At 33.3% G+C, this 58663-nt stretch overlaps 5 protein-coding genes across 6 annotated transcripts; 3 read left to right on the forward strand and 2 right to left on the reverse strand.

The window, feature by feature from the left end:
• The first annotated feature begins 793 nt into the window (after positions 1-793).
• Positions 794-4647, forward strand: LOC137819685 (receptor-like protein 7). Of its 2 annotated transcripts, XR_011082374.1 has the most exons (3): positions 794-4119; positions 4226-4277; positions 4359-4647. XR_011082374.1 is itself a non-coding variant. In XM_068623602.1 (2 exons), exon 1 carries the CDS (start codon positions 794-796, stop codon positions 4109-4111), a length of 3318 nt encoding a protein of 1105 aa, XP_068479703.1. In that variant the 3' UTR covers positions 4112-4119; positions 4226-4647. The 2 variants fall into 2 exon arrangements, 1 of the variants encoding a protein (XP_068479703.1); XM_068623602.1 differs by having other exon boundaries at positions 4226-4647.
• A 7723-nt stretch (positions 4648-12370) lies between these two features.
• LOC137818827 (receptor-like protein 7) lies at positions 12371-15829 on the reverse strand. Its single transcript, XM_068622449.1, has one exon. The coding sequence runs from the start codon at positions 15826-15828 to the stop codon at positions 12511-12513; it is 3318 nt and encodes a 1105-aa protein (XP_068478550.1). The 5' UTR covers position 15829; the 3' UTR covers positions 12371-12510.
• An 8018-nt stretch (positions 15830-23847) lies between these two features.
• Positions 23848-25100, forward strand: LOC137819090 (uncharacterized). Its single transcript, XM_068622830.1, has 4 exons — positions 23848-23999; positions 24045-24078; positions 24223-24867; positions 25038-25100. Exons 1-4 carry the CDS (start codon positions 23848-23850, stop codon positions 25098-25100), a joined length of 894 nt encoding a protein of 297 aa, XP_068478931.1.
• A 3856-nt stretch (positions 25101-28956) lies between these two features.
• On the reverse strand, positions 28957-32396 carry LOC137818966 (receptor-like protein 7). The gene has a single exon (XM_068622635.1). The coding sequence runs from the start codon at positions 32393-32395 to the stop codon at positions 29081-29083; it is 3315 nt and encodes a 1104-aa protein (XP_068478736.1). The 5' UTR covers position 32396; the 3' UTR covers positions 28957-29080.
• A 7670-nt stretch (positions 32397-40066) lies between these two features.
• On the forward strand, positions 40067-42042 carry LOC137818656 (dof zinc finger protein DOF5.1-like). The gene is made up of 2 exons (XM_068622204.1): positions 40067-40242; positions 40696-42042. The coding sequence occupies exons 1-2, from the start codon at positions 40186-40188 to the stop codon at positions 41638-41640; spliced, it is 1002 nt and encodes a 333-aa protein (XP_068478305.1). The 5' UTR covers positions 40067-40185; the 3' UTR covers positions 41641-42042.
• The last annotated feature ends 16621 nt before the right edge of the window (positions 42043-58663 follow it).

Genomic DNA, 58663 nt, shown 5'->3' on the forward strand with positions numbered 1-58663 from the left:
TATTTTTCATATTATTTAATGTGTGTATTTTATATTTTTATTTTCTAATATTTTCATTCTAAAATTGTTAAGATTTTTATTTTCTAATGTTTTTAAAATATTAAAAATAATTATTTTAACATTAGTGTTCTGAAATTGGCATGAAAGTTACAGTTGACTCAAATTACAAAAATAAGGATGGACTTAAAAAAATTATAAAAGAAAAATGATCACTAAAATATATTTAACCAAAGGCCCGTGAGTGAAGTCACCAAAGTTTTAGTTTTGGAAATAAAATTCTCAAGAATCAAGAGATCTGATTTTTTTTTTTAATTCCCTTTTACAATATATCTCTTTAAATTTATTTTTCAACAACTTAATAAAAAATTAAAAATAGTCCTGTTTACTACGAATTTTATTTTGATAATATAATTTACATATTCAAAGTATTTGTTTTAGTCATATTAAAAAATAATTTATTTTTTCCAACAGTAATTAATACATAAATTTATGGAAGCACGTTAAACCTTTCTTAAGATCTTAATTAAAGCAGGGATATAATTTTAAACTTATTTTCATTAATATAACTAATTAATTAAAGTATTAATATAAAATTATATGGCTTTTAAAATTGGTATCAATATTATAAGTTGGTTTAGGGTTTAGGTAAGAAGTGATTTTTACTTCCAAAGTGAGACTTAATTGCGTGATAGACTCGGGAGACTATGAATAGCACAACTTTTGTAGTCTATAAAAGAGAAAAAGATGTTTCAAATGAGAAATATCTCACATCACACACTTCTCATAATACACTATGAGAGGACACATACTTCTGTGCTTTTTTCTTATGCCATTTTTCACAATAAACCATAGTGCCAACGTTTTTCCAGCCAATGGCTATGTGCTTGGCAACGAGTGTTCCATGTTGCATGGTTTGAAAAATAACCTCAAATTCAACCCTGCAATATCCAAAAAACTTACTCTTTGGAATGAAGGTGAAGATTGTTGCCAATGGCATGGGGTGACATGCAAAGAAGGTGGTGTTATAGCCCTTGATCTCAGTGAAGAGTCTATCTCAGGAGGACTTCTTAATTCAAGCCTTCTTTTTGCTCTTCAAGATCTTCAAAGCTTGAATTTGGCTTTCAATAACTTCAGTTCTGTGCTTCCTTCTGAGCTATACAAATTGAATAATTTGAGGTATTTGAACTTTTCAAATGCTGGCTTTGAGGGGCAGATTCCGCATGAGATTTTTCATCTCAGAAGGTTAGTTACTCTTGACTTGTCTTCTTCATTTTCCTCACCTCACAGCCTGAAACTGGCGAAGCCAAATACAGCAATGCTTTTGCAAAACCTTACAGAAATCACAGAATTATATCTAGATGGTATAGCAATATCTGGCAAAGGACAAGAATGGTTTCATGCTCTATCTTCATTGCACAACTTACGTGTTCTGAGCATGTCATCATGCAATCTCTCTGGACCTATTGATGCTTCCCTGGCTAAGCTTCTCTCACTCACTGTTCTGAGATTAAGCTACAACAACATGTCTAGCACAGTGCCAGATTCCTTCACAAATTTTTCCAATCTAGTTGTACTACAACTCAGAAGTTGTGGCTTGAATGGTTCTTTTCCCAAAGATATCTTCCAAATACCATCATTGAAGGTCCTTGACATCTCAGACAATCAAGATCTTACGGGTTCTTTGCCAAACTTCAAACCAAGTGGTTCTCTTCGTGACATGAATCTTAGGCAGACAAGTTTCACAGGAATGCTTCCGGGTGCAATTTCTAACTTGAAAAATTTATCTACAATTGATCTATCTTATTGCCAATTTAATGGAACACTTCCTAGTTCAATGTCAGAACTCACCCAACTAGTTTATCTGGACTTGTCTTCCAATAACTTTTCAGGTCAACTACCTTCTTTTAATATGTCCAAGAATCTCACATATTTATCCCTCTTTCATAATAGTTTAACAGGGTTGTTACCATCTAGTCATTTTGAGGGCCTTCAAAATCTTGTCAACATTGATCTAGGGTTTAACTTTTTCAAAGGAAGTCTTCCTTCATCTCTACTTAAACTTCAATGTCTGCGAGAACTTAAACTTCCCTTTAATCAACTCACCGGTGTCTTGGATGAATTTGTGATAACCTCACCTACACTAGAGATGCTTGATTTGGGTAGTAATAATTTGGAAGGACCTTTTCCTTTGTCTATTTTTAACCTTAGAACACTTCGTGACATTCAACTCAATTCAAACAAGTTTAATGGCACAGTAGAATTGGACAGGATTCGAAGGTTTAGTAATCTAACTACATTAAGCCTCTCGCATAACAATTTGTCAGTTGATATATTCTCTAGATATGATCATGATCCATCACCCTTTCCTGCTCTAAGAAATATAATGTTGGCATCTTGCAAGTTGAGAGGAATCCCTAGTTTTGTGAAAACTCAGTCATCGTTATTATATCTTGACCTTGCTGACAACCAGATTGAAGGAACAATACCTTACTGGATCTGGCAACTTGAATATGTTGTTCACTTGAACCTTTCCAAAAATTTCATAACAAAATTGGAAGGAAATGTCTGGAACTTCAGTTCAAACCTTTTGATTGTTGATCTAAGTTCCAACCAACTAGAAGGGCCATTGCCTTTCCTTCCACCGTTTGTAAATTATTTGGACTACTCAAACAATAGTTTTAACTCCATTCCAGCAGACATTGGAAATCGTATCCCTTTCATAATAGTGTTGTCTCTTTCAAACAACAATTTTGAGGGAAAAATCCCTGAATCCTTTCTCAATGCTTCAAGTCTTCGTCTGCTCGATCTTTCTCGCAATAACTTTGTTGGAACGATTCCCAAGTGTTTTGTTAAGTTGAGTAGCACTCTTCGGGTGTTGAACTTAGGTGGAAACAGACTTGAAGGATATATTCCTAATACTTTGCCAACTTCATGTACTCTAAAGTTATTGGACCTAAATGACAATCTCTTGGAGGGTACTATCCCAACGACGTTAGCTTATTGCCAGCAACTACAAGTCCTGAACCTTCGAAGAAATTCATTAACCGACAAATTTCCTTGTTTCTTAAGTAATATTTCCACCTTAAGAATCATGGATTTACGGTTAAACAAACTTCACGGGTCAATTGGATGCCCAAAAAGTAGTGGTGATTGGGAAATGCTCCATATTGTTGATGTAGCCTCCAATAATTTCAATGGTACAATACCAGGAGCCCTATTGAAGAGTTGGAAAGCAATGATGCGAGACAATGTTAATGTTGGACCAGAGTTTGGCCACTTATTCACTGATATCGTTGATCACTATGATCCCAAGAATTATAAGGATTTAGTGTCACACTTAGACAAAAGAATTGTAGCAATGTTGACTAAACTTGTTACAAACATATCTCGATCTGTTCTTGACCAGGGGTCGTCAGATTTTAATGAAATTGATGGTTCTCGATATCAAAATTCAATTATTATTACAAATAAAGGTCAGCAAATAAAATTGGACAAAATCCAGAGAGCTTTTACTTACGTGGATATGTCAAGCAACAAGTTTGAGGGTCCAATACCAATTGAGTTAATGCAGTTCAAGGCAATGCTTGCTCTTAACTTGTCAAATAATGCCCTCTCAGGTCATATCCCATCATCGATTGAAAATTTGAAGAATCTTGAATCCCTAGATTTGTCAAACAATTCTTTGAATGGAGAAATCCCTGGAGAGCTTGGTAGTCTAACTTTTCTTGCATATCTGAATCTCTCAAACAATCACTTGGTGGGTGAAATTCCAAAGGGCACCCAGATTCAATCATTTGATGGAGATTCCTTTGAAGGAAATGAAAAGTTATGTGGACCCCCACTGACCCCTAATTGCAGCAATGGAATGCCAACACCTGAAACATCTCAATCTCATACTCAGAGTTCAATTGATTGGAATTTATTAAGCGCAGAGTTGGGATTTGTTTTTGGCTTTGGAATTTTCTTTCTCCCTCTTCTTTTCTGGAAGAGATGGAGGTTGTGGTATTCCAAACAGGTGGAAGAGATGCTTCACAAGATCGTTCCCATGCTTGATTTTTCGTATGAACACCAACGTGGGAAGACATATAGAACTCTAAGGAGGAGGAACTGAAATCTAAGGTAAAATACTTCTATTCATTTAGTTTCTACAGTAAGGAACTTTACATATTCTACATAAAATTTCAATGCTATATTTCTGAATCTATTTATCTTTGCTTATGAGCAGTGTCGAAATAAGGATGTTTCCCATTATCCATGTTGGTGAGAATGATGAAGTAGTAAGTAATTTTTATGAATTAGTGGTTGTTTCATAGTTCCTTCCGTTGAACTTACTTTCAGCTGTAAAAGGGATACGGTAGTTGGGTGATGTAGGTGGTAGAAGGAGAATGCTGAACTCAGTACCTTCTGAAAAGTGACAGCAGTTTCATGTCCACCAAAACCAGTTCTGTTCGTGGTTACATATGGAGCAAAAGGCACAACTCTGATGGTCTTTTACATGTTCTTTTGCTTTTAATTAGGTTTGGTTTTGGTGCTATGGTTTGATTATGGCTTAATGTTTTTTTTTATCATGTTTTTATCATGTTGTGGTGCTTATGGTGCTATGGTCTTTCATCATTTTTTTTTTTCTGTTTGTAGGATTGATTTTTTTTATAAGGGGTTAGAGTATCTTAAATATTTTTTTACTTAAATGTATTTTTGATAAAAAAAAATGTGTTTGTTTAAAGTGTCAGCATGCAAAACGAAATAATATAAGAATTCTTATATACAATATATGTTTAATATAAATATATTACTTAAAATATATTTTTATTAATGAATTTATATTTCCACGTACACAACACAATCTAATATAACACAACATAATATAATATTATATAATATGGTAAATTATATTATGTTATGCACATGTAATATTTTAGAAAATTAATTATAATTAATTAATAGAAATAATATTAAATTAAATAAAAGATGTGATAATTTTTAAGTAATATATATATATATATATTACATAATTTATTCCATTAGATATTTATTATTATTATTATTTATATAAAAGTAGTTTTTAATTTGAACATCTATTCTTTATAAATATGAATAAAGTAGCATGATAGTTTTTGCAATTAAAGGCAACCTATTAGTTATGTAATAAATAATGTAAACATATTTTTACACTGATTTAAAACTTTTATATAACTTCTTTAGTTTCTTTGATGATGTGTTATTTCCCGACAACAACTGTTTGTTTTTTTTATCATTAATAAACAATAAATTAAATATGGATTACTTCATGAATGATTTAACCTTTATATAGATCCTAACAATCCTCATAACACCAACTCTAGAAATATCCGACAAAATTACATCACTTAACCAATCTCATACAAACCAATGGATCAAGACACTAGTCAGAGTAGAAAAAAAACAGAATGTGATGACTTAGAAGTAATCCAAGACCAAACCTTTAATTGAATTATAACAAACATTTCTAAACAATCAACCACCCCCCTTTGAAAATGACATTATTCCTGTGCTTCCAAATCTCGCAAACTACTGCAATCCAAATTGCTCCGCAAACATCATTAACAGAATCAGAAGCGTTACACAACCTAAACTGAAACAAATTTAACAGTGGATCATTGTAACTCACTAACATTACACCAAGTCAAGTCAAGCAATGACTCCATACAGTCTAAGCAATTCTACATTCAAAAAACAAATGACGACAAGTCTCTTCCTCTACCCCATAAAGACTACATAAAAGGCTTTCAACCGCAATCCCGTGCCTTTCTAAATTGGTCCTAGTTGCAATCTTATTTTCTAGCACCCTCCAAGCAGAGACAAGTGCAGAAGGCATGACTTTACTCTTCCAAAACTTTTTGTACACAAAGACACTATCCCCTTCGTGTGCCCTCGTTAAACAATTGTAAGTAGAATTCACCATATAAACAGGGAATTCCCCATCTTTCCAAACTCAACTATCCTTCTCTTCCATGTCAAAACTCAACCCTTAAAGACCCTGGAAAAAATACTCACCAAAGGCTTTTCCCATTCAAATAGACTCCTCCTCCAAGTTAGTTGCCACTCCCAAGAACCATTAATCCATTTCCCAAGCTCAACCACCTTAGCATCTTTGTAAGAACTCGGGGAGAACAACCTCGGATAAACACGCTTTACAACCCCATTACCCGCCCAACAATCCTCCCAGAATAAAACACTATCTCCATTGCCAATCTTCCACTTGAAAGCATCTTCGAAATTCCTTCCCCATCCTTCTGACCACCAAACCTCCATCAAATCTTTCCACCATAGAGAGGTCCTACCAATGTTCACTCCCTCTCGCAGGCTTCTCCATCCACCATATTTAGAATCAAGTATCTCCTTCCACATACCGCCCTTATCCGACCCCAACCTCCAAATCCATTTACCTAATAAAGTTGTGTTAAAGACCCGCAAGTCTAGAATCCCTAGATCGCTAGCCTCACAAGGGTCACAAACCTTACTCCAGGAAGACCAAGCGATCTCGTCAGCATCCCAACCCCATAAGAAATTCCTTTGAATCCTCGCTAACTCGGTAGTCACTACGGAGGGCATTTTGAATAGAGACAAAACGAAAAGCGGGATAAATATAAGTACAAACTTGATCAGACAAATCCTCCCTGCCAATAACAACTGTACTCTTTGTTATTTTTCGTAATGTGACAACTTATGACAATGATCATGAAATTAATTACAAACTCATTCATGTCCTTTAATTTATAACTTTTATTAACATTCATCGGCACAAAAAAACCTAATTTACATAATTAAAATGACGTGAAAGAGTTAATGGAAAACTAATGCACTTTGGAAAGGGAAAGAGAGAAGGTAATAAACATCATTCGAGCAAAAAATTATTGGCTAAGAAGATAGAAGATGATAAAATTTTAAAGAAGACTCTATATGTGAAAAGTAGGGAACACTAGGATTTTCTTTTTTTTTCGTCTTTATACAAATTATATAAGTATTTATTTCTCTTGTTATTTTATTTTTTTAGAATTTTGTAAAGACATAAAAGGATTTCCTTTGGATATTGATTTGGACTTAAAAAGTCAACAAAAAAAACCATAAGAGACATGACCAACCAAGATATGAACAAGGTGAGGCTTGAAGCATGGAAGTTTTGCATCACAAGGGATAAACCTTTTTTTAGGATAATTCACTATAAAAAAATGTGTATGTGGTGATGGTTCTTTCTTTATAAAGTGGTGTTTATAACCACCACAATATACGTGTGGCAATCTATTCTGAATTGTCATAGCACACGTCATATAATATATTGTATAAAGTGACGGTTTTAAGTGTGTAATTTATGTCAGTTATAAATGTTGTAATTTTCAAATTGGGTAACCAATTTCAATGTAAATAATGACGATTTTAAAAATATTTAATACGGTATAGTATGACGTTTATAATAGCCTTATTATATTGTTTAAGTAGTTTTAGTAACATATGCAGTTAAGTTTATAGTGTAATTACACATCAATTATATTCTTCAGATGTGTGGATGGGTTCTTGTGCAGGGAACAAAACTACACAACATTCTTATCAACCGTGGATAAGACAAGTAACAGTTAATGGCCCCTATATCATCCATGAAAAGAGTTAGTAAATATTTGAAACATGAAATAGTATTAATTGACGACTTATAATTGAACTTACTCATTAATATAAGGGCACAAATAAATTTATTTTCCCTCTAAACTAATAGTGTTAGTGATGTATGACTGGATTTCCGATTTCTTTGTTCCAATTGGATTAATATAATAGGGATCCAAGAATCCATAAACATCTTGATTCCCATCATTAATAGAAACTCCAGACAAATACCTACAAGTTATTAGTTAAAGCATAATCAATAATAATTTAACTTAAAGTAAATTGAAATATAGGTAAAGATACATACATCATAAAAAAAAATTATATTTATATTGAGTTCCTGTTGTCCAATTGCAAATTCTAACAAATCTGACATGTATATGTACAACGACATGTAAGTGTTTCTTCCAAAAAAAGTACCACCTTACAGAATCTCCATAGGATCTTGACTAGTAGCTACTTTTAAGGAATCTACGTGATCGTCAATGGGAATCTCATGCTTCTTTTTTGGACTTGGTTTCTGATGACGTTTCTACAAAATAAAGAATATTTGTATTAAATTAGATGTAATACATAAATATAAATTAATATAATGAAATGAGATTATTATCGGGGGTTCTGATATAATTTGAACAAGGTGTCTAGGCTAGGCTATGAATGCTTGAAACACTTCGACCACAGTGGTAGATAAGTGCCAAATTTCAGTAATATTTCATATTAAAATATAGGCACTTATGAGTATTAATTCCTAAAATAAGCATAAAATAACTCTAAATTTATGAATTTATACCTTTTTACATATTTTATGATTTTAATTAGAATAGGAACGATTTATTTCCAAATTTGGTGTTAATTTCAGGATCCAAGGGGAGAATGGAGATGATTGGGCAGAAGGAGAATATACAAAGCTAAAAAGGAAAAGTTGAAATGCATAAAAACTCACCAAGCTACCAAAAAGTGCAAAAGAACCATCTCACCACCAGGGGAGCTCGCTTAAGCGAACTATATCTCACTTGAGCGAGATAGCACTAGTGAAGTTGGGTTGGACATCATTTTGCTTGCTCAAGCGAGTCCATTCTCACTTGAGCGAGAATCCACTTAAGCCCAATAAAATTTAGGTTAAATAGGGGGCTTGAGGCACAACCCTGGTGTGCAAGATTGAGAGGAAAACACCGTTGAATGATTTGTAACCCAATTGGGAGAATAGAAGGTGTTATAAGATATGTGGCTAAGTCTACCCTTTAGGATTATGAGTAATTTGTTCAAACTCTTATGTATTGAGGTGATCTCTAAACATAACATTTTGTTCTTGATTGATTATTGGTATTATTGTTTTGATTCTAATTCTTAATCTAGAATCTTAAATTTGATTGGAAAGTATTTTTAGGTTCTGACCTAATCAATAATGCTTAACATATTTGAGTGGTAAGAATAGACTTGAAATGTTAATTACTATCAACGTCTAATCAAAATGCTAAGTTGTTTTTATAAATATGCGAGAAATCAATATTTAGGAAACACCTTAATAATTTTATATGCGAGGAATCAATATAAATGATTTTTATATGGACATCAAGATCAATCAAAGGACATAATATTATGAGGTTAATTTAAATACAAAAGAGTGAGAAAGATGAAACCCAATTCCTATTTTTGCAATTAAAGCAACAACTATTTTTCTTGTTTTCTTGTTAATCATTGTCATCACAACAAATTCCAACAAACTTTTATTATTCTATTTTATATTTAGTGAATATTTTACTTTATTATTCATTTGTTCCTTGTGGTTTCGATATTAGTCCTTAGGGACACATTATTACTTCTGACAACGCGTGATACTTGCTGTAAAAAGTCATCAAGTTTTTTGTGCAATTGTCGGGAAACAATTTTATTTTTTAGTATAATTTCCTAAATATTGTGAATATTTTAATTGTTTTTATTTTTTATTATTGTGTTTAAATTTGTTACTGTTTTTAATCTACGTTATTTACATAATTGTTTTATTTTATTTTCTTTAAATCTACAGATTTTCTTTTATTGTTTTAATTTTTATTTGGAGTTTATTTGCTTTTATTTGTTTCTATTTAATTTCAGATTTATTATGTTTTTAATTTAGTACAGATCTTTGAATTTATTTGATTTCAGATTATTTGAATTTATTCTCTTTTATTTGTTTCAATTTTAATTTATTTTTTTAAACATTATTCTCTTACTAGTGAATCCTTGTGTTAACCATTGAATTAGTTGTCTTATATGATATCGAGAGGTCAAATTCTCAAAGACCAATTATTATTCGAAGTAGAGATTGAAAGGGCAGCCAAAAGAAACAGAAAGACAAAGACAAAAGAAAGACAAGGAGATACTAGAGAGGAATCCTCAAACACTTCTTCTTTTCCCACTAATAGTTTTTAGGAGGAAAGCAACATGACAAAAGAGCAAGAACCACCTCGAGATTATGTTGTGTATCAGGTGTCAAGGCATTTTTCTAGTATTGCAATACCTGCTACCAGTAGGGCCTTAGAGATGAAACTCGCTTTCCTTAGTCTCACCAGTACCCACCAATTTACAGCAATGGACCATGAGGATCCATACACATATTTGGATACATTTTTTGAATTGGTGGGAAGAATGGACTTCCAAGCATGTGATATTGAAAATTTTTATATGCGCTTGTTCTTGCCGGCATACTTTGGTCGATCCCCGAGTTGAGTTTCGCTTTGACTGGCCTTCACTTGGTGCTCTGAAACACTGGTCCACTAGGACAAAGAGGGCTCTACCTGTTGATTACACTTTGACAATCGAGTCAGTGAGAGCATTCAAACTATAAAATTTGTTTAAGTCTAGAGTATTCAGAAAGCGTACCTTTACCTAGGGTCTCAAACCCCTTTTATAGACATTCCTTCAACAATTTTCATAAATGAGAATATAATCTCAACATCAATAATATCAGTCAACAATAACAATAATCTGTTTGCCGTGTACCTGTTATTTTCAGGTACAAACATTCTTAACTACTTTTACTTGCATTTAATAATATACTTTAACCAATTTAGTTATTCTTGTATACATCAACCAATTCAATTATTTCTTTTGTTATTTTTAATTATCTTTTCCATGTACACTTACTAGAAAATCTAGGCTCACCTCTCAACACACATGTAGGCCCATACTTGGCCTAGACTGAGCTGAGCACAACTCGCACAATCGACCTGGCCATACCTAAACACTTGGACCGAGGTCCCGAGTACATCTGGCCTGTACACAAGCCTCCCAGGCTCGAGCCGAGCTAGGTTAGGCAAAGAGATCTTTCAGTATTGGCAGCTGACATGACGTTTTTCGCATAGGGTAGGTGAGGCGCGGTTGCCGAAGCATTTCTTGATATGACACCTCACTATACTAAATCTGGAGCGTCCATGTGGCTTTGTATAAACGGTGGATACTACTGCTTCAACTTCTTCACTTTTCAAAACACCCCCTTTGTTCACTCACTCCTCACTTTCCCAGTCCACTTCCTTCTACCCTAGCCTCTTACGAACTCTTCGTCTCCTCCTTCACGCCATTGAACACCACCGTCCACTCATCGAAAAAATAAGTATGCTCTTTTCACTTAACTGCACTAATATTCATTCTTGTCCAAAATTTTTGAAAATCTTTCATTAAACGATTCACCCCCCTCTTGTTTAAGGCCTCTCATTCTAACAATTACCTAACCAAGATTTTTCCTCTTGTTCAGTTCCATCGAGTTGTTGCTTTAACTCTTTATTCTGCTTTTTGAGAAGGCGCACCTCCTTTTTATTCCTTCGTTGATCTTCGATGCCTTTTTGAGGAATCTCCTCTACTTGCGCCTGGTGTGTTTGAATTATTGTGATTTGTTCTTCAGTGACCCGATTGTGGTTGGTTGCGTTCCTTGTTGACACCATTGTTGCTAAACTGGAATTGACTGTTATCTTGGTCCCATGGTGGGCGCCAATTGTACATGTATAGGCAAAAGGAGGCTATATAGTACCTGGAACTGATTCTACAATTGTTGATGTGTCGGTGATCCCCTCGCTCTTTCCTTCCAGTCTCTTTCCTCAATTGTTGGTGCTCGGTCAGGGTAGACCTAAAAAAAGTACTCTGAGATCAAGGTAGTACTCTGTGTAAAGAGTATATATTTGTAAACTCGTTAAAGCGTACCTTACACCTCTGCAAATGGTTGATTTATAGTGTTGGTCATGGGTACTCATTGTGATGGGTTGAATATCAGTTGTTCAGTGATGTGTATCGTGATCCCGGATTTATAGGGAAATATACTAGTATATAGGTATGTTCGTATATCTGAAGAATATCTGTATCATATTTCAATTAATCAGTATTTAGCTGATTTGTTGGAGATATAAATGTGACTCATAAAAGATTCTTTATAATTATCGTTGTTGTCATTTATTTAGTGCTTTAATATTATATTATATTGTGCTATATTAGATTGTATTGTGTACGATATTTAATTAAAAAATTTAATTTAACACCGAAGTATTACTTTTTGATAACTGTATAATCAAAGATAGTAGTTTACAACCAACTTTACAAAATTTCTTGATTACTTGACATATCCAGATTTCAATAATTTTGGATTGTAAACATAGGAGGAATCTCTCCATTTTACATCTGAAAGTAAATTAAATGGAAGGAACTATGAAACAACCACTAAATTCATAAAAATTACTTACTACTTCATCATTCTCACCAACATGGATAATGGACAACATCCTTATTTTGACACTGCTCATAACCAAAGAAAAATTGATTCAGAAATATAACATTGAAATTTTATGTAGAATATATAAAGTTCCTTAGTGTAGAAACTAAGTGAATAGAAGTATTTTACCTTAGATTTCAGTACCTCCTTAGAGTTCTATATGTCTTCCCACGTTGGTGTTCATACGCAAAATCTAGCATGGGAATGATCTTGTGAAGCATCTCTTCCACCTGTTTGGAATACCACAACCTCCATCTCTTCCAGAAAAGAAGAGGCAGAATGAAAACTCCAAAGCCAAAAACAAATCCCAACTCTGCGCTTAATAAATTCCAATCAATTGAACTCTGAGTATGAGATTTAGGTGTTTCAGGTGTGGGCATTCCATTATTGCTGCAATTACGGGTCAGTGGAGGTCCACATAACTTTTCATTTCCTTCAAAGGAATCTCCATCAAATGATTGAATCTGGGTACCCTTTGGAATTTCACCCACCAAGTGATTATTTGAGAGATTCAGATATGCAAGAAAAGTTAGACTAGCAAGCTCTCCAGGGATTTCTCCATTCAAAGAATTGTGTGACAAATCTAGGGATTCAAGATTCTTCAAATTTTCAATCGATGATGGGATATGACCTGAGAGGGCATTATTTGACAAGTTAAGAGCAATCATTGCCTTGAACTGCATTAACTCACCTGGTATTGGACCCTCAAACTTGTTGCTTGACATATCCATGTAAGTGAAGGCTCTCTGGATTTTGTCCAATTTTATTTGTTGACCTTTATTTGTTATAATAATCGAATTTTGATATCGAGAACCGTCAATTTCATTAAAATCTAAGGATCCCTGGTCAAGGAAAGATCGAGATACGTTTGTAACAAGTTTAGCCAACATTGCTACAATTCTTTTGTCTAAGTGTGACACTAAATCCTTATAATTCTTGGGATCATAGTGATCAATGATATCAGTGAATAAGTGGCCAAATTCTGGTCCGACATTAACATTGTCTCGCATCATTGCTTTCCAACTCTTCAATAGGGTTCCTGGTATTGTACCATTGAAATTATTGGAGGCTACATCAACAATATGGAGCATTTCCCAATCACCACTACTTTTTGGGCATCCAATTGACCCGTGAAGTTTGTTTAACCGTAAATCCATGATTCGTAAAGTGGAAATATTACTTAAGAAACAAGGAAATTTGTCGGTTAAAGAATTTCTTCGAAGGTTCAGGACTTGTAGTCGCTGGCAATAAACCAAGGATGTTGGGATGGTACCCTCCAAGAGATTGTCATTTAGGTCCAAAAACTTTAGAGTACATGAGGTTGGCAAAGTATCAGGAATATATCCTTCAAGTTTGTTTCCACCTAAGTTCAACACCCGAAGAGTGCTACTCAACTTGACAAAACACTTGGGAATCGTTCCAACAAAGTTATTGCGAGAAAGATCCAGCAGACGAAGACCTGAAGCATTGAGAAGGGATTCAGGGATTTTTCCCTCAAAATTGTTGTTTGAAAGAGACAACACTATTATGAAAGGGATACGATTTCCAATGTCCGCTGGAATGACCGAGTTAAAACTATTGTTTGAGTAGTCCAAATAATTTACAAACGGTGGAAGGAAAGGCAATGGCCCTTCTAGTTGGTTGGAACTAAGATCAACAATCAAAAGGTTTGAACTGAAGTTCCTGACATTTCCTTCCAATTTTGTTAGGAAATTTTTGGAAAGGTTCAAGTGAACAACATATTCAAGTTGCCAGATCCAGAAAGGTATTGTTCCTGCAATCTGGTTGTCAGCAAGGTCAAGATATAGCAAAGATGACTGAGTTTTCAGAAAACTAGGGATTCCTCTCAACTTGCAAGATGCCAACATTAAATTTCTTAGAACAGGAAAGGATGATGGATCATGATCATATCTAGAGAATATATCAACTGACAAATTGTTATGCGAGAGGCTTAATCTAGTTAGATTACTCAACCTTCGAATCATGTCCAATTCTACTGTGCCATTAAACTTGTTTGAATTCAGTTGAATGACACGAAGTGTTCTAAGGTTAAAAATAGACAAAGGAATAGGTCCTTCCAAATTATTATTACCCAAATCAAGCATCTCCAGTGTAGGTGCGGTCATCACTGATTCACCCAAGACACCGGTGAGTTTATTAAAGGGAAGTTTAAGTTCTCGCAGAGATGGAAGTTTAAGTAGAGATGAGGGAAGACTCCCTTTGAAAAAGTTAAACCCTAGATCAATGCTGACAAGATTTTGAAGGCCCTCAAAATGACTAGATGGTAACACCCCTGTTAAACTATTATGAAAGAGGGATAAATATGTGATATTCTTGGACATATTAAAAGAAGGGAGTGGACCTGAAAAGTTATTGGAAGACAAGTCCAGATAAACTAGTTGGGTGAGTTCTGACATTGAACTAGGAAGTGTTCCATTAAATTGGCAATAAGATAGATCAATTGTAGATAAATTTTTCAAGTTAGAAATTGCACCCGGAAGCATTCCTGTGAAACTTGTCTGGCCAAGATTCATGTGACGAAGAGAACCACTTGGTTTGAAGTTTGGCAAAGAACCCATAAGATCTTGATTGTCTGAGATGTCAACGACCTCCAATGATGGTATTTGGAAGATATCATTGGGAAAATAACCATTCAAGCCACAACTTCTGAGTTGTAGTACAACTAGATTGGAAAAATTTGTGAAGGAATCTGGCACTGTGCTAGAGATGTTGTTGTAGCTTAATCTCAGAACAGTGAGTGAGAGAAGCTTAGCTAGGGAAGCATCAATAGGTCCAGAGAGATTGCATGATGACATGCTCAGAACACGTAAGTTGTGCAATGAAGATAGAGCATGAAACCATTCTTGTCCTTTGCCAGATATTGCTATACCATCTAGATATAATTCTGTGATTTCTGTAAGGTTTTGCAAAAACATTGCTGTGTTTGGCTTCGCCAATTTCAGGCTGTGAGGTGAGGAAAATGAAGAAGACAAGTCAAGAGTAACTAACCTTCTGAGATGAAAAATCTCATGCGGAATCTGCCCCTCAAAGCCAGCATTTGAAAAGTTCAAATACCTCAAATTATTCAATTTGTATAGCTCAGAAGGAATCACAGAACTGAAGTTATTGAAAGCCAAATTCAAGCTTTGAAGATGTTGAAGACCAAAAAGAAGGCTTGAATTAAGAAGTCCTCCTGAGATAGACTCTTCACTGAGATCAAGGGCTATAACACCACCTTCTTTGCATGTCACCCCATGCCATTGACAACAATCTTCACCTTGATTCCAAAGAGTAAGTTTTTTGGATATTGCAGGGTTGAATCTGAGGTTATTTTTCAAACCATGCAACATGGAACACTCGTTGCCAAGCACATAGCCATTGGCTGGAAAAACCGCACTATGGTTTATTGTGAAAAATGGCATAAGAAAAAAACACAGAAGTATGTGTCCTCTCATAGTGTATTATGAGAAGTGTGTGATGTGAGATATTTCTCATTTGAAACATTCTTTTTCTCTTTTATAGACTACAAAAGTTGTGCTATTCATAGTCTCCCGAGTCTATCACGCACTTAAGTTTCACTTTGGAAGTAAAAACCACTTCTTACCTAAACCCTAAACCAATTTATAATATTGATACCAATTTTAAAAGCCATATAATTTTATATTAATACTTTAATTAATTAGTTATATTATTGAAAATAAGTTTAAAATTATATCCCTGCTTTAATTAAGATCTTAAGAAAGGTTTAACGTTCTTCCATAAATTTATTTATTAATTACTGTTGGAAAAAATAAATTATTTTTTAATATGATTAAAAAAAATACTTTGAATATGTAAACTATATTATCAAAATAAAAATTCGTAGTAAACAGGACTATTTTTAATTTTTTATTAAGTTGTTGAAAAAGAAATTTAAATATATTATTAAAAAGATATATTGTAAAAGGGAATTAAAAAAAAATCAGATGTCGTGATTCTTGATAATTTTATTTCAAAAACTAAAACTTTGGTGACTTCACTCACGCGCCTTTGGTTAAATATATTTTAGTGATCATTTTTATTTTATAATTTTTTTAATTCCATCCTTTATTTTTGTAATTTGACTCAACTGTAACTTTTATGCCAATTTCAGAACACTAATGTTAACATAATTATTTTTCATATTTTAGAAATATTAGAAAATAAAAATATAAAATACACACATTAAAAAAATATGAAAAAGAAATATGGATTATACTTTGAATATAAAAGATTGAATAGGAATTTCTTATTTTCTTTAACTTGTACTATTGTCCACTCGTTGGAAAACAAAAATAATCGTTCAATTTTATTTTCTTTACTTCCATGATTGAATTTGTGAAATTTCCAATTATTGACTTAGTCATGAGATATCAGTGTCTGAGGGTCGTTCACGCAATTGTGGAAATAGCAAGCAAGCAAGTGCATCCCTCATATGCATAATCACATTTTCACATTGTTATTTCATTATACTTTAGAATATTTAAAGTGTTTTAATACCTACCCTAAGAGTCAAGAATATTGACATAGATTATATAATGCATGACATAATAGTTACATTCTAAATTTTCTTGTTGTTTATTTGCATTAATATATGAATCAATGAAGTTAATTTATTGAAAAATTAAAAAAAAAAAAATAGTTTCAATGAAGATCTGAATAATTTGGCATGTCCTGAATGTCTGAGTTCCAAAGTCTTTCTTTGATTGTGAATCTGCAATCATTAATGTTAAAATCATCTTTGATCACTGAATAATGTTTAAATGTCTGCTTGAATAGTTTTATCATTAGATGTTTTGTAACTCTCAGTTTTTCAATATTTTGCTAGACAAATGACAGTTCCTTGAGTTTTCTTTTGTTTTTATTTTCTGCTTTTATATCAGATTTGTATTTTCTCCAAAATAGTAGAGTTTTTACAAAAACGTCATAAAAATAATATTTTACAGATTTTATTTTGTTTGAATCGTACACGTGCTTTACTAATTTGAAAGTTCAAATAAAGATATTGAAGTAATGAAGCTAGAAATCGGAACTCGGAGCAAAAATTATGCATACAATCAATAGTTCCAAGTCAACATGCATTAGACGACCAACACTATGCTTGGAAGGAGAAGTTGAAGTTAGTTACAAGTTCTGGATACATCGTTTATGCATGCTTTGTATGTTCATCTTAGAGTATAGTCGAGTGTCTGTTGGGAAAAACGGGTAATTTTTCAAATAAAACAGAACCCTAACAGAGCTACCCGACAAATAATATTGAATAAATAAAGCGAAATAATAAAAGAGATAAAGAGGAAAAAACACACCAGAAAATTGTTAACGGAGTTCGGCCAATTTAGCCTAATCTCCGAGCACATAAAAAACAACTCACTTTTATTATTATGGGAGAAAATATTACAAATTGGGATATATAACAGTGAAGGAGAAGCGTTTAATTTATAACCCTCAAACCTCCTTTCCAAACAATGAACCCACCGATGTGGGACTTGGGATTAAGCCAAAATCAACAAATCTCCACCTTGACTTAAAATCAAGTCCCGCCTAAAACAAATCTTCTCAAAACATAACAAAAACAAACTTTGCAGTGCTTCAAATTTGCGCCTCCGGGTGCCAACTTCAAATGTGCAAGATATTAACCAAGTCTAAACAGTGTTCAAACTTGGTCCTTGTAACCACCTTGGTGAGCATATCTGCAGGATTCTCCGTAGTGTGAATCTTCTAGAGAACAATCTCCTCTTCTTCGAGAATCTCACGCACAAAGTGATAGCGAACATCAATGTGCTTCGTCCGTGCATGAAAGACTTGATTCTTTGCTAAATGAATAGCACTCTGACTGTCAGAATATAACTCAAGTTGTTTCTGACCAACTCCCAAGTCTTTAAGCAACCCATGAAGCCAAATTGCTTCCTTCACAGCCTCTGTAATCGCCATATACTCTGCCTCTGTCGTAGACAAAGCCACCGTAGACTGCAAGGTAGACTTCCAACTAACTGGCGCTTTTGCTAAAGTGAACAAATAGCCAGTTGTAGACCGTCGCTTATCCAAATCACCTGCATAATCAGAATCACAATATCCAACTATGCATTGACCAAGTGATTCATCTTGCTCAAATGTCAATCCAACATCTAAGATATTTTGGAGGTACCGTAGAATCCATCTCACAGCTTGCCAATGACCCTTGCCCGGATTATGCATGTACCTGCTAACAACACTCACAGCCTGTGAAATATCTGGTCTTGTACACACCATTGCATACATCAAGTTTCCAACTGCATTTTCATATGGGACTTTCGCCATGTATTCTCGTTCTTCATTAGTCGTTGGAGATAAACGGCTACTCAATTTCAAATGAGGAGCAAGTGGGGTACTTACAGGTTTTGTATCTTCATGTATACCAAAACGTTGTAGTACCTTCTGCAGATACTGCTTCTGTGACAGCCAAAGTTTTCCCCTCTCTCTGTCCCTGTTTATCTCCATGCCGAGAATCTTCTTGGCTTCCCCCAAATCCTTCATCTCGAACTCTTTACTGAACTGAGCCTTTAACTTGTCAATCTCAACTTGGCTCTTTGCTACAATCAGCATATCATCAACATATAAGAGTAAGTAAATGTAGGAACCATCTTCAAGTCTGCGCAAATACACACAGTGATCATATTTGCTTCTCAAATATGATCCTTCATGAACTTATCAAATCGTTTGTACCACTGTCTTGGAGATTGTTTCAGTCCGTACAACGATTTGCTAAGTTTACAAACCCAATCTTCTTGACCAACAACCTTGTATCCTTTTGGTTGAGTCATATAGATTTCCTCCTTCAAATCACCGTGTAGGAACGTGGTCTTTACATCGAGTTGAGCTAACTCCAAATTCAGCTGTGCTACCAAGGCCAACAAAATTCGAATGGAGGAATGTTTAACAACTGGAGAAAATACCTCATTATAATCAATTCCCTCCCTCTGAGCAAAGCCTTTAGCAACCAACCTTGCCTAGTAGCGAACATCTTCTTTATTAGGAAATCCTTCTTTCTTTGCAAATACCCATTTGCACCCAATTGCCTTCTTACCTTTTGGTAATTGTGCCAACTTCCACGTCTTGTTCTTCTTCAAAGACTGCATCTCCTCTTCCATCGCACATACCCAATTACCACTCTCTGAACTCAGAATGGCTTCTGGGTAAGTGGATGGAATGTCATCAACAACTGGAAGTGCATAGGCAACCATATCCATGAAACGAGCAGGCTTCTAAATATCTCGTCTCTGTCTTCTAACTGCAATTGGCGCCGATTGTTGTTGAGATTCTTGGGTAGGAACCTCTTCCTCATCTGACTCTTCTTCTGCCATAGGAGAGTCGCTTGTGGTATTTCGTGTTGGGATCACCACTGTCGGCTCAAACTCCACCAGCTTCCGGGCACACTCCACCTGTTGTGGAGTACTATCAGCTCCTTCTGGATTTACCTTCTTTAACATGGAAGATTCATCAAAGGTATCATCCCTGCTGATAATCGTCTTCTTTGTCTCTAGACACCATAAACGGTATCCCTTCACTCCAGGACTAAAGCCCATGAAAAGAGCCTTCTTTGTCTGTGGATCCAACTTTGATTCAATCACATGATAATATGCAATAGAACCAAAAACATGCAAAGAATCATAATCAGTTGCAGGTTTTCCAGACCATACCTCTAAAGGGGTTTTGCCATCTATTGCAGATGATGGCAAACGATTGACGAGATGTTGAGCGTATGCCACAGCCTCAGCCCAAAACTCTCTACCTAACTCAGCATTAGACAACATACAACGAACTTTCTCCACAAGTGTCTTGTTCATACGCTCCGACACCCCACTCTGTTGTGGTGTTTTTTGATGACTTTTTACGGCAAGTGCACCGCGTTTGTCAGAAGTAATAATTGTCCCTAAGGACGGATATCGATCCCACAAGGAACAGTGAATTATCAAGTACAATAATCGCTAAATATAGAACAAAACAATTAAAAGTATATTGAAAGTGGTTGTGTTGGCGATGATCAATAAGAAAACAGACAAAGAATTAATTGTTTCAATTGGAAAAATAGGGATTAAGTTTCATCTCTCTCCCTCTCATGTATTTTGATTAGCATGTCAATATTAAGTTCTTTAATTGAAATTGATGCCCGTATAAAAATCATTTATATCGATTCCTCGCATATAAAATCCTTAAGAATGTTCCCTAACTATCGATCCCTCGCATAATTATAAGAACAACTTAGAACGAAGCTCAGACGTTAATAGCAATTAACATTTCAAGTCTATTCCTAGCACTCAAATATGTTAAGTATTGTTGTTTAGGTCCGAACCCTAAAAATACCTCCCGATCAGATTTAAGATTCTCAATTTGTCACGGAAAATTAAAAGTAAAACAACAATACCAATAATCAATCAAAAACTGAATATTAATATATAAGATATCACCTCAATACATAAGAGTTTGAGTAGATTACTCCCAATCCCAAATGGTAGAATTAGCCACGCATACTTCTATTACCTTCCATTCTCCCAATTGGGTTACAATTCACTCTATGGTGTTTTCCTCTCAATCTGCACCCTAAGGTTGAGCCTCTAGCCCTCTATTTATCCTAGTTTTCTAGGGTTAGGCTAACGGGCTAAATGATAAAACATAAAAAAGGCCCAATCTTCATTTGTATCTTTTTCCATTCTGGGACCTTCTATCTTTATCTTTTTAGCTCAAATCATTCATCTTTAATCCAAATCTCCAATCTTCCTTAGAAATCTGCAATTAACACCAAATTTGGGAATAAAATACTCTTATTCAAATAAAGATCATAAAAAATGTAAAAAGGTATAAATTCATAAATTAGGGATTATTTTTTATGTAAATTAGCAATAAATCCTCATAAGTGTCTATATTTTAATATGAAATATTACTGAAATTAGACACTTATCATTTTTCTAACAGTGAAGTGTCGAACTATGCCACAATCTTGGCATACCTTCAGGAACGGATCACTCTTGTATTCTTCTCCATTGTCTGTTCGGAGAACCTTAATCTTCCTTCCTGTCTGGTTTTCAACTTGAGCTTTCCACTTAAGGAAAATTTCAAGCACATCATTTTTGTTCTTCATAGTAAACACCCAAACTCTCCTGGAAAAATCATCCACAAAAGTGATAAAATAATGCCTACCTCCGATTGACGTAGTCTTGGCAGGTCCCCACACATCTGAATGCACATAATCCAGAATACCCTTGGTATTGTGAATTGCATTGCCAAACTTCACTCTTTGTTGTTTTCCCAGAACACAATGCTCACAAAATTCAAGTTTGCAAGCCTTCGTACCTTTCAACAATCCCTGCTTGGTAAGAATTTGCAAGGATTTCTCTCCAGCATGTCCCAACCTCATATGCCACAACTTCGTTGCCTCATCATCCTTCTTAGAAGTTGATGTCGCTACTGTCCCCACCACTGTACTACCTTGATAGTAATACAGATTGTTCTTCCTCACGCCTTTCAACATCACCAGTGCTCCTGAAGTTGCTTTAAGAATTCCATCTCGCATCGTCACAACTAGGCCTTTAGATTCTAAAGCCCCCAATGAGATGAGATTCTTCTTCAACTTTGGCACGTACCGTACATCCCGTAAAATTCTGGTGGATCCATCATGATTCCGCAACTTGATTGAACCTATCCCAGCTGTCTTACATGGATTATCATTACCCATGTAAACAACCCCGCCATCGAGTTCTTGAAATTCAAAGAACCATTCCCGAATGGGACACATATGATAGGTACAACCTGAATCCAATATCCACTCATTTGGATACGATGATGCTGAAAGCGAGACAATTAAAGAGATATTTGTTTCCACATCACTTTTGCATTCTGCAACATTTGCATCTTGCGGAACCTTCCCTTTCTTCTGCAGTTTTGGACAATCTTTCTTCCAGTGTCCTTTCTCATGACAGAAAGCACACCCATCTTTGGCAACGGCTCGACCTTTAGACTTAGATCTCCCTCTTCTCCCCTTTGTATGGCTTTGTTGACAACCTCTTGCCACCAATGCTTATTCTTCTTGATTTGCCATTACAAACTCAAAATATAATATTCAATATTACAAATAATTTCAAACAACCCAAGGCGAACCTTCGGCTCTTGATACCACTTGTTGGGAAAAACGAGTAATTTTTCCACTAAAACAGAACCCTAACAGAGCTACCCGACAAATAATATTGAATAAATAAAGCGGAATAATAAAAGAGATAAAGAGGAAAAAAACACACCAGAAAATTGTTAACGGAGTTCGGCCAATTTAGCCTAATCTCCGAGCACATGAAAAACAGTTCACTTTTATTATTATGGGAGAAGATATTACAAATTGGGATATATAACAGTGAAGGAGAAGCGTTTAATTTATAACCCTCAAACCTCCTTCCCAAACAATGAACCCACCGATGTGGGACTTGGGATTAAGCCAAAATCAACAGTGTCTTCATCAAAATTGTCTGATGTGTTGAGCTTTGAGAACATTGTATTAGCCTTCGTCTAACACATAAGTATTAATCATGATGCTCAAAATTATTAGTCTTATGGACAACTACAACCAGGCCTACTTCTCCTACAGCTGCAGAACTCTATAAGCCACCATCAACATCTTCCAAGCTACATAGGATAATGAATATAGATACATAGATGGAATAACAGAGGCAATCACTGTGCAGCAGAATCAAGTCAAACATACCCAACTTGTTCCTTTTCCTCCAAGTGCCTTTATCACATTAAAATTAGAACTTTTGTATCATTAGGGGCCTAGGCTTCTCATTAGGAACCTAGTATTGCTTAGGAAAAGGAGATAGGTTTCCTCACCCTTCCACTTCATGAAAAATCTCCCCCTAAGACATCACAACTGCCTGAGAGCGTTCAGATAGCAAGTTTGGAATGTTACTTATGGCACATGATAAAAGCCTACAAGCATAACACAAAGGAGCCCCCCAACCATAGTGCCTACTAGTATTTTCCTTTCCACCCTGCATCTAAGCTCCCATTAAACAATACCTTCCCGATTCCCTATAGCTTCTAATGGACAATTCTGGATTCAAATGTCAATCCGAGAAAGAGAACATAAACGCGTGCACCCTGTGTTTCATCCATAACCATGATCTAAGTTGTGCTAAATGGAAGACTTCTTCCGCATTTGGTTTCCCTTGCTTAAAGATGACTGAATTCCTTTGTTCCCAAATATCCCTCACAACTACCGCCCACTTACCCTTCCAGACCAGATTCTGCTTAGCAATCACATGACCCAAATGTAAGTTTTTAAAGTGAGTCTTCAAATCCTTATTTTAAACAAACAGGATTCCTAACCATCTAAAACACATTGACCAACCCCGTTGAGCAACGACTACACTCTAAGAAAAAATGTTGATAAAGTCACACTTCGGAAATTTGCAGCGATTCTTTGTTGCGATACGATGGTTCCTCCGTTCATTTACCTGGGTCTGCCAATCGGAGGGAGTCACAAGCGCGGTGCGTTTTGGAACGGGGTGATTGAGAAAGTGCAGGCTAGATTAAGCAGGTGGAAGGGAAGAATTTTGTCTATGGCTGGGAGGATTTGTCTGATTAGGTCTGTGTTTTCTTCTATTCCGTTATTTTTTATGTCTTTGTTCAGATTGCCTGCTGGGGTGGCAAGGAAGTTGATCAAGGTGCAAAGGGATTTTCTTTGGGGCTGAGGTGCAGAAGGGAGGAAGATCGCTTGGGCTTCCTTGAACCTGGTTTATAAACCTCGTGAGTTTGGGGGACTTGGAATAATAGATCTGAGATTGTTTAATTTGGCTATGTTGGAAAAGTGGATATGGAGGTTGGGCTCGGTTGAGGTAGGTCTTTGGAAGGACATCATTTTTTCTAAGTACGGTGGGTGGAGAGATCTGGGAGAGGCAAGTAATGGTAAGAGTTGTTCTCTTTGGTGGAAGGATTTGAAGGAAGTTTGGTATTCGAAGGGGTGGGGGAGATGTTTCGAAGATAGTTTTGAGTGGAAGGTTGGGAATGGGACGGACATTTGTTTCTGGAAGGATAGTTGGTTGATGGGTGAGGCGTTGAAGAATGTTTTTCCACGACTTTTCTCAATTAGCTCTAACAAAAATGCAAAACTGTCGAAACTTGGGTCTTGGTCTAATGGGAGATGGGTTTGGGGACTTGTTTGGAGAAGGCCTTTTTTCGAATGGCAGAAGCCGGCGGCAGATCGATTGAGTCAGCTCCTGCTTGGGGTTGAGGTTGTTCTTGAAGAGACTGATAGTTGGATTTGGAAGGGTGGGGGTTCTCAGTCATATACGGTTAGCTCTGCTTACAACCTTACCAGGAAGGATAATGAAGCAGTTTCCTCGCAGGAGCTTAGAAAGTTGTGGAGGAGTAAGGCAATTCCATCTGCAATGGCTTTGGCTTGGAGGGTGTTGGAAAACAAGCTTGCTACCAGGGTCAATCTTAGTAGAAGAGGGGTACTTTTAGAAAGGTTGAGGTGTGTGTTGTGCGGGAAGGAGGAGGAGTCGAGTAGCCATTTGTTCTTTGGTTGTTCGTTTGCTTGGCGAGTTTGGTGTTTATGTTTTAAGTGACTAGGAATCCTGTTTGTGACTCATATTGATCCAAGTAGCAACTTTGATCAATTTAGATTGAGCTTACCTTCGGAGACGGGCCTGGTTGTTTGGAACACGATCTGGGTAGGGGTGATTAGTGAGATTTGGAGCCACAAGAATCGTATTATTTTTAATAGAGGAGTGGCAGACGAGAAAGAGGTCTTTGCGTTGGCACAGGTAAAGGCTTGGTCTTGGGTCTTAACAAATTCCCGGTTAGTTTCGTTCTCTTATTCTGATTGGTGTTTGGCTCCTTTGGAGTGTACGAGGTTAGTTTCTTGAGGTTTTTTGCTTGGTTTTGTAAGGGGTAGAAGAGTTGGGTTGGTTTTTGGAAGGCGATAGCTGGAACTGATTTAGCGTTTTATGTATAAGGGTTGAACCACCCCTGAAGTGGTTCTATTTTATTTTATTTATTATTTATTGCCCATTAAAAAAAAAAGTTGAATCGCCTTTTCCGAACCTTATACATCTCACAATACTATTTGACTAGGACTGACTACCACACCTCTCCTAATCAGACTGCTTTATTGAAATGTAAATGTTTTCGTATTCCTATTTAAAATACTTGGGAATGAATAAATACAAAATGGATTACACTTTCAATATAAAGGATTAAAAATTATTTTTTTATTATCGTCCATTCGTTGGAAAAACAAAATCATCAATAAATTCTGCTTTGTTACTATCGTCATCATTTCAGTAGAAATTTAAAATTATTGACTTAGTCATGAGATATCTTTCTAAGGGGACGTTCAGGTAATTGTGGAAATAGCAAGCAAGCTGGTTCATGCTTCAAGTCAGCCCAATCCTATTTTCACTTTTTCTTTCTTCTTCTTAATACAATTAAAAATTCCCATTTCAGTGTTCAACTTACCTGAAATTAGGAATTTTGTTTAGACATTCAAATTGATAAATATTTGTTTATATAATTAAAAACTATAAAATAAATATTTAACTTTATAACGAATAATTTAAAATGCTTATATAACTAATTTTTTATTTTAAATTGCTGTGGAGGTCTACTTTCTTTTTTGACGGGATCATAGAAAATCTAGGCATAATTTTGAAAATAAAATTTAACCCTTTTTTGCATAAACATGCGAACTTATAATGCACCATGAGATCCATATACAAATTTGGATACATTTTCTGAATTGGTGGGAAGAATGGGCTTCTAATCATGTGATATTGAAAATTTTTATATGTGATTGTTCTCTCCGGCTGACTTCGATTGATCCCGAGTTGAGCTCCGCTTTGACTGATCTTCACTTGGTGCTCTGAAATGCTACTACACGGGACACAGGGGGCTTTGCCTGTTGATCACACTCCGATGATCAAGTCAGTGAGAGCATTCAAACTATAAAAAGAATTTCAGTCTATAGTATTCAGAAAGTGTACCTTTACCTAGGGTCTTAAACCCTTTTTATAGACATTCCTTCAACAATTTTCATAAATAAGAATATAATATCAACATCAATAATATCAATCAACAATAACAATAATTTGTTTACCGTGTACCTATTATTTTTGGGTACAAACATTCTTAACTGCTTTCACTTTGCATTTAATAATATACTTTAACCAATTTAGTTATTACTATATACCTCAACCAATTCAATTATTTCTTATGTTATTTTTAATTATCTTTTCCTTGTACACTTACTAGAAAATCTGGGCTGACCTCGCAACACACCTGTAGGCCCATACCTGGCCCAGATCGAGCTGAGCACAACTCGCATAACGGAGCTAACCATGCCTAAACACTTGGACCGAGGTCCCGAGTACTCCTGGTCACTACACAAACCTCCCAGGCTCGAGTCGGGCTAGGTTAGGCAAAGAGGCCTTTCAGTATTGGCGGATGACATGACATTTTCCGTAGAGGGTAGGTGAGGCACGGTTGCTGAAGCATTTTCTGACATGACACCTCACCATACTAAATCTGGAGCATCCATGTGGCTTTGTATCAACGATGGAAAAATCCTACCGTTTCAACTTCTTCACTTTTGAAAACACCCCCCTTTATTCACTCACTCCTCACTTTCCCATTCAACTTCCTTCTACCCAAGCCTCTTACGAACTCTTCCTCTCCTCCTTCACGCCACCGCACACCACCGTCCACTCACCGGAAAAACAAGTATGCTCTATTCACTTATCTGCACTAGCATTCATTCTTGTCCAGAATTTTTGAAAATCTTTCATTAAACAATTCACCCCCTCTTGTTTAAGGCCTCTAATTATACAATTACCTAACCGAGATTGTTCCTCTTATTCAGTTCCATCGAGTTGTTGCTTCAACTCTTTATTCTGCTCTTTGAGAAGGCGCACCACCTCTTACTTCCTACGTTGATCTTCAATGCCATTTTGACGCATCTCCTCTACTTGTGCCTGGAGTGTTTGAATTATTGTGATTTGTTCTTTAGTGAATCGATCGTGGTTGACTGCGTTCCTTGTTGACAACATTGTTGTTAAACTGGAATTGACTTTGAAATTGATTGTTATCTCGGCCCCACAGTGAGCGCCAATTGTACATGTATAGGCCAAAAGGGCCCCTATATAGTACCTGAAACTAGTTCTACAATTGTTGATGTGTCGGTGATCCCCTCGCTCCTTCCTCAATTGCTGGTGCTCGATCGGGGTTGACCTGAAAAAGGTACTCCGACGATCAAATCAGTACTTTGTGTAAAGAGTATATATTTGTAAACTGATTAAAGCGTACCTTACATCTCTGCAAAAATTTGATTTATAGTGTTGGTCATGGGTCCTCGTAGTGATGGGTTGAATATCAACTGTTCAGTGATGTGTATCGTAATCCCGGATTTATAGGGAGATATACTAGTATATATGTATGTTCGTATAAATGAAGAATATTTGTATCATCTTTCAGTTAATTAGTATTTAGCTGATTTGTTGGAGATATTTTTCGCATAATCTGAACTGTGAATGTGACTGAAAGGATTATTTGTAATTGTCGTTGTTGTCTTTTATTAAGTGCTTTAAGTATGCTTTGGCACGGTCGGTCGGTCACCAAAATTGAGTGACTGACTCATCCAATACTGACCAATACAATTACCATATTATATAATATTATATTAGATTGTGTTATGTACAAAGAAAGATAAATTCATTAATTAAAATATTACATAAATAAATTAAATAAAAATGTGATACATCTATTCTTTTTCAAGTAATATATTTATATTTAAATATATTGTCACTACAAGAAAATCATGAAATAGAAACCAATTTTTAGAGACCAAAATAATTAGTTGCAATAGTAACTAAATTAGAGATCATTTTATAAACTAAACAAAAAATTGGTTCCTAAATTAGTTTCTATTATTGTTAAATAGTTTCTAAATTGATATCTAATTAGCAACCAAGGTTTTAGAGACCAAATTTAGAAACTAAATAATTGGTAGTTAAAACTTTGGTTGCTAATTAAATACCAATTTATAAACTATTTAACAAAAATAGAAACTAATTTAGAATCCATTTTTTTTTTCTAAAATGGTCTCTAATTTAGTTACTATTGCAACTAATTATTTTGGTTTCTAAAAATTAGTTTCTTATATCATTTGATCGTGACATGTCAAATTCAGACATTACGCAAACACTTATATAATCATCAAAACTTTCATAAATTTTTGTTTATAAAATTGTCATAATTTTTTTTTACTAGTGTATTATATTTATTTAAAAAATTTAATTTAACACCAAAATACTACTTTTTGATAACTGTATAATCAAAGATAGTAGTTTACAACCAACTTTGCAACATTGCTTGATTACTTGACTTATCCAGATTTCAATAATTTTGGATTATAAACATAGGAGGAATCTCTCCATTTTACAACTGAAAGTAAATTAAATGGAAGGAACTATGAAACAACCACTAAATTCATAAAAATTACTCACTACTTCATCATTCTCACCAACATGGATAATGGACAACATCCTTATCTCGGCACTGCTCATAAGCAAAGAAAAATTGATTCAGAATTATAACATTGAAATTTTAGGTAGAATATGTAAAGTTCCTTAGTGTAGAAACTAAGTGAATAGAAGTATTTTACCTTAGATTTCAGTACCTCCTTAGAGTTCTATATGTCTTCCCACCTTGGTGTTCATACGCAAAATCAAGCATGGGAATGATCTTGTGAAACATCTTATCCACCTGTTCGGAATACCACAACCTCCATCTCTTCCAGAAAAGAAGAGGGAGAATGAAAACTCCAAAGCCAAAAACAAATCCCAACTCTGCGCTTAAGAAATTCCAATCAATTGAACTCTGAGTATGAGATTGAGGTGTTTCAGGTGTTGGCATTCCATTGCTGCAATTAGGGGTCAGTGGGGGTCCACATAACTTTTCATTTCCTTCAAAGGAATCTCCATCAAATGATTGAATCTGGGTGCCCTTTGGAATTTCACCCACCAAGTGATTGTTTGAGAGATTCAGATATGCAAGAAAAGTTAGACTACCAAGCTCTCCAGGGATTTCTCCATTCAAAGAATTGTTTGACAAATCTAGGGATTCAAGATTCTTCAAATTTTCAATCGATGATGGGATATGACCTGAGAGGGCATTATTTGACAAGTTAAGAGCAATCATTGCCTTGAACTGCATTAACTCAATTGGTATTGGACCCTCAAACTTGTTGCTTGACATATCCACGTAAGTGAAGGCTTTCTGGATTTTGTCCAATTTTATTTGTTGACCTTTATTTGTAATAATAATTGAACTTTGATATCGAGAATAATCAACTCCATAAAAATCTGAGGACTCCTGGTCAAGAATAGAGCGAGATATGTTTGTAACAAGTTTAGCTATCTTTGCTACAATAATTTTGTCTAACTGTGCCACTAAATCCTTATAATTCTTGGGATCATAGTGATCAAGGATATCAATGAATAAGTGGCCAAATTCTGGTCCGAAATTAACATTGTCTCGCATCATTGCTTTCCAACTCTTCAATAGGGCTCCTGGTATTGTACCATTGAAATTATTGGAGGCTATATCAACCATATGGAGCATTTCCCAATCAACACTACTTTTTGGGCAACCAATTGACCCGTGAAGTTTGTTTAACCGTAAATCCATGATTCGTAAAGTGGAAATATAACTTAAGAAACAAGGAAATTTGTCGGTTAATGAATTTCTTCGAAGGTTCAGGACTTGTAGTTGCTGGCAATAAGCTAAGGATGTTGGGATGGTACCCTCCAAGAGATTGTCATTTAGGTCCAATAACTTTAGAGTACATGAGGTTGGCAAAGTATCAGGAATATATCCTTCAAGTTTGTTTCCACCTAAGTTCAACACCCGAAGAGTGCTACTCAACTTGGCAAAACACTTAGGAATCGTTCCAACAAAGTTATTGCGAGAAAGATCCAGCAGACGAAGACTTGAAGCCTTGAGAAAGGATTCAGGGATTTTTCCATGAAAATTGTTGTTTGAAAGAGACAAGAATCTTATGAAAGGGATACGATTTCCAATGTCCGCTGGAATGACCGAGTTAAATCTATTGTTTGAGTAGTCCAAATAATTTATAAATGTTGGAAGGAAAGGCAATGGCCCTTGTAGTTGGTTAGAACTAAGATCAACAGCCAAAATGTTTGAACTAAAGTTCCAGACATTTCCTTCCAATTTTGTTAGGAAATTTTTGGAAAGATTCAAGTTAACAACATATTCAAGTTTCCATATCCAGTAAGGTATTGTTCCTTCAATCTGGTTGTCAGCAAGGTCAAGGAATAGTAACTTTGATTGAGTTTTCAAAAAACTAGGGATTCCTCTCAACTTACAAGATGCCAACATTATATTTCTTAGAACAGGAAAGGGTGACAGATCACGATCATATCTAGAGAATATATCAACTGACAAATTGTTATTCCCGAGGTTTAATATAGTTAGATTACTCAACCTTCGAATCATGTCCAATTCTACTGTGCCATTAAACTTGTTTGAATTGAGTTGAATGACACGAAGTGTTCTAAGGTTAAAAATAGACAAAGGAAAAGGTCCTTCCAAATTATTACTACCCAAATCAAGCATCTCCAGTGTAGGTGAGGTCATCACAAATTCATCCAAGAGACCAGTGAGTTGATTAAAGGGAAGTTTAAGTTCTCGCAAACATGGAAGTTTAAGTAGAGATGAGGGAAGACTCCCTTTGAAAAAGTTAAACCCTAGATCAATGTTGACAAGATTTTGAAGGCCCTCAAAATGACTAGATGGTAACACCCCTGTTAAACTATTACGAAAGAGGAGTAAATATGTGAGATTCTTGGACATATTAAAAGAAGGGAGTGGACCTGAAAAGTTATTAGAAGACAAGTCCAGATAAACTAGTTGGGTGAGTTCTGAAATTGAACTAGGAAGTGTTCCATTAAATTGGCAATAAGATAGATCAATTGTAGATAAATGTTTCAAGTTAGAAATTGCACCCGGAAGCTTTCCTGTGAAACTTGTCTGGCTAAGATTCATGTCACGAAGAGAACCACTTGGTTTGAAGTTTGGCAAAGAACCCATAAGATCTTCATTGTCTGAGATGTCAAGGACCTTCAATGATGGTATTTGGAAGATATCTTTGGGAAAAGAACCATTCAAGCCACAACTTTTGAGTTGTAGTACAACTAGATTGGATAAATTTGTGAAGGAATCTGGCACTGTGCTAGAGATGTTGTTGTAGCTTAATCTCAGAACAGTGAGTGAGAGAAGCTTAGCCAGGGAAGCATCAATAGGTCCAGAGAGATTGCATGATGACATGCTCAGAACACGTAAGTTGTGCAATGAAGATAGAGCATGAAACCATTCTTGTCCTTTACCAGATATTGCTATACCATCTAGATATAATTCTGTAATTTCTGTAAGGTTTTGCAAAAACATTGCTGTGTTTGGCTTCGCCAATTTCAGGCTGTGAGGTGAGGAAAATGAAGAAGACAAGTCAAGAGTAACTAACCTTCTGAGATGAAAAACCTCATGCGGAATCTGCCCCTCAAAGCCAGCATTTGAAAAGTTCAAATACCTCAAATTATTCAATTTGTATAGCTCAGAAGGAATCACAGAACTGAAGTTATTGAAAGCCAAATTCAAGCTTTGAAGATGTTGAAGACCAAAAAGAAGGCTTGAATTAAGAAGTCCTCCTGAGATAGACTCTTCACTGAGATCAAGGGCTATAACACCACCTTCTTTGCATGTCACCCCATGCCATTGACAACAATCTTCACCTTGATTCCAAAGAGTAAGTTTTTTGGATATTGCAGGGTTGAATCTGAGGTTATTTTTCAAACCATGCAACATGGAACACTCGTTGCCAAGCACATAGCCATTGGCTGGAAAAACCGCACTATGGTTTATTGTGAAAAATGGCATAAGAAAAAAACACAGAAGTATGTGTCCTCTCATAGTGTATTATGAGAAGTGTGTGATGTGAGATATTTCTCATTTGAAACATTCTTTTTCTCTTTTATAGACTACAAAAGTTGTGCTATTCATAGTCTCCCGAGTCTATAAATCAAATTATAATATTAATATAGTTTTAAAAGCTATATAATTTTATATTAATACTTTAATAAATTATATTATTGAAAATAAGTTTAAAATTATATCCCTGCCTTAATTAAGATCTTCAGAAAGTTTTAACGTTCTTCCTTATATTTAAAAAATAAATTAATTTTTAATATGACTAAAACAAATACTTTGAATATGTAAATTATATTATCAAAATAAAAATTCGTAGTAAACAGGACTATTTTTAATTTTTTATATAAGTTATTGAAAATGAAATTTAAATATATGATTAAAAAGATATATATTGTAAAGGGAATTAAAAAAAATATCAGATGTCGTGATTCTTGATAATTTTATTTCAAAAACTAAAACTTTGGTGACTTCACTCACGCCCCTTTGGTTAAATATATTTTAGTGGTCATTTTTATTTTTTTATTTTTTTAATTTCATCCTTTATTTTTGTAATTTGACTCAACTGTAACTTTTATGCCAATTTCAGAACACTAATGTTAAAATAATTATTTTTAATATTTTAGAAATATTAGAAAATAAAAATCTTAACAGTTTTAGAATGAAAATATTAGAAAATAAAAATATAAAATACACACATTAAGAAAATATGAAAAATAAATATGGATTATGCTTTGAATATAAAAGATTGAAAAGGAATTTCTTATTTTCTTTTCCTTGTATTATTGTCCACTCGTTGGAAAACAAAAATAATCGTGGAATTTTATTTTCTTTATTGCCATGATTGAATTTTGTGAAAGTTCCAATTATTGACTTAGTAACATTTTCACATTGTCATTTCATTATTCAACAAGTGAAATTACGAATTCTGTTTAACCATTACGACTTTTTCAGAATATCTAGTGTTTTAATACCTACCCCAAGAATCAACAATTAATGTTGACATATATTACAGTCAACATTTAATACATGACCAAAAAAAATTAATAGTTTCAATAAAGATCTGAATGATTTGGCATGAGTCCCGAAATCTTTCTTTGATTATGATTAATGTTTGAATATTTTTTATTTTGACTAATGTTTGAATGTTTGCGTGAATAGTTTTATCATTACATAGATGCTTTCAGAGTCATAATTCTAGTTTTTTTAGTACTGCTTTTATATTAGATTTGTATTTTTTTCAAAATAATAGAGTTTTTATAAAAACGTCATAAAAATAATATTTTACAGTTTTTATTTTGTTTGAATTGTCTAACACGTGTTTTAGTAAACCGGAACTCAAAGAGAAAAAATTATGCATACGATCAATAATTCCAAGTCAACATGCACTAGACGACCAACATTATGCTTGGAAGGGGAAGTGGAAGTTAGTTACTTTTAAAATCGGTTTTTGGACCAGATTTAAAATCTCATTCATTTTGTAAAGATTATAAAATATATAAATAGAGTAGAAGTAACACTTAGGACAAACTTAGAAACTTAGTTAGTAGGTGAAACAATTTTTAGTTTTATGTTGTGTGAGGTTTTGAGCTCCAAAGTAATTTATTTAGGTTCTTCTTCTTTGCTCATTTTTTTCTTCTCTTTTGTTCTTGCATTTTCTCTTAGTTCTTTTAAAATGAATTCAATTCCAAAACAGGTTTCAGTGATTCGAACACCATGTTAGATGATGCTCTATTTTAGCATTTTTTTCTTCAAAATCTTTATAAAAATCTATTTTTCTATTGAAAATGGGTTTTTAATGATGTAAGACCAATTGTTTATATGATTTTTCCTTATCAGAATCCAGATTTTAGTCTCTTGCATTTGAAGTAGAAGAACACTGAACCATGGTTTTGGTCCGTATTTTTCATTGTTGGGTTGTGTTTTTCTTTACTGCATTTTTATTCAATTTACGTTTGTTTACGTTTTTGTCATTTACATCTGAAGTTTACATTTCCTTTTTACTTTTAATGCATTCTAAATCATTCTTAGTTTTACATCTCATTATGTCATGTTTTACGCTAACTTTTACATTTCTACAATTTACTTTTTCTGCAATGTATCTTTTTACTTTTATGTTTCTAACCCTTTACATTTCATGCACTTTACTTTTTGATCATTTACATTTCTCGCAATTTAATTTTCTCACAATTTACTTTTCACGTTCTTGTTTTTTTTCTTTTCATTATCTACAATTTACTTTTCACGTTCTTGCTTTTGTTTCTTTTCATTATCTGTAAATAGAACTATTACACAATCTAGTTAGCAATTGTAAACCAGAGTGTTTAAAAATTGTACTTAGTTTGTTTCAATTTATTTTACATTTTGCAATTTACTTTGACGCTTTATCTTTCCTCTTTCCCTCTTTGTATTACTATCAGACGGTCTAGCCGACAATGATCGTCTAGATTGTTTAATAGTTGTACTTAGTTTTTTTTCTTTAAAAATTTTCTTGTGTTACACTTTTTGTTTTAGAGTAGTTTTACTTTCGATTAAATTCATGAATTTACAGTTTGTCAATGTTCTTTACAATTTAGCGTCTACTTCTTATTTTGTTACAATTTCAATTTTTGTTCATATTGTTAATGTTTCCAATTTATAATCTAAATTCTCTTTTTAGTATTCTACGTTTTATCATTTAATTTCAAGTCATTTATATTTTTGGGACATTAGACGGTTTATCAGAAAATTCTTTTATTAGACGGTTTAGTGTACACTTTGTCTTGCATTTTACTTTCCTTTTACATTCTGCAATCCAAAAGCAAATTCCCCCTTTTTTATCTCTTGAAGAAAAGAACATTAAACAATTGCTTTAATTAACGTATTTTCTTTAGGATTCAACCTAGGTTGAACCTATATTACATTAAGGGAAAACTTAGAAATTTTGTTTGAAAAACTAAGCGCAACTCAACAATTATAAATAAGGTAACTTCAGCTTTGATAATATTTTGTTCGTCTTAACCAAATAATATCACATGGTTTGAACTTTGAAGTTTTTTCATATTTAGATAAATTTGAACGTTGAAGACTTGGGTCAATCAAAATCAATTTGAATCAAAAACTAAATCAATAATAATCATATTAACTTAAGTGAATGTGCCTGAACTTAATTCGCCATTTGATCAACTCAAGATAAATCACAGAATATAATACATGAGGGATAGAGAAAAGTATGCATAAAGATTTATACTAGTTACGTCTAGTATCCTTAAGCTCCTCGCTTAAGAGCCTTAACTATTAGACACCTCTCCTAGTATAAATTATTTTCCACCTCTCCTGGTACACAAGTATTCTCCACATCTCTAGGTACACAAGTATTTTTCATCTCTCCAGGCAAAGTATTAAACACCTCTCCAGGAAAAAAAGTTTTAATATCCCCCTGGGACCAAGACCTCTCAACAAAGTGAGAAAAAAGCTCTTGAAAAGAGAGCAAACAATGAAAGCCCACAAGTTAATCTTCACACAGTAAAGGATTTACAATACAAGGCTCGCTCCCCAAACTATAAGTGCTCTAGACAATGACCACTAGATCGTTTGTAGTAATCTTTGTATGCTTTTTCTTTTTGTTATTTTTCTTCAAAGTCTTTATATATTGTTTTAGATTGTGATCGTTAAAGCTTTCATTCATCTTTTTGTTCACATAGTCATTGAACGCGTGCATCCTGTGTTTCATCCATACCCACAATCTAAGTTGTGCTAAATGGAAGACTTCTTCCGTATCACGTTTCCCTTGCTTAAAGATGATTGAATTCCTTTGTTTCCAAATACCCTTCACAACTGTTGCCCACATACCCTTCCAGACCAGATTCTGCAAAGCAGTCATATGACCCGAATGGAAGTTTTTAAAGTGAGTCTTCAAATCCTTATTTTGAATTAGCAGGATTCCTAACCATCTAAAATACATTGAACAAACCCATTGAGCAACGACTACACTCTAAAAAAAAATATTGAATCGCCTTTTCCAAACCTTGATACATACTGTTTGACTAGGACTGACTACCACACCTCTCCTAATCAGACTCCTTTATTGAATTGTAAATGTTTTCATATTCCTATTTAAAATACTTGGGAATGAATAAATACAAAATGGATTACACTTTCATATAAAGGATTAAAAATTATTTTTTTATTATCGTCCATTCGTTGGAAAAACAAAATCATCAATAAATTCTGCTTTGTTACTATCGTCATCATTTCAGTAGAAATTTAAAATTATTGACTTAGTCATGAGATATCTTTCTAAGGGGACGTTCAGGTAATTGTGGAAATAGCAAGCAAGCTGGTTCATGCTTCAAGTCAGCCCAATCCTATTTTCACTTTTTCTTTCTTCTTCTTATATACAATTAAAAATTGCCATTTCAGTATTCAACTTACATGAAATTAGGAATTTTGTATAGACATTCAAATTGATAAATATTTTTTTATATAGTTAAAAACTATAAAATAAATATTTAACTTTTATTTAACTTTATAACGAATAATTTAAAATGCTTATATAACTAATTTTTTATTTTAAATTGCTGTGGACTAGGCATAATTTTGAAAATAAAATTTAACCCTTTTTTGCATAAACATGCGAACTTATAAAAAAGTATGATAATGAAAAATTGTTTTGCTAATGCAATAGCAAAACATATCAATAATAATATCATTTCAGAAAACTTTGGCACCAATTCCCATTCTGAATGTGAAACCATTGACCATCCATCTAGAGATATACAAAACCACTAAGAAGTCAACCACTACAATTTTAGTGGTAATATTCGAGTTGCTTTTCAAGTATACGAGTATACATGTAATAATTATGTATAATGTCTCTCGTTTTAATTGTCTTAATAATTTTTTCCTTGACGATTTTCTGTTATTTCTTAGTCTACGTTATATATATATATATATAGAAATTATTATATGTATAGATGAAATTCTGTATTTTGTACTAGATTCTGTGTATATAGAACCTTTTAGTTTCAGACAACATCAACAAGAAAGTTAAGAAGTTGATATTACAATAAAAATCAAAATTTTCCAATGATCAAAATTTGTGGAAAATTCTCTAAATCCACGCGTAATAATGTTTTTGCCACAGATTTTCCACGATCAAAAATCCCTGGGTAATTTGCTAGTAGGAACCACATGACAATATCAAGCCAAACCACATGAAATGAAGACCTAAAATAAACAGATATTGAACATAACCAAATAAGAATAGGAACAGTTTGAGGGACCATTATAGGATATAGCATACCCATAGGTTCAAACATTGCAAATTGTTTAAAGTTGACATGGTTGAACCTAAAGGTTTGTAATTTTCTATCTTCCTCTCTTCATTATTTTTCAAAACATCAATATTAACTTTTAATTAACATTGAATTGTAGTGTAATAAATGACAAGAAGGGTATGAGTGTGCCTACTACATTGTGCAATGGATGACTACCATTATAGGGCTTGACATTAACGGAAGTTGGGAGCAGGTAACCATATTTAAATTATTGTATATAATAAACTATATGTACTTTAACACTAATTTCAACTTATTTGTATTGCAATATTTTATGGATGCTCGACCATTAACTCAGGAAGCATCGGACTATGTGAGGAATGTTTGGGTCACATACTTTATTAGGTTCTATAACTCTATGATAGTTAATGAATATATGCTTAATTAATATAAGATGCTTCTGATATATAGGAAATTAACTAAATAGATATGAGTAGATAGAAATATATATTGGTGGATTTAAATAATTTATATATCAATAAATATATATATATATATATATATATATATAAAAGAGAGTTCTTATTTGTAAATCGGGGAAATTTAATGTATAAGTTGAAGAGAGTTTATGTATTCTAAAAGTAAGAAATAATCCTAAGAATACTTGTATTTTTTCTTAATTTTCTAATTACTAATTTTGAATACTATTTTTTATTTTTCTAATAACAAAATTTTTCCTTTTAATTAACTTTTTGAAATATTTTTTAACTTGGAGTATATACACAATAAGTTTTCTTTTTCAGATTATATCAAATATCAGTTAATTAAGCAACAAAATAATACTTTTGTATTTCTAAATATATGACTTATGAGTATGCTGTATGTAGTTTTCGTCGAATGAGTATTATGGGGGTACAAATCCTATAATCATTCTATTCCATGTTAGTTTGATTATCTTAATTTGGGCTAGAGTGATGTATGCCTTTGCTGCAAAGCGGGTCGGCCCATCCCACATATGTCCGTGCGCTTAGGTCCGAAAAAATGCGGGTCGGATCCGCATACAAAATGCAGGCTGGTTTTTATGACCCGTCTCGCAGGCGGGTTGGTCCGCGGATTTGTGGATTGGTCCGTTTTTTTTTTTTAACGTAGAGGCGGAGTGGAGGCAGTAGCGGTGTGCAACAACAAAGCAGAAGTAACGCGCAACAATTGCAGGTCAAGTCACGCGGAGTCGTAAGCGGAGCGAGCGGCGGCGCTGCAAAGAAGAGTGCGTTGTGTGTTGTGTGCATTTTTTGGAACAATATAACTACGTTGTGATTTGAGTGAAAACTTAATTTTCTTTCACTCAAAGTTGTCACTCCTCCACTGGACCATTGCTGTCAAGTCAATTAATTTTTAATTTTTTTAAAAAATTTTCTTTTTTGCGAGCTAGCAGGCCAGTCCGCCCCGCCCCTGACCCACACGGGCCGCGGGTTATGTGGGACTGACTAATGCGAGTCAGCAGGTTAAAAACGTTAGTCCGCCCCGCATTTTTTCATCGCGGACCGGCCCGCATAGTCCGCCCAACTTTGCCCCTTCTACTTGGGGTCACGAAGAAGACTGAAAAATGTATCGATTATATAACTCATGTCACATGTAGAATTACAAGTTCATAACACTGCTGATGAAAAAATAACAAGTTTATAACACAAAATTTCATATTGTTGCTGGTTATTATAGATTTAATTTGTCAACTAATAGATGGCATAAAAAGTTCGATTTACATGTGTTGTTGAATCAATTATGTTGCAGATTCCTCCTATTCTCATGAATAGTGTACTCACTCACCATGTGGTGACGCGTGAGACTCACGAGGATAAACTTCCAGAAACAAAAATGAGTGTGGAAGGGAACAGACCGGACCAAGAAAATGTTTCGAGAAATGTCCATACTAAAGCACCAACAACAACCACCTTTTCTTCTCAAATAAAAAACATTTAACACCTTCAAATCTCTTTCTCTATTAATTTGAGACAATTGTTTTATATTCATAATATTTTTTAAAAAAGAGAAAATTGTCTCAGTATAGTAAAACTTCCTCATTCATCACATTCTTCACCTTAATCTATATATTATTCATTTAAGGATTGGTTTCACTACATAAGCGTATCATAATTAAGGTTTTTGACCTATTATTAGTTCCTGACATGTATAGGCTGGTCGATGAGCAGCTAGCTCTGATCTCAGTGTCTTAGCACAGTACTTGAAAAGCATGGAAAGAGAAGCTTGTGTTAAGAAACACCACCTTCTCAAAACCCTAGAAAGTTAAAAATAAAAGGTCTGTAACAAGGGTTACGAGAGAGAATGAACATGAGAATTATATATATAAATACTCAAAAGGCCATTCCTTTATTTTCACTCCTCATTACACACTCTTCTCTTCTTTCTTTCCTTCTCAACACACACTATTTCTCTCTCAAGCATGTTCATGTGATTCTCTCACCAACCTTTACCAAAGAAAATTAAGCCCGAGAGCAAATCATGGTTTTTACTTCCATACCAGCTTCTTATTTTGATGCAGCCAACTGGCAGCAACAGGTAAAAAACAGACACGGGTTTCTTCAATTTGTCCCCCCCCTATGGCTTCTTTGTCAAAAGATTTCAAAACATGAAACAAAACATTCTTGTTACTTTTGTTTATGTCTCTTATTGAATATACCCAACATTTGATTTCCTTCTTTTCCCTCATCATCATCATCCATTTTTTAAAAAAGAGGCTAGGCATTGTTTCTTTCAACAGTCTCCTTCTAATTTTTTTCTTTATTATTATTACTCAAAAAAAATTATGTATTACACATTTTAGTAAGTTTAAAACTTTTTGTACAAAAAAATATCTAATAAGACTCTGTAAATTAGGTGGGTAGGGCTGGTTTTGAGGGGTGCTATGTGGTTGGTTTTTAGCTGGCTTTAAAAGTACACTAGAGAATGTTATTAATATTTCTCTTTATTTTGAACCTTTTCTCATTTTCTTTCTGCTTTTTGACGTTGTAGCAACCAAATAGCCAAGGCGGAGGCAGTGGTTCCACCTCACGGCAGCTTCTTCCACCACCGCCACAGCCACAGCCACCGCTTCCGGGTGCAATGCAGTCTCATGGAGAGGGCTCAATCAGGCCAGGATCCATGGCTGATAGGGCAAGGATGGCCAACATGCCAATGCCAGAGGTTGCACTCAAGTGTCCACGCTGCGAATCAACCAACACTAAATTTTGCTACTTCAACAACTACAGTCTCTCCCAGCCCCGCCACTTCTGCAAGACCTGCAGAAGGTACTGGACCAGAGGTGGCGCCCTGAGGAGCGTCCCCGTCGGCGGAGGCTGCAGGAGGAACAAGCGGAGCAAAGGAGGCGGCGGCTCCAACTCTCCGGCAAGCTCTGACCGCCAGACAGGAAGTGTCAACTCCACCAACTCGGTATCTTCCAAGAGTGAGAGAATAGGGCTTGCACCCCACCTTCCACCGCTCAGATTCATGCCTCCATTGCATCAATTCGCTGAGTTTGGAGATGCAGATATTGGCCTAAACTATGGCCTCAGTTATGGCCCAGTGGGAGGAGTTGGGGACTTGAGTTATCAAATTGGAGCAAGTGCTTTTGGTGGTGCCACTTCAATCTTGTCTGCACCTGGTTTGGAGCAATGGAGAATGCCACAGCAGTTTCCCCTCCTTGCTTCCTTGGAAGGTTCATCACCAGCTTCTAATTTATACCCTTTTGAAGGCAATGCTGAGGTGAGTGGATACATGAGGCCAAAGGTTTCAACTTCTGGGATCATGACTCAGCTAGCTTCAGTGAAAATGGAAGATGGTAGGGAACCTAACTTGCCAACCCATTTCTTGGGAAACAATAATCAAGTGAGTGAACAATATTGGAGCAGTGCTACTTCTGCATCTTGGACTGATATTTCTGGCTTTAGCTCTTCTTCAACTACTACCAACCATCTATAGGGCCTGGGAAGAAGGTTCTGGTTTTGGTTGATGTGCATGGCTTCAATTTCCCTTATCTTATTGGAGACAAATTTTAATCAAACTCCATAAATTTCTCAATCCCAATAAGAAGAGCTTTGAACCTTGGAGGATAGCTAGAGTACTTTTCTCTTAGATTAAAAAAACTAGGGATATGTTCTTTGAATCTAGTGTGTTCTCCTAGTATTTTCTTTGTTTTACATTTAATGTTTTATGTTTCATTGTATGAGAACGTTCAACATCGTTTTCTTTCCTGAAAATAGTTGCCTTGTGAAGTTTGAATCTAGTACCTCATCTTAACTATTCAAAAATAGGCTGACCCAACTGGGTTTTGAATGTTGAATATGCTATAAGATTATGAATTCGAAATATAAGGATGTTATATCGACCCTTCCCAGTGGTTACAAACACTGTACGCTTCAAATGAAAACCCTTTTTTGGTGGATATTGTACATTACTTTCCTTCATGTTTTGCGTGAGTTTATTGATGAATTTTACCATGAAAAGCTTATACTCTAGTTTGTGTTAGATTAACCTTTTCTTTGATTAAAACTTACAGGAATTTCCGCTTCGGAAATTAGTAAAGGTATTAAGTAATGCTTAGTAAGATATATATCCTTATTTTTCTCATTAAAATTCTGTGCTTTAGCTTCTTTTTATATTTCTTTTATTAGGTTCATCTCAGATTTAGGATGTTTTACTTTATGAGTCGTTTTTCTCACAAATTTCATTCACTCAAGATAAAAAAAAAAGTGAGAAGATACTTTTTCTCTTAATTACTATTTATGACATAACAAATTTTATTTGAAAGATAACTTTGATTAGAATCTTCTTCTTCTCTTCTCTTTGGTTCTTCTTTTTCACATCTTTGTCGGAAATAGATAATGTGTTTTTGACTTCTCCATTTGAGGAAAAGGAGATTAAGGAAGCTCTATAAGACTGTGGAAGTTGTAAAAGCCCGGGTCGGTATATCCTTTAGCTTTATTCAGAGACACTAGGATGTTTTGAAAAAATGATGTGGTAGATGTTGTTAAACTGTTTCACAGTGAAGGAAAAATTTGAAAGGGTTGTAATGTCTCATTCATCACATTAATACCAAAAACAGACAACCTTAATCCTTAGATGAGTATAGCACAATCTCTTTAACAGGATGAATCTACAAGACGTTATTTAAAGTTATGCTAATAAGAATTAAGAACACTAAAAAAAAACTATAAAAAAAAACAGATTTATGGACGAATTTTTATCCACGAATCTATATCCATAAGTAAATTAAATATTATTATTAATATAAATATTTATATTAACATTATTAAAAATATAAATAATCTTAATAGTTTTAATACTATTAATTATAATAATTATGTACGCAATATTAAAAATATTATTATAATATAAATAATTATAAATAATACTCATAACTAAAAGAGTGAACTAAATCTGGTATTTTTCATAAGACATAACATCTCTTTTAATAAAAAATTTAGTAATTTTTTAAATCACTTTCTTGGTAAACCTTTTTATTTTAGTCAATAGTGATTGTTTTTCAAGATTTTAGTTAGGAGTGACTACATTCCAAATACTACTCAATGAGTTAGTCAAGAGTGAATGAGTTTCAAATAATATTCAAAAGTTTTTTTTAAGGTGACTGCAATCAAAATAATACTCCGAATTGTTTATCTAGGACTATTCAAACAATACTTGAGTTTTTAAGTTAGAGCTATTATGATTGAAATAATACTCGTTTTTATTTTTGCAATAGTGTTGGTGTATTAAGTTAAACTTGATCAAATTATCAATAACTGAATGTATGCCTTTTTCCAAGAACATAAAAACTAATCTTAAATACTCATTTATTTCCCCTTTTTCATGAAAAAAAGTCATGACCTTACCTTCAGTTTTTATTTATTTTCCACAAGAAAAATCTTTGAATTTACATATATTAGTGTTGTGTTTTTAGCGATAAATATACTAATAAATAATATTTTTTTCAATAAAAATTTAAACTCACGACCTATGCCTATTTCAAACATTTTTTACTGTCAAACAAACTTTATATCCTTATAGATTAAGGACATACTCTACTATCTTTTAAGATAGTCTCTTGATCAGTAACTTAATTTAAACAGTTATGTTGAATAATGGAAATGTACCATTGAACTGCTGTACACGTATATATGTACTGTAATTCAAATGGTCCATTGACTAACTTGCTTTCAACAATTGTATCTGAACTTCTTTACAATTTAAATCACATGTCCCCTAATGGAATTTATGTTAGATAGCATTAATTTCAAATTAGAGATTCATATATCCTCCTAACAATTAAAACTTTGTGTGTATTAATAGATTGTTTTAATAATTAATTTTACGTTTTATTTGTTCTAGACGTAGAAACTTCAAAAACAAAATAAAAATTGAAAACAAAATAAAAATTGAAAACAAAATAAAAATTATAACATACAAAAAAAGGTTTATGCGTATAAATATTTCTACATAAATATAATAACATTTGTGTAAAAAATTAATAGTTAATTATGTCTTTGACCTCATTGATTATGTAATATAATCATTAGATATAAGCAATATATGGTTAATATTTTTATAATAATGACAATTGTTTCTATTATAATAAAATAAATAGTTTAATTTTATTTAATTATTTTAAATTTCAGTTATTCGCGTAATTTTATAACTTTTTTTTTATTTTCTCAATTTTCATCATTAATTCAAACAAAATATTAAAGTAAACAGTAATTAGGTTCAAGTTACTATTCGATTTTTGTTTAAACAAGGAGTGACAATACAGCATGCTCCAGAAAAGACAGAGTCTAACAATCACTTGAAAAGACTGTGATTGTCATACTGTTACGAATGTGATGAAGACTGTTGAATTACATAAATATTTCATCGCGTATATTAACAACTCTCTATCATATTATAAATAAAAATTATTTTTTTACTGTAATATAAATGAATAGATGAAACATATTTTTCTTATACATTCAAGCGCCGTACATTGTTTCTGTAAAAAAATCATTGTGATGTTACATCATGCGCAGCCAAACATGGCAGAGGTAGTTTCACTGTGGAAATTGTCGTGTTTCGAGAAACTTTTGTTGTTATACTATTCATGCAGGAATAAATATATGCTGCAACGAAGATGAAATTCTGAGATTTGAATTATATAGTAATTTTTTTACTGGTATAACCTACACCGTATCTGCCTTGGATTTAGAAACTTCCAACAATCCATGGAGAATATATTAAAGTTTTACATAATTAAAATTTTGTTATTGTTTTCTGCATTAGAATAAAGTGGATCATGTTGTTTGACTCCCTTTATTATCCTTTGAATATGGTAAAAAATAGGGTGTCTTTCAACAGAGGCTACATCTTATACTAGCTTCTCTAGTACAGAAATATGTGCCTTCAGAGAGTGGTGCATGTTTGTCACCCTTTTGGTTTTCATACTACATTTCAAGCATGGTAAAAAAAATGGAGATTAGGTCAATTTCTCTATTTCTCACATGATGTGTGATTCACAGTGACAACATCTAACGTCTCTTCTCGTGCTAGTACCAGGTAGCACCTAATAAGGATAATGTGTGTAGAGGAAAAATATATGATATGATAATAGGGAGAAAAAATAATATAATGGTGTTGGACATCGAGAAAGATTGAACTATTTGTGTTTGAAGTGAATGCACCTAAACCCAACTTTAGTTAGGAATATTCTTTCACTGTAAAAAAATTATTAAATAAAACTAATTATAAAAATAAAAAATAATTAATTATTATATTACTAAATTATAAATTATTTTATAAACTAAAAAATAATTAATATATAAACTAATTTTTCTTATTAATAAGATAGTTTAAATTAATTTTTAAATTGATATTTAATTAATTATCAAAGTTTTAATTACTAATTTTAATTTTTAATAAAAGTTAGTAATTAAAATAATAGTTAATTAGATATAGAAACTAATTTATAATTTTTTATTATTAATATAAATTACTTTAAATATTAAATTTTTTTAATTTATAAAATAATATATAACTTAGTTAATATAATAACTAATTAATTTTTATTTAATAATTTTTTAATGTTATCTTCTCATTTAACCTTTTCGAAGAGTGTTGTTTCTTTGAAATTTCTTGTGTCATTTTTTACAAGATAACATGTAGAACTAATATATTTAAAGAAGAGTATTATGGAGGGGATTTTTCATATGAGAATTTTTTTTCTTTGACAAAATGTTTTCCTTTTTTTTTATCTCTATGAAAAATCATTTGGAAAACGGTTTATACATGAGATTATTTCAAAAGAATTACTTAGTAATTCTTCTTCTCTGTCAATTTTATCAAGTTTGGATCTGTGTAAAATTGAAAAAAAAATGTTGTACTATTCGTCATCTTTTCTAGTATCATACTATATGCTTCTACATACTTGTATAATGCAAAACAATATCGTGTTTTGAGGGTCTCGTTTGTAATTATTAGAACTTTATGTTTTTTATCAGTAAAAAAAATAAATAATTTAATTAAAATATTTAGGATACTTTAATATGTATTTTTATTTATTTTTTTAATATAGTCGTCCTCGTAAATCAAAACGCTTGATTTACGAATGCGGTTTTACAAATAGCCGCTCTCTTAAAACCTTTTTAACTCTAATGTAGAAACGTGCCACTTAAGTTTTGATACTCTCTTTTCTCTCGCGCTAACTTTCTCTTATGTGCTTCCTCCATTAACTGTGTTTCCTCTTTTCTTCCTCTCTTCTTTGCATTGTCTTCGTGCCATCGGTAAGCATTGTCTTCCTCTCTTCTTCTTCACCATTGATTTTTGTATGTTTTGCGTTTCTCTTATGTTTTGTCTTATGTCATTGATAAAGTCAGCTTGGGAAGGTTTTTGTTTGCGCTTTCTGCTGCGCCTTCCTTGTTGTTGTTGCCTTGCTCCGTCATATATTTGCTTTCATTGAAAAAAATTTATTTGTGTTTTTTGGACTTCCATTGAGATGAAATACGAAGATGTATAATATGGATTCACCAAGAGATCAAAAGAAATGCTAAAATAATGATCATGTTCTTCAGAAAAGATCAAAGTTGAGAACTTTGATTACAAACCCAATCAACAGCGAAAAAGAAAAGAAACCCTAAACGCCTATCGTAAATATGATTTATAAATGCGGCTATGTAAATAACCGCATTTATAAATCGAATTTACGAATGTGGCTATATATATAGTCACCTTCTTATCTCTTCCATTTACAAATGCGTGTTCATCAAATGCGGTTATATAGCCGCCCTTATAAATGTAAAATAGCCGCACTCGTTTTGCTTTTCTGCACCAATGACACATGCAACACATTCAATCCAAATGCAATCATACAAAAGATTGTCATTACTGTTACTTGCTTTCATAAATTGATTTGCTCTTGTATTTGTGAAATTAGTGTGAAATCCACACCAACAACATCGACATTCATGTCATTTGTGCTAGACATCTCGACATTGTCAAAATATATAGACCAATGATTATTGTTATCCATAGTCAAAGATCCTTTAAAACAAACAATCATATAAGTTTAACTATTACATCTAACGAACCACGTTTTAGAAAAATAATATTTAAAAAAAAAATTATAATTATTATTTTATTAAAAAAATTATTTATAAGTCTATAATTTTACTAGAACCAAATCTTTTATAACCTTCTCAGACATATTTTAAAAAGTGTCAATTTCTCTAAAATAAATTAATCAAACATATTTTATAAAAATATTTTGTTGCACCAAACCCAATTTATGTAATTTAACAAACTATTCAAATACAATTCAACTCATTTATATTACCATTCTAACACTTTCAATTCTCAACCACAAACACTTTCAATAACTTATTTACTTTAAAAATCAGTATATAATATTCAAAATTAAAAATTTCAGTTAATATATTACTTTACTCTTAAAAAAGACAATCCTGCAAGCAAAATTGGAACTAGTGACCACGTCACCCGCACATCCAGATCTTCTAACTTAAGATTCTATTGAAATAAATAAGACTAGTTTCCCTTACCTGAACTTGAGCAGATGCTCACTAAGAGCTCCAAATCTATCAAAAGCTTAAAGGTATCTTAACCTACATCATAGAGTCCTGATAAAAATAAATCTAACTATATCACTAAGACCCCGAGCTAACAGAGATTAACCCTGAAGCTAAAAAGTCATATGCAAAGCCTAGAAAGAGACAAACCTAACAAGTTCAAATTTTGACTCAAGGAGAAGAACAATAATGAACTTACTCTATCAGAGATTCTGATCAAGCCATCTTGTACTCTTCACTACTAGGAGTCTAATGACAGACTCTGATCGTCAAACTAGTGAGCAAGGAGGTCAAAATCTTAAAGAGAAGGCAAATGAAAGGAAAAAAGAGTTTTTAGAGAGATGATGGTTCTTTTAAAATGAAACCCGAATAACTGAATTTCTATTTATATACTTTTTTCACTTTAATAATAAAATATTCAAGATCCCTTTTAATTGTATCACTTCTACTCAAAGACTATTTTCCTCGGTCTTTACACTTTCAGTTCCAAATTATACTTATTTTAACAATTTAGTTTTGTTCCAAAACTATAATTATTTTATAAATTCAAAATAAATTTTATAAAGTTTTTTCAATTATATCCTTATTTATATTATATCGATCAAAATCAATTTTACAAATATTTGTTGCAGTTAAATATAAACTAATCTTAATTTCTTAAGCTCTACTTAATATTATTAATTTAAAAATATTTATATATTTAAATCTAATTACCATTATCAATCAATATATTACATATTTCTTTGTGAAAAATACACCTTATTAAAAAAAATATTATATCCATACATCAAAATAAAAAACAAAATAAAAAATTATTCATTCATTCAAAGTAAAACAAACCCAACATATACATAAATCAAAATAAATCAAAGAAAATTAACAAACATTGATTATGGTTGGTAAAAATCAATTTCTAGCAAAAAAAACATAGTGATGATGGATCTTGCATTGGGGATAATCGATTATCTCTACAAATAAATATAAAAACGATTATGTCTTCCTTGAACATCGATTCTCCATTTAAAATACCTTAAGAATCGGTTGTCCAACATTCAATTTAAGCGCAGAGTTGTTACCTGAAACGTGGATGAAGTACAAATCACTCTTGGAAGAAACCACCACCACCACCACTGAGAACTACAATCGGAGTACCACTTCAACACTCTCACTTCACCACCATTCACACCCAATATCACACCCAAATATATGAATAACTTCAAGTATTTATGGGTGTAATAAACCCTTAACCACACACTGCACCGACACTGCATGGCTGGCAAAGGAATCTTACGAGCTTTTCAGAAGGGTAACAATGTAATAAGTCTTGTCTATATGTATTTCTTCTACAATCACAACACATTAAGAAGAAATTTCTTTTTCTATTTTATACATTTCTATACTCTTAATTCCTTTGTAATCAGTTGATACAAACAACCTTTTTCTCTAATATTCACAAACAGAACATAAAAATAAACATTTTATATTCATAAATAGAACATAAAAGTAAACATTTATCTACATTATAGGTTTTTTATGATTGTTCATGCATAACTTTTGGTGATACTTAAAACAGAAATTTTTAGTGAATAAAAGTTTTTGTGAAATTTGATCAATATACTAGTAAATTTTTTATATTTTGAAAGGAAGAGTGTGTGTGATTAGAAGCATAGTCAAAGCACAGAGATTTTAGCAATCTTGAAGTGAACAGTGTTACTGGCACAAAGACAGGGACACAAACTGCAATGTCATAGAATAGAATGTCGATTTTCTGACCATTTCGCAGATGTTCACGCGAGTGAGCGCGTGTTTATGCGAAGTGGCTAAAGAGGAGAAGGCATTGCTTTGTCAGTGTGTTGGTCCCAGTGATTTGATCCTACTGCACGCTCTTCCATGCTGCATGGGAATTTGTAGCTTTCAACATTCCAAATTCTCAACTTCTGATTAGTTTCCATGTCTTTAATTCGCATCACACTGTTTCTTTTCCTCAATGCTTTCGAGTAACGGATCTCAATGCACTTCATTCCTCCACAGACATTACTGTTTCCCTTTTTCTTTTCGTATTCACTCATCTCTGCTACTTCAAGGCAGTTTTCAAGGATTGGAAGGTGGGTTTCGCAGTGTATTAAGGTTGTGTTTATTTATAGAGAAAATATAATTGAAAATATTGTTGAGTAGAAAAAAGCATTTTTGAAAAAGGTAAGTAATTAAATTAATTTATGGACATTGTGGAAGTTCATATATTGCTTGCACTCAGGTAAGAAGGCGCGTTCATAAACAAATCACAAAAAGAAGATACGGGGAGAAAAGTCAGAATGTTTTGTTTTCGGAAAATCAGTTTTGTTCACTCTCGATCTGGGAGTTACTACGCCTTAGTCCTTAGGTGTTTTGGTCTGAAATTTTTACCAGACGTTCGTATCTGATTCTATTGAGTTTTGACTGAGATTTGAGCCCCAGATTCGTCCTACATGATTGACAATCAAGTTTTTATTGATCACTGTCAGGGGTTAAAGGAATGTTCGTTTGTGCGTAAAACTCTTTGATTTTTTTCGTTGGTGAATACTCATTCGTTTGACATGAAATTTGTCGCGTTTTATCCAAAATTCAGTGGAATTCTAACGTGAAATTTCAGGAAAAAACTATTTCGGGAGAACTTTTCAGAATCTTTTTGCAAACTAAGGCTATCCTCTACCAAAACTTATGAAATTTCGCCCTACTTTCCGCAATTTTATTCTGGGTTCATATTGCGCTGCAAAAATTCACACAAGTACTTTCATATGTTGTTTGCACCCAGGTAAGGAGGCGCGTCCATAAACAAATCACAAAAAGAAGATAAGGGGGAGAAAAACCAGGACGTTTTGTTTTCGGAAAACTAGTTTTGTTAACTATCGGTCTGGGACTTACTACGCCTTACTCCTTGGGTGTTTTAGTCTGAAAATTTTACCAGACGTTCATCACCGTTTCTATTGAGTTTTGGCTGAGATTTGAGTCCCAGATTCGTCCCACAAGACTGACAATAAACTTTTTATTGATCACTCACAGGGCTGAAAGGAAGATCCGTTTGTATGTGAAACTGTTTGATTTTTTTCGTGGGTGAATACTCATCCTTTTAACCTGAAATTTGTCGCGTTATTTCCCAAATTCAGTGAAGATTCTTACGTTGAATTTCAGGAAAAAACTATTTTGGGATAATTTTTTAGAAGTTTTGTTAAAACCAAAGCTATCGTCTACCAAAACTAGTGAAATTTCGCCCAACTTTCAGCAATTTTATTCTGAGTTCGTATTGCGCTGATAAAATTCACACAAGTACTTTCATACGTTATTTACACCCAGGTAAGGAGGCACGTCCATAAACAAATCACAAAAAGAAGATACGGGGCAGAAAAGCCAACACGTTTTTGTTCGAAAAACTAGTTTTATTCACTCTTGGTCTGGGACAAACTACGCCTTACACCTTGGGTGTTTTACCAGATGTTCATCATTGTGTGTATTGAGTTTTGGCTGAGATTTGAGCCCTAGATATGTCCCACAAGATTGGCAAACCAGTTTTTTATTGATCATTGCCAGGACTGAAAGGAATGTTTCTTTGTGTGTGAAACTGTTTGATTTTTTTCGTGGGTGAATACTCATCCGTTTGACCTGAAATTTGTCTTGTTTTGTCCCAAATTCAGTGGAGGTTTTTACTTGGAATTTCAGGAGAAAGCTATTTCAGGAAAAAATTTCAGAAATTTTGTGCAAACCAAGGCTATCCTTTACCAAAACCTGTGAAATTTCACCATACTTTCTGCAATTTTATTCTGGGTCCGTATTGCGCTGAAAAAATTCACACAAGTACTTTCATATGTTGTTTGCACCCAGGTAAGGAGGCGCGTCCATAAAAAAATCACAAAAAGGAGATACGGGGAAGAAAAGTCAGGACGTTTTGTTTTCAGAAAACTAGATTTGTTCACTCTCGGTCGAGGACATAATACGCCTTACTCCTTTGGTGTTTTGGTCTGAAATTTTTACCAGACGTTCCTCACTCTGTCTATTGAGTTTTGGGTGAGATTTGAGCCCTCGATTCCTCCCACAAGATTGAAAATAAATTTTTTATTGATCATTGCCAGGGTTGAAAGGAAAGTTCATTTGTGTGTTAAAACAAGGCTATTCTGGTTAAAACAGCCAAAACATAATAGACACAGTGACGAACGTCTTGTTAATTTTTAAGACCAAAACACCCAAGGAGTAAGGCGTAGTAAGTCCCAGACTGAGAGTGCACAAAAATGGTTTTCCAAAAACAAAACGTCATGACTTTTCTTTGCCGTATCTTCTTTTTGTGATTCGTTTATGGACGTGCCTCCTTACCTGGATGCAAACAACATATAAAAGTACTTGTGTGAATTTTTTCAGTGCAATACGGACGCAGAATAAAAATTGCAGAAAGTAGGGCGAAATTTCACAAGTTTTGGTAGAGGATAGCCTTGGTTTGCGCGAAAATTTATGAAAAATTCTCCTGAAATAGGTTTTTCTTGAAATTCCACGTAAGAATCTCCACTGAATTCGGGACAAAATGCGACTTATTTCAGGTCAAACGGATGAGTATTCACCCATGAAAAAAATCTAAAAGTTTCATACACAAACAAACCTTTCTTTCAGCCCTGGTTTGGTAGAGGATATAGCCTTGGTTTGCGCGAAAATTTCTGAAAAATTCTCCCGAAATAGTTTTTTCTAAAATTCCACGTAAGAATATCCACTGAATTCGGGAAAAAACGCATCAAATTTCAGGTCAAACGGATGAGTATTCACCCAGGAAAAAAATCAAATAGTTTCTCACACAAACAAACCTTCCTTCAGCCCTGACAGTGATCAATTAAAATTTTATTTCCAGTCTTGTGGGACGAATATGGGGCTCAATTCTCAACCAAAACTCAATAGACACAGTGACGAGTGTCTGGAAAAAATTTCAGACTAAAAAACCCAAGGAGTAAGGCGTAGTAAGTCCCAGACCGAGAGTGAACAAAACTGATTTTCCAAAAACAAAAGGAAGTGGATTTTCTTCTCCGTATCTTGTTTTTGTGATTTGTTTGTGCACGTGCCTCCTTACCTAGGTGTAAACAACGTATGAAAGTACTTGTGTGAAATTTTTTAGCGCAATACACAAGAAGAATAAAAATTGCAGAAAGTAGGACGAAATTTCACAAGCTTTGGTAGAGGATAGTCTTGGTTTGCGCGAAAATTTCTGAAAAATTATTCGGAAATAGTTTTTTACTGAAATTTCACGTAAGAATCTCCACTAAATTCAGGACAAAACGCGACAAATTTCAGGTCAAACGCATGAGTATTCACCCACGAAAAAAATCAAACAGTTTCACACTCAAACGAACCTTCCTTGCAGCCATGGCAGTGATCAATAAAAAGTTTATTGCCTGTCTTCTGGGACGAATCTAGAGCTCAAATCTCATCCAAAACTTAATAGACACCGTGACGAACGTCTGAGAAAAATATCAGACCAAAACACCGAAGGAGTAAGGCGTAGTAAGTCCCAGACCGAGAGTGAACAAAACTTGTTTTTCCAAAAACAAAACATCCTTGCTTATCTTCCCCGTATCTTCTTTTTGTGATTCGTTTATGGACGTGTCTCCTTACCTGGGTGCAAACAACATATGAAAGTACTTGTGTGACTTTTTTTCAGCGCAATACGGACGCAGAATAAAAATTGTTGAAAGTAGGGAAAAATTTCACCAGTTTTGGTAGACGATAGCCTTGGTTTGCGCGAAAATTTCTGAAAAATTCTCCCGAAATAGTGTTTTGCTGAAATTCCACATAAGAATCTCAACTAAATCTGGGAAAAAATGCCAAAAATTTCGGGTCAAACGGATGAGTATTCACCCACGAAAAAAATCAAACAGTTTCACACACAAACGAACCTTCCTTTCAGCCATGGCAGTGATCAATAAAAAGTTTATTGTCAGTCTTTTGGGACGAATCTGGAGCTCAAATCTCATCCAAAACTCAATAGACACAGTGAGGAACGTCTGGGAAAAATATCAGACCAAAACACTCAAGGAGTAAGGCATAGTAAGTCCAAGACCGAGAGTGAACAAAACTTGTTTTCCTAAAACAAAACATCCTCGCTTTTCTTCCCTGTATATTCTTTTTGTGATTCGTTTATGCACGTGTCTCCTTACTTGGGTGCAAAGACCATTTGAAAGTACTTGTGTGACTTTTTTTCAGCACAATACAGATGCAGAACAAAATTTGCAGAAAGTAGGGCAAAATTTCACCCGTTTTGGTAGAGGATAGCCTTGGTTTGCACGAAAATTTCTGAAATATTCTCTCGAAATAGTTTTTTTCCATAAATTCCATGTAAGAATCTCTACTAAATTCGGGACAAAACGTGACAAATTTCGGGTCAAACGGATGAGTATTCACCCACGAAAAAAATCAAACAGTTTCACACACAAACGAACATTCCTTTCAATCCTGGCAAGGATCAATAAAATGTTTATTGTCAGTCTTCTGGGACGAATCTAAGGCTCAAATCTCATCCAATACTCAATAGACACAGTGATGAACGTTTAGAAAAAATTTCAGGCCAAAACGCCCAAGGAGGAAAGAGTACTAAGTCCAAGACCGAGAGTGAACAAAACTAGTTTTCCGAAAACAAAACGTTCTGGCTTTTCTTCCCCGTATCTTCTTTTTGTGATTCGCTTATGGACGTGCCTCCTTACCAGGGTGCAAACAAAATATGAAAGTACTTGTGTAAATTTTTTCAGCGCAATACGGATGCAGAATAAAAATTGTAGAAAGTAGGGCAAAATTTCACAAGTTTTGGTAGATGATAGCTTTGGTTTGCGAGAAAATTTATAAAAAGTTATCCCGAAATATATTTTTCCTGAAATTTCACATATGAATCTCCACTGAATTCTAGACAAAACGCGACAAATTTCAGGTCAAGCGGATGAGTATTCACCCACGAAAAAAATCAAACACTTTCACACACAAATGAATCTTCCTTTCAGCGCTGGCAATGATCAATAAGAAGTTTATTGTCAGTCTTGTGGGACGAATCTAGGGCTCAAATCTCAGCCAAAACTCAATAAACACAGTGACGAACGTCTGGTAAAAATTTCAAACCAAAACACTTAAGGAGTAAGGCGTAGTAAGTCCAAGACCGAAAGTGAACAAAACTAGTTCTCCGAAAACAAAACGTCTTGGCTTTTCTTCCCCGTATCTTCTTTTTGTTATTAGTTTATGGACGTGCCTCCTTACCTGGGTGCAAACAACATATGAAAGTACTTGTGTGAATTTTTCCAGCGCAATAGGGACGCAGAATAAATATTGCAGAAAGTAGGGTGAAATTTCACAAGTTTTGGTAGATGATAGCCTTGGTTTTCACGAAAAATTCTGAAAAATTCTCCCAAAATAGTTTTTTCCTGAAACTCCACGTAAGAATCTTCACTAAATTCGTGACAAAACGCGACAAATTTCAGATCAAACAGATGAGTATTCAGTTTCAAAAATATGAAGAGTATCTAGATATTTTATACACAAAATGGATACTAGTTCTTTAGTTTTTCTCTCATGCGAGTTTCACTTCTATGTTACATTGTTACATGGTGACAAGTTCTTTGAATCGTGGCTTACAAGAAAATGCAACACAGACGATGATAATTTTAGAGGGAATCTTTCTTTAAAGTTAAAAATTATCCATAAATAACAATTATATGACCTAAGAATTGTTGTTTGCGAACTTATTTACATGATCTCCTAAATTCTTCTTCTTTTGTGTCTTATTCTTTATTGATGTTATTGTTTTCAGTTCTCCGTTTTCCATGCCTTCGTTGTTATGCTCTTCATTGCTTATAATCTTTGCCTTGTATTGTGTTCATTTAATTTTTTTTTTTTGCATTTTATCTATTGTCTCATTGTGTTTTTTTAGCATTTTGAGTGACAGAGCGAGTTGGGTGTTGCTCGTCCACGCTACATCCAGTCCTTAACTAACCACTGAGAATTCACTATTAATCAAACCTTGATTACAAAACATACACCAAAAGTGATGATCTTGAACCCCTCAAGAACACACACCACCTTTGGAAAATCACACAATTTCCAGAAACACCTTTGAAACTGCACCACACAAGAGCACATAGAAATACAATGTTCAAGGAAGAAGAGGAACAAAATACACCTGGGTAAATCAAAGCTTAAAGTTCAGAAGTACAAGACGCAATCTTATTCCACACATGAGATGATCCAAAAGCTTTTTGAAATCTTGAAAATTGTTTTTGATTAATCTCTCTTTCTTAGTTAATGTAAATGAGCGTATAACAACCTTTATATGCCCCAATCAAATAGTCAAAGTAGTTCAGTCAAAAATCAAAAGTTGTTGGAATCATTTAAAACATATTAAAATCTCTTAACAAAATCTTGTTAAGGTTTTCATAAACAACTGGTTTAATCTGTTTGACAACAAAGCCAAAGCAAAGCTAAGCTTTTCCAAGCCATTTTAAAAACCACTAACTGTCAAACAACAAGTTGAATCGACATTTCAACAGGTTGAAATTTCAACCCTTTTTGAAAATACAAAATTCATATTTTCAAAATGATAAAGATTCAATTAACCTTGGATCATCTTAAGGAGTGAATTAACAAGTTTCAAACAACTAAACAACACACACACATCAGTAGGATTTTTAAGCTTTCCACTTGGATTTGGAGACATCAAAACATCTTGTTTAACAGTAATTACTATTAATATTATTTATATGAATATTAATACTAGTATTATTATTAACATAATATTTTCATTTTAATATATATTAATATAAAATAAAATTATTAGTATTATTATTATAATAATAATAATAATAATTATTATTATTTATATGAATATTAATAACATTTTTATTAATAAGAAGAAGATTATTAATATTGTTATTATAATTATTATCATATTTATTTTTAATACTATTGTTATTATTATTATTATTATCATAATTATTGTTATTATTATTATCATTATTATTATTATATTATTCTTTATTATAATTATATTTATAATCATAATTATTTTTCTATTATTTTTATTATTATCGTGATTATTATTATTATTATTATCTCCATAACTAATATTACAAATTATTAAATTAATATTTTATTTTAATATAAAATGAAATTATTAACATTACAATTATCATAAATTATTATTATTAATATTATTATTATAATTATTATCATAATTTTTTTTTTTATTATTTATTATTGTTATTATAACTATTATTATTATTAACTTTATTATTATTATATCCATATATTTAATTAATATTTTAATTTTCTTATATATCCATAGAAAATAAATTTATTATTATTAAAAAAAATATTATTAAGAAAAATAATATTATTATTATAATTATAATTATATTAATATTGTAGAATGTATCGATAAACTTACTGACGGATAATATTGATGTGTGGGTATCGACAAATATTACTGACGAATACAAATATTATCGATAGATATTGTTTCATGCTCAATTATGGATGGATTTTACCGACAAATATTGACTCACTCAATTATCGAAGAACTTTCATATCCATTGATTATTACCATCAACCAACGAATACAAATTTGTTGATAAAATTCGTCGGTAATTAATTAATTATCGATGAACACAAAGTTGTCTGATAATGTTTTCGTCGGTAAATGAATAATTTATTGCAATGATTGTGTATTTTTCTAATGGATAGAAGATATATTTCATGTGATTCTTTTATCATTGCACATAATATACGATAAGTGTATCATGTACCATACACAACACCACACACATATAACTATAGTTGGTGTGTTATAATCAAGACAAAGCCCATAGGTCGTATAGATTATGAAAATGTATAAGTGGAAGTGTCATAACAAGTTGATGAAATGTCACATGACAATGAAGTAATTGAAGTTAAATAAGCTTTTCAATTATAAGATTTAGAGGCTAATCTTGAAGAGGTGAACATCAATAACTTATCATTATTTGAAGATCAAATGAATGAAGAAAGAAATGAATAGGAGAAGACAAAGAGAGAAAGTGAAGATGACTTTAACATCTAGTGCTAAATAGATTTAGACACAATTAATTTTAAATGTTGTAATGAACTTATTAAACACAATTAATAATTAATTTTTTTTATGCTTTAATTAAAGTGTACAACATAAATTAAAAAAAATGATAATTGAATTTAGTGTTTGTTTAAACTGTAACTATTTAACAATGTACATAAGACGTGTGATGTATGAGTAAGTTCTGGATGGAGTATAAAAGTGAGACTTGTAGCTGAGGTGAAAATTTGAATTCTGGGTAGTTATTATAGTAAAAATAGTGGGTATTTTGTTTGCTGGGTTGTAGTAGGGAATAAACTAAAAAAGGGGGTGAAATTAAAAGTTTCAAGCGGTGTATTAGTAATTATATTTTTCTTTTTCACTGTGCTGTATGAATTAGTTCTGAATGGAGTATTAAAGTGAAACTTTCTAGTTGAGAGCTGGAAATTTAAATTTTGGGTAGTGCATATAGTAAAAATAGTGGGTCTTTTGTTTGTTGGGCTGCAACATAGAATAAACTAATATAGGAGTGAACTTAAAAATATTATGAGTGTAATTAGTAATTATAATTTTCTTTTTCAATTAAAAACATCACTGTTATCTGATTTTTTATTCACTCTCTGTTTCAAATATTTGCACAGATTTTTTTTTTAAATCATTATTTCCTAAACAAGTGTTAAAATATAGAAACCAAATTATTAGAAATACTATAACAATCTCTGTGTGAAGGAGTATATGAAGCAAGGGTTAAATTTTGGGACTAACACTAATCTCTCTATTTAATAACATGGACCATATGTTTGGATGGACTATTTAGGCAAACCTAATT

This window comes from Phaseolus vulgaris, chromosome 10 (assembly GCF_000499845.2).
Source record: "Phaseolus vulgaris cultivar G19833 chromosome 10, P. vulgaris v2.0, whole genome shotgun sequence".
NCBI lineage: Eukaryota > Viridiplantae > Streptophyta > Magnoliopsida > Fabales > Fabaceae > Phaseolus > Phaseolus vulgaris.

Bases quoted from the DNA above. Each gene is read 5' to 3' on its own strand.
- LOC137818827 (XM_068622449.1), bottom strand. From the start codon at position 15,828: ATGAGAGGACACATACTTCTGTGTTTTTTTCTTATGCCATTTTTCACA.
- LOC137819685 (XM_068623602.1), top strand. From the start codon at position 794: ATGAGAGGACACATACTTCTGTGCTTTTTTCTTATGCCATTTTTCACA.
- LOC137818966 (XM_068622635.1), bottom strand. From the start codon at position 32,395: ATGAGAGGACACATACTTCTGTGTTTTTTTCTTATGCCATTTTTCACA.
- LOC137818656 (XM_068622204.1), top strand. From the start codon at position 40,186: ATGGTTTTTACTTCCATACCAGCTTCTTATTTTGATGCAGCCAACTGG. The intron at 40,243-40,695 runs GTAAAAAACAGA...TTGACGTTGTAG, and splicing joins CAGCCAACTGGCAGCAACAG to CAACCAAATAGCCAAGGCGG.
- LOC137819090 (XM_068622830.1), top strand. From the start codon at position 23,848: ATGGTTCCTCCGTTCATTTACCTGGGTCTGCCAATCGGAGGGAGTCAC. The intron at 24,000-24,044 runs GTCTGTGTTTTC...GTCTTTGTTCAG, and splicing joins GGGAGGATTTGTCTGATTAG to ATTGCCTGCTGGGGTGGCAA. The intron at 24,868-25,037 runs GTACTTTTAGAA...TGATCAATTTAG, and splicing joins TCAATCTTAGTAGAAGAGGG to ATTGAGCTTACCTTCGGAGA.